This window comes from Salvelinus alpinus, chromosome 3 (assembly GCF_045679555.1).
Source record: "Salvelinus alpinus chromosome 3, SLU_Salpinus.1, whole genome shotgun sequence".
NCBI classification, from domain to species: domain Eukaryota; kingdom Metazoa; phylum Chordata; class Actinopteri; order Salmoniformes; family Salmonidae; genus Salvelinus; species Salvelinus alpinus.
This window is the reverse complement of record NC_092088.1, coordinates 86,435,093-86,502,280: the sequence shown is the minus strand read 5'-3', so window position 1 is coordinate 86,502,280 and position 67,188 is coordinate 86,435,093. Positions and strand designations below refer to the sequence as shown.

The window sequence follows — 67,188 nt, the reverse complement described above, 5'->3', positions numbered from 1 at the left end:
ATAACACTGATCATTAGCCCCACCCTGAGTACTGGGGTAGTGTTCCAACTATAACACTGATCATTAGCCCTACCCTGAGTACTGGGGTAGTGTTTCAACTATAACACTGATCATTAGCCCTGCCCTGAGTACTGGGGTAGTGTTCCAACTATAACACTGATCATTAGCCCTGCCATGAGTACTGGGGTAGTGTTCCAACTATAACACTGATCATTAGCCCTGCCCTGAGTACTGGGGTAGTGTTCCAACTATAACACTGATCATTAGCCCTGCCATGAGTACTGGGGTAGTGTTCCAACTATAACACTGATCATTAGCCCTGCCCTGAGTACTGGGGTAGTGTTCCAACTATAACACTGACCATTAGCCCTGCCCTGAGTACTGGGGTAGTGTTCCAACTATAACACTGATCATTAGCCCTGCCCTGAGTACTGTTTCAACTATAACACTGATCATTAGCCCCACCCTGAGTACTGGGGTAGTGTTCCAACTATAACACTGATCATTAGCCCTGCCCTGAGTACTGGGGTAGTGTTTCAATTATAACACTGATCATTAGCCCCACCCTGAGTACTGGGGTAGTGTTCCAACTATAACACTGATCATTAGCCCTACCCTGAGTACTGGGGTAGTGTTTCAACTATAACACTGATCATTAGCCCTGCCCTGAGTACTGGGGTAGTGTTCCAACTATAACACTGACCATTAGCCCACCCTGCCCCCCACACCATGCAGCAAAACAACCCCTGACTCCAGCAGTGACCCTTGGCCTCTAACCTCAAAAGCAAAGTTGAGCCAGAGCACCCTCTGTACTAGTTAGCATCCTTATCATCAGTGTTGTGTTCAAGATCACCTAAAGCGGGCATCAAGACCAAGACCGGAGCAAGTCCAAGTCAAGACCGGATTGTGGAATGGGGGGGGTGATACGGAGTCAAGACCGGGAGGGGGACAAGGGGTCCGAGACCAGAAAAATGCGAGTCCATTTCAAGACCATGATTGTAATTTTGCCAAATCACCACCATGAGAGATCAAAATGTCCAGTATTTCTGTGTTCATATTTCAGATTCTTTACACATTCCAAATAGTGAACAAATGCATGCTGAGGTAAAATAGAGCCACTCTACACATTACTAACCCAAACACAGTGAGGATCAATGGGCCTGATGATTATTATATTATTTTCAATGACGTTCTGATTTAATCTCATTTTTTGTTGGAAAGAAAAGGGTTAACACTGAAGACAAAAAAAGATCCAATCAGCTGGTCTCTGGGGAGATAAAATCTATCTAGTTAAGTCAGCCATTGGCTAAGCCATCAGAAGCTAGATAAAGGCATCAGTCATTCAGCTGTATTAAGGCAAATGTTTGGAGTGACAGTGGAATCAACCAATCACATTTTGACTTAATGGGTGGGATCGTTTTTTTCAAAAACTTATGGAAACTTCTGCCTTCTTGAAGGCCAACAGGTCACTGCGCAATAGCGAGCAGTAGTTGTTTTCGCGTGGTCTAGCTAGCTAGCTTTTTTGTCGTCTAGTTTGCAGCGGCTGCAGCGGTGTTATCAAAGAGGACGTTGTTGCAAATTTGTTAGCTTCTCCCTTTTCAAGAATAACTTTCAACATGAAGTTATGTTTCAAATTATCATTTGGTGAGTGGAACAATGTTTAATTGCAGCGCACTTGCTGTTGTCAGCCATCTTTCAAAATAACTTACAATGCCTTCAGAAAGTATTCATACCCCTCAACTTATTCCACTTTGTTGTGTTACAGCCTGAATTTAGTTTTTTCTCTCAACCATCTACACACAATACTCTGTAATGAGAAAGTGAAAGCATGTTTTTAGAATTTTTCCAAATGTATTGAAAATGAAATACAGAAATATCTAATTTACATTAGCATTCACAGTCCTAGGTCAATACTTTGTAGATGCATCTATTGCAGTGATTACAGCTGTAAGTCTTTCTGGGTAATTTTCTAAGAGCTTTCCACACCTGAATTGTGCAACATTTGCCATTATTCTTTAAAAATATTATTCAAATCTCTGTCAAATTGGTTGTTGATCATTGCTAGACAAACATTTTCATGTCTTGCCATATATTTCAAGCCAATTTAACTCAGCCACTCAGGAACATTCACTGGTCTCTTGGTAAGCAACCAGTGTAGATTTAGCTTTGTGTTTCAGGTTATTGTCCTGCTGAAAGGTGAATTCATCTCCCAGTGTCTGGTGGAAAGCAGACTGAACCAGGTTTCATCTAGGATTTTGTCAGTGCTTAGCTCCATTCTGTTTCTTTTTTTTATCCTGAAAAACTCACCAGTCCTTAAAGATTACAAGCATACTCATAACATGAAGCAGCCACCACTATAGAATGGCACCAGAGGAGATGGCTGCAGTTTTACAGGCTCCTAACCAATTGTGCTATTTTGTGTTTTTTCTCATTGTTTAACTTATTTTGTACATATGGAAAAGAGCTTCTGGATATCAGAACAGCGATTACTCCCCTCGAACTGGACGAAGATTTGATTATGCTTGAAATTATGGAGAGTTGTACTCAGTGATGTGGCGGATTTGCCCCAAAGATAACACTTTGTATTCAGGACAAAATTGAATTGCTTTGCCACATTTTTTTGCAGAATTACTTAGGTGCCTTGTTGCAAACAGGATGCATGTTTTGGAATATTTTCTATTCTGTACAGGCTTCCTTCTTTTCACTCTGTCATTTAAGTTGGTATTGTGGAGTAACTACAATGTTGTTGATCCATCCTCAGTTCTCATATCACAGCCATTAAACTGTAACTGTTTTAAAGTCACCATTAAAATACCTGAGTAGTTTCGTTCCTCTCCGGCAACTGAGTTAGGAAGAACGCCTGTATCTTTGTAGTTACTGGGTGTATTGATAAACCATCCAAAGTGTAATTAATAACTTCACCATGTTCAAAGGGATATTCAATGTCAGCTCTTTTTTATTTTCTATCTACCAATAGGTGCCCTTCTTTGCGAGGCATTGAAAAACCTCCCTGGTCTTTGTGGTTGAATCGACAGAGGTACCTTACAATTATCTGTATGTGCTGGGTACAGAGATGAGGTAGTCATTAAAATATAATGTTAAACTATTATTGAACACAGAGTGAGTCCGTGCAACTTATTATGGGACTTGTAAAGCAAAAATTTACTCCTGAACGTATTTAGGCTTGACATAACAAAGGGGGGTTGAATACTATTTGACTCAAGACATTTCAGCTTTTCATAAATTTGTATACATTTCTAAAAACATAATTCCACTTTGACATTATAGGGTATTAGGGGTATTGTGTGTAGGCCAGTGGGAAAAAAAGCTCAATTTAATCCATTTTAAATTCAGGCTGTAACAACAAAATGTGGAAAAAGTGTAGGGGTGTGAATACTTTCTGAAGGCACTGTATGTGGGTGGCGCACAATTGGCCCAGCGTCGTCCGGGTTAGGGGAGGGTTTGGCCGGGGGGCTTTACAAGTAAGTCGTCATTGTAAATAAGAATTTGTTCTCAACTGACTTGACTGGTTAAATAAAGGTTAAATAAAATAAATGCATTTAAAGTGAAAAAACTGCATTTTAGCAACATGAAATCTTATTAAATCAGTTCGTATACACCCGCAGGAAGAATTACACTTTTTAAAACATTTTCTGACAAGTGACCACTTAATGGTTATTTTCATAGATTCTTAGAATGTTTTGGAATTACGTATACTAAAGGCATTTGTGAACATTTTATAGCAATATAGAGTGAAAGCGGCCGTGCATATAGACAATTAATAGACACTGCAGGAAATAAAACATCTGTCGTGTCCAGGACCAGAATCTACACAGACCGTTGCGCTATAGCCAATCAGAGATATAGTTGGCCTTTATACAAACAAGCCATTTGCCACACAGGCCTGCCATCATTCACTTTGAACTGGTCTGTGTGTTTACAGGCAGTTGCAACAGATCATTAGAACGCATTCGCCCATAGCCACAAAATACACCTGAATGATTTCTGAAAAAATGTAAACACCAACGGAGTCTCTTACATGTGGGAACTTTACAGTCCTATTGATCAAACCACCATGAAAAGGTAGGTTCTCTCTCCCTCAGTTGTACACAACAACAAGAGCAACAACTCCCGAGTCGCGCAGTGGTCTAAGGCACTACATCTCAGTGCTAGAGGCGTCACTACAGACCCTAGTTCGATTCCAGGCTGTATCACAAACGGTCGTGATTGGGAGTCCCATAGGGTGGTGCACATTTGGCCCAGCGTCATCCGGGTTAGGGTTTGGCCGGGGTAGGCCGTCATTGTAAATAAGAATTTGTTCTTAACCGACTTGCCTAGTTAAATAAAAGTTAAATAAAAAAAAATCTCAAATGCTAGCCAGAGCAAGATGAGCTAAAACCTAACGAAGGAACATTAGATAAACTCTCAAACTTTTTCAGCTAGTTGGCCGTCAAAATTGCACTGATAAACAATGGGGAATTGTAGCATCCTCGTCCTTCTGCAGCTTGCCTGCCAATGCATGCTTGTTCCAACCAAGCACCCAAGCTAACTGGCTAAAGTTTGCTAGCTTGCTACTTCCAGACAAATGAGAGAACACCTCACTGCCCATTTTACTCGCCCTAGCAGAGCTGGTTAGTAGAGTGAATTTGCAAAGGCAAGAGATATGCTAGCTAGATAAAAGTTGTTGTTCTTGCTAGCTAACCAAATGACACCTGCATCTCTAGCTGTGTATATTCACCGAAAAACGATATGAGGGGGAAAAAAGTCAGATCCCCACCCACTCCTCCATTGGCATAACATCCTCCTAGCTAGCTAGCTAAAGTCTCCGTGTTTTTAGGTTGCTACGTAAATTAGATACACTAGCCTATAAGCCACGTTATGACTGACTTGTGATCATTGACCTTGCTAGTTTGATTGTATTGACATTCCCAGCCTTAGTTACATTCGTTCGTTTTTGTCCAGAACACTGAGTCATTGAAACTGAAACAGTGCATCCTGAATGGAGGCAGCTAACAATGTACCAGGCCAGCTGAGATTTACAACCTGATAGCAATATTTTTGGGACTACCAATAAATGTATTGGTGAATTATATCATGCATTAAACTGCATCCATCTATTCTGCCAACAATGCCTTAGTGTACGTCATATAACACAGAGTCAAATAGAACCTATTACAAAGTTGGTTTTGTAGCATAAACGGTGAATTTGATATTTTTGACTGATATGATGATTGGCTGTTTGTTTCATATCTGCAAAGTAGTTAAATGCTGTCAGTTGCACTTTTAACTTTAGGTCACCGGTTACTTTGTTTGCTAAATGTGAAATGTTTATTGCAATGGGAAGTAATAGTTGTACATTCAGATTGGGAAATGCTTAATGGTTGTGTTTTTGTATTCTTATGATTGGGACCTACTGTCCTCATTATGTCTGAGTGAATGGACTGCTTACCCTGTCTTTCCATCGGCCCTATGCAGTAGGGCTGGAGACGTGGGTATACTCTAATTTTGCAAAAAGGTTCTCAAATCGCCTGTCCAGTGAAGGAAAGACAACCTGTGTGAAAAATCCTATGGTTTCCTGTTTTTTTTAATGAGTTTTCCTATAGAATTTGATGATTTCACACTTTGTTTTCATAGAAGAAGAAAAAACAACAATGCTTAAACCACATCAATCTGATTGGGTGGGCCTGTCAGGGGCTGTCTCCCCAGTGGGTGGGCCTGTCAGGGGCTGTCTCCCCAGTGGGTGGGCCTGTCAGGGGCTGTCTCCCCAGTGGGTGGGCCTGTCAGGGGCTGTCTCCCCAGTGGGTGGGCCTGTCAGGGGCTGTCTCCCCAGTGGGTGGGCCTGTCAGGGGCTGTCTCCCCAGTGGGTGGGCCTGTCAGGGGCTGTCTCCCCAGTGGGTGGGCCTGTCAGGGGCTGTCTCCCCAGTGGGTGGGCCTGTCAGGGGCTGTCTCCCCAGTGGGTGGGCCTGTCAGGGGCTGTCTCCCCAGTGGGTGGGCCTGTCAGGGGCTGTCTCCCCAGTGGGTGGGCCTGTCAGGGGCTGTCTCCCCAGTGGGTGGGCCTGTCAGGGGCTGTCTCCCCAGTGGGTGGGCCTGTCAGGGGCTGTCTCCGCAGTGGGTGGGCCTCAGTCCACACAAGTCTACACTCCTGATGCAAACAGTGCATGATGACAATTACGCATCACAAATAGCCTACTAACCAACAGTTCGGACTAAACTTTTTCCATACTTGGTTTGCATTCCCATTGTTGCATTTACTGTTCGATATCATACATTTAAATGTCTTTCCTACCCTACCAGCTACCGATGTCAGTATTCTGTGAGCTGTTCCATGCCAAAACCAGTTGACAGCTGCATACTCTTGCTGTCTGAAGATGATATTCCGCTGAAACTAGGCTGTGTGCATATTAATATATTTCATGTGCTTTGCAATTGTGTAGGCTACTTTGTGCATGATTTCTCTATTGTACTATATCATTAATAAGTCATATACCTCTACTACACTACTTTGATACACATCAGTAGGGATTAAGAAGTGGGTATAGGCAATGCCCACTGAAATAAGGTATATGGCTTATCCCTGACCTGCGTATACCCTCCACTACACCACCGGCCTGCGTATACCCTCCACTACACCACTGGCCTGCGTATACCCTCCACTACACCACCGGCCTGCGTATACCCTCCACTACACCACCGGCCTGCGTATACCCTCCACTACACCACTGGCCTGCGTATACCCTCCACTACACCACCGGCCTGCGTATACCCTCCACTACACCACCGGCCTGCGTATACCCTCCACTACACCACTGGCCTGCGTATACCCTCCACTACATCACTGGCCTGCGTATACCCTCCACTACACCACCGGCCTGCGTATACCCTCCACTACACCAATGGCCTGCGTATACCCTCCACTACACCACTGGCCTGCGTATACCCTCCACTACACCACCGGCCTGCGTATACCCTCCACTACACCACTGGCCTGCGTATACCCTCCACTACACCACTGGCCTGCGTATACCCTCCACGACACCACTGGCCTGCGTATAACGTGTTTGTGTTTTACAAAAAGTGCACTAGTATTACTGTTGCTGTCCTTTTCAGAATCACCAACATGTTACACACTATAGGTTCACCACTGAAGGTCTATAGGTTCACCACTGAAGGCCTATTAGGTTCACCACTGAAGGCCTATTAGGTTCACCACTGAAGGCCTATTAGGTTCACCACTGAAGGCCTATTAGGTTCACCACTGAAGGCCTATTAGGTTCACCACTGAAGGCCTATTAGGTTCACCACTGAAGGCCTATTAGGTTCACCACTGAAGGCCTATTAGGTTCCCCACTGCTCTCTCCTGTCTATAATAGCTATAAAGGCTGTTAAGATACTGTATTCATGTTTTAAGAATATGTGGCCTGGCGAAGTGGTTATGCGCTGACTGAACAGAAGCTGATAATTATGAGTTTTTTACTGCGCTGGTCTCCGGAAAAAATGATGAGTCCTCACTGTCCCGAGACAGAGTACAAAATGTATCTGACACCGAGACAAGACCGAGACACCGTGTGTCTGGAGACTGGACTGCTACAACACTGCTTATCATACACCCACCCTCATCAACCCAACTGTTATAATATGCTCTATTATTATCTAACCTCGAAGGCAAAGTTGTATCCCTGTATCATGGCTTCTCTGTAGTACTGCTGTAGTGTGGCCGACTCCGACTCCTCCACCTCCACCTCAAACTCTGACGTGAACATGTACTCCACCCGGTCGATGGCTGTGTTGATCTTTATACACAGCTGTAAGGCTTCGTTCTGTGGGAGGACAAGAGAAAAGGGAGGGATGGAGAGAAAAAGAGAAATACTGAGTAAGAGAGGGAGTCAAAAACACACTAACTAAAAGGAAAAATACATCACTTTATGAGGGCTGCTTCAACCACAGACACAACACACAGGAATCTAGTCGAGGAGAGAGACAGCTAACAGATTTTGAAAACAATGTGATGTAGAATAAGACAACAGTTATGTGCATGACTTTTTTTCACAGCTCTCACTGCAGTATAAACATGACATTTGTGCAAAGTAATTTGTGAACTTACCCAATAGCAGCTCAATAAACCTGGGCTTAAGTGAATATTTATTTACAACAGGGAAATGAAAAGCAGTACATGATCAATGTAAATAAATACAGTGGATGGTACCTTGAGTTGCTCCAGGGAGCGGGCGATGAGGGGCTGGCTGGAAGTTTGTTCCCTGTGGAGGGTGAGCAGGTCATCCATGCTCTGCTGGAAGGCCTTACGCTGGGCCACCAGGTGGGCTGATTGCATCACTATCAGGAGCAGGTTCTCCACCTGATCAATATATTAAGAAAACAATCAATCAATTCCTTTGGGCCACCAGGTGGGCCGGCTCATCACTTTAGGCAAGTCAGTGTCAATCAAGTCTTTGAGGATGAGTGTGTAGTCTCAAGTCTAACAGAGTCAGAGTCAAGTCTCAATTCCTTGAGGACGAGTCATAGTACAGTCAAGTCTAACAGCTGAGTTTGAGTCAAGTCATAAGTCTCTCTTCTCTTACATCTGTCAGTATAATGTTAGTTAGTGCAAAGCAGCTACATATTTTGTTATATATAGGTTCCCATGCAATCAGGCTTAATAATCTACTTCAGAATGGGAGATGGGATCACACATACTTTGTCATGGCTACACTGCAAATTGATTAATAAACCCTGTTCCCAGAATTCCCACCAACCGACCTTCATGGCTCGTAGAGTGTCCACAGTCTCCATCTGAGGCACCAGTTTGACCAGCTCCCCGTCCCACTGCCACTGCACCGCAGCCTGGGCTGCCTCGCCAGGTGAGTCCCCTGCTCCGTGCTTGCTCATCAGCAGATAGGCCTCATCCTCTGCCATCATCTCGTCAGGCTCTTTACTGCAGTCCTTACCAGCTGCAGCATTAAGAAGTTGCAGGATGAGGGCCCGCTGGTCCATCAGGGAACCGGGGACAAACACCTCCAGCTCCTCCAGCCCTGGGATCTGGACCTGCAGACAATCAGACAGACAGGTTAGCATTTTCATCCTTCAAAAAGGGAAAGGACATACAGGAAGTACATCGAAATAGCAATTTCATTGAAAAAGCAATGATGAATATTGGAATTTCAGTTTAGTTCTGGAATGGAAACTTCCTGAAATGGATTGACCCAGACCCTCTGTAGAACACAGAGTGAATAGCACGGAGGGTGAAAAGGAACAAAAGGGGTCATTTGAGGCACCTTGACATAGTTTCTCTCCATGAGGGCCTCCAGGAGGCATGGTACCCCCCTGGTAATGCTGAAGTCTGCAGCAATCTCCAGGTCCTGTAGTGGAGAGAGGGAGTCAGAGCACTCAAAATACACAATTATTTTATGTTCATACTTCCTAGATTTAACCTGGGAAGTCACATTGAGATCGCTATCCTTTTTTAAATTTGTTATTATTATTATTTTACAAGTGAGCCATAACCAAAAACACAGCATACATTTACTTACATACACAATACATCTGTGCATTTCCCAAGTAAAAATAAGCAGGAAGAAAATGGGGAAAACAAAAACTGCTCTCTCTCTCACCTTACGGAGCATTTTGGCAAAGCCCAGAGCTTTGGACGCCCTCTCTCTAGCCTCGTGGAACAGTTCCTTGAGTGACCGGCTCGTCTCGATTACCGACCGCCTAGTAGGACAACAAACCAGCTCAACATGAGCCTCTTAGAATGTCAAGTTCACTTTATTAACCCAACCGTGAGGAATTCAGTTGGTCATATCTAATAGTGACGGGGGGTAATCCATTGTTACATATCGCAATATTATAGCAATGCTTTGACTCCAAGTATCAATTTGCACCAAAAAAATTAAACCATGTACAAAAATGTATAATATATACACACACATTCTTATAGGCTGGGCCTGGCTGCCAAGTGGGTGGGCCTATGTATTCCAAGGCCCACCCATGGCTGCACCCCTGCCCAGTCATGTGAAATCCATAGATTAGGACCTGATTCAATTTATTTAAACTGACTGATTTCCTCATATGAACTATAACCCAGTAAAATCTTTGAAATTGATGCATTCATATTTTTGTTCAGTACATATTTAGGTGATAATCCCCAAGAAGCCGTTGTTTGGAGGATTTAATGGCACGGGTGCTAGGCACAATGAGCAATACGTTTGGAACATAAAATGTCATTAAAATTGTGAGAATTGCAATACATACTGTTTTGGCACCTAAGAATGGTGATAATATCATATCATGAGGTCCCTGGCAGTTCCCACCATCAAAAACATAAAACAAGACATACCTGATCTCATCTGAGACTGTACTGTCATCGGCACTTTCCCAGAATTCATCACCACTCCTCTGTAGGCCCGCGTCCAGGAAGTCCCCAGTGGACTTGAGCAGCATCCCAGCAATATCACTGAGAGAGAGAAGAGGCAGGGGATCTTTAGCCAAGCGGAGATAACTAAACACAATGTTAAAAAGAGGGAGCAAGTTGGATGCTTCCAAGAAGTATAGACACTCAACATGAGATACAATAGAACAAAGAAACAGAATCAGTCAAACACTAACCAGAAGAGTTTCCCAGACTGAGCCTCCCCTCCTCTGATGTAAGGGGTGATGACCTTGGTAAAGTCCCATTCCTCCTCTAGAAGGTTCTTCAGGCTGTGTGAGGCCTGGGGAAGCTGCTGCAGCATCTGGATCCAGCTGTGCATGTAGTCAAAGTACACCTGCAGACAGAGGGATGAATGTGTGGTGATTATCAGGTAAGTGGATATTTTTGCCTACCTGCAGGAAGGTGTATTTCCAATGTTATTCATTTCGATAAAAAGGTGCATGCATCAGTTAGTTTCGTCTCAAGTTTGAGTAAATGTATGTTTTAACAGTTGCTTTGCATGGTTTCTCCACCGTATGATTGTCCACCGTTTTTATGCCAGTCAAGTCACGCTGTATAAAAATAAAATAAAAATCACGACAGCTCTGATGGAAACAGGAAGTGTCGTTACAAATTTATAAAATGTCGACAGAAAATTTCTTAGTTTGACATGGTGGGAACTTTGTGTTGGTAAAATGTTATTATGCGACGAATTGCAGTGGAAACAAATTATTGCGCATTTGTTGATAGAATAACCATGTAGAGGTAAATTTGTAGTCCCGCAATGCTATGCTGTGTGGTCCTCCCATTGCTACTTGGAAAAGCATGCAGTTTAGGCTACAGGATGGTGAAAGTGCACACAGTGATGAGACTGATGCTCCTTTCCAATAAAATTCAGGGTCTTCATCAGTATGCTAGTGACATGAAGATCGGTGCGTAGCTGCCAAGTAACAACTATTTTGCTTTTATCAATCTCATCATATACCCTAATCTGTCCAGTGTCCACTCTATCAGCCAACTGTCTAGAGAACATGCATGTGCGACAACCAGAATGAATCTGGCGCAAATTGGGACATAAACCTAGCTTGTGATATCGCCATCATTATCCTAACACAAATTCCCCCTATAATGTATACCATCCTCCCTAAGGCATCTGGTGGTGTTGCTCTGTATTCGTCAGCAGATGGCAGAGATACTGGAGAATACATTCATTCTTATTGTATTGGCCCCACTCCATGCTCTGCAGGCCCCACTCCATGCTCTGCAGGCCCCACTCCATGCTCTGCAGGCCCCACTCCATGCTCTGCAGGCCCCACTCCATGCTCTGCAGGCCCCACTCCATGCTCTGCAGGCCCCACTCCATGCTCTGCAGGCCCCACTCCATGCTCTGCAGGCCCCACTCCATGCTCTGCAGGCCCCACTCCATGCTCTGCTCTTCAGGGAAGGGTTGTGATATTCCTAAAGGAAAGCATTGAGTGCTGGCAGCAGGCAGTAGACTAGACTAAACTTTTTCCCTGACAGTGCTGTTGTTCTGAGCCTTCTTGGAATTCAGGAACATAGTGTTTTATCAGGTTTTTATCAGACTACCGGCCGGCCGTCTGTTCAGAGAAAAAGACCGACAGCGAGGAAAGAAAACTCTGCCGCCTAAATTCCTGAGAAGTAATCAATTCCTGCCACACCCCTACCTACCATGTGCTGCTTCAGCTTTGTAGTGGTTGGTTAAAACACACTCACACCAGAAATCAGCACACAGTGTCCTCAAGCAGGTTTACCAGGAGCTATGCCTTTGAGCCTCAGTCCTGGGTACTGGTCAGCTATCCAGAGAGACAGCCTCTCATACAGTACACCTCTAATCTGGATGAGTCCCAAACGGCACCCTATTCCCTAGGGGCGATAAAGTCCTAGACCACTGTTATTCTACCAACAAGCAAGCATGTAAGGCCCTCCCTCATCCTCCAAATCAGATCATGTACTCCTACTTCCTGTTTACAACCAGAAACTCAAAACAGGAAGTACCCGTGACTCGCTCCGTTGAAGAATTGTCACCAGAGTCAGAGATTATGCTACAGGTCTGCATTGCTAGCGCTGATTGGAATATGTTTTGAGACTCCGCCGACGAGCTAACCACCTGAGTCACCGGTTGCATTAGAAAATGCATCGGCAACATTGTCCCCCAATCAAAAGCCCAGGACTAACACATGTTGGCGCTAAACTAAAGAGCAGGGCTACCGCACACAGAGCTATCGTAGACAACCCAGATGCTACGGCTGAGGACAGGAACAAGAAGTCCCACTATCACCTCCGCAGAGTCATCATGGAATCATACTACACAGGCTCCGACGCCCACCTCATGTGGCAGGGGCTACAGTCCATTACGCATTACAAAGGAAGACCCAACCGTGATCTGCCCAATGATGCTGCTCTACCAGACCTGGGACAACCTCTCCTTGTCACAGTCTGTAATCCACACGTTTTAAGATGATCATCATTCCTGTCCTCAATAACTCTTAACCTCTCTTGGGTAGGGGGCGGTATTTTCACGTCCGGATGAAAAGCGTGCCCAAAGTAAACTGCCTGTTACTCAGGCCCAGAAGCTAGGAAATGTATATAAATTGGTAGATTTGGACTGTTTCCAATGGCTTTCGTGTTTATGAGGCAAAGTCCTTCCAGATTGCAGTTCCTAGGGCTTCCACTAGATGTCAACAGTCTTTAAAAAGAGTTTCAGGCTGTTTTTTGGGAAAATGAGCTAGAAGTTGTAGTTTTTCTAAGTGGCTCCCATTTTGGCTGTAGTGTTTCCATGGCGTGGGTGAAAGCGTGTTCTTTGTTATTTATCTGCAAATCTACCATTCCAGTGTTTTACTTGCTATATTGTATTTACTTCGCCACCATGGCCTTTTCTTTGCCTTCACCTCCCTTATCTCACCTTGCTTGCTCACATTGTATATAGACTTATTCTTCTACTGTATTATTGACTGTATGTTTTCTTACTCCATGTGTAACTCTGTGTTGTTGTATGTGTCAAACTGCTTTGCTTATCTTGGCCAGGTCGCAATTGTAAATGAGAACGTGTTCTCAACTTGCCTACCTGGTTAAATAAAGGTGAAATAAATAAAATAAAATCTCCGGTAATGAACATAGTATTCTCCATCTTAAATTGTATCGTTTATTTACGTATTAGGGTATCTGAGGTTTGATTATAAATGATGTTTGACTTGTTTGGATAAGTTTATTGGTAACGTTTGGGATTCATTTTGTATGTATTTTGAAGGAGGGAAACAGGTGGATTATTGAATGAAGCGTGCCAGCTAAACTGAGTTTTTATGGATATAAAGAAGGACTTTATCGAACAAAAGGACCATTTGTGATGTAACTGGGACCTTTTGGAGTGCCAACAGAAGAAGATCTTCAAAAGGTAAGGCATTTATTAAATCGCTATTTCTGACTTTCGTGTCGCACCTGCCTGGTTGAAAAATGGTTTTGTATGCGGGGAGCTGTCCTCAGATAATCACATGGTGTGCTTTCGCCGTAAAGCCTTTTTGAAATCTGACACAGCGGCTGGATTAACTTTATTTTGATGTATAATACTTGTATTTTCATGAAATTTAAATATTTATATTTCTGTAATTTGACATTTGCGCTACGCAATTTCACCGGATGTTGGCCAGGTGGGACGCTAATGCTAATCTTCCATCCAGGATTTCTGGAAACCCTAATCCTAACTCAGTAGGTCTGTTTTACCACTAGCATCTTGTGGAGGTCGTCCTCAAACTCGTCTATGTTGGCGTTGGTCTGGAGTCCCTGGGGGTCTGTGACCACCCGCCTCAGCATGTACTGGTAATACTGCTTCATCAGGAGACCACCTTTCAACACCTCCTTACATTCACGCACCAACTACAGGACAGATGGAGACACCGGTTAGCATGGGCATCAACATATAGCCTAACCATTTCATCTTACTGAGCCAAACAGAGCAGGCCAAGCTATACTAGGCTGGCCTGGTTACACATCCACCATAGATGATAGAACTGTGCTTTAAAAAGGACAATATCTGAAGTTCTGGTCAGCCCAATAGTGTTAATCAGTCAATAAAGAAATCAGTGTGCCTGCTGACCTGTTTGATGCTGAGCAGTGAAGGCTCCCCTGCAGGTCTCTGTTCCAGTCTCAGTTTAAGGCACTCATGTATCACGTTCAGCAGGACCCGGCACAGGACCAAGAAGGCAGGTCGGAACGAGGGTAGGTCCATGTCCAACAGCTCCTCCCAAGAGACCTGGTCTGCCCCCAGCTCCGGGCCACAGGGGGCGCTACAGGAGGACAGGTGGCGGGACAGTTCTGGTAGGTAGTCACTGTACAGCATGGGGTCTGGGAAGTCTGTGAACTAGGGGTAGACACACGCATACAAAAACACACAATACAGACAGGTTAGCATGTCGACAAACTACAGAGAAGAGAGGATGAGGTAAGTATAGTGGAATGCAGTTTCCAAACCTCTTGAGTATTCAACTGGTCAACTGAGAAGAAAAAAAATCTCAAAAATCTCCCTAACAAGAGCAGTGTACATTCATTGCTAAATCTCTTGCGGTTTACAAGTTGAGTATGTGGTGAACTTTGCTTTTCAACCAGCACACCGTTGTTGCTTTCACAGATAATTTACCACCTCATAGAGAGAAGAGACCAAGCCTTCCCTCCTTGGGCCCCAGGGAAGGTGACTTAGTCATCCTGAATGTTTATGGATAGCGTTTTGTGCACACTGTTTCTGCACATGGACCAGTCACAGCTCAGAGAGCACTTAGCTAGTATAACACATGGACCAGTCACAGCTGAGAGAGCACTTAGCTAGGATAACACATGGACCAGTCACAGCTGAGAGAGCACTTAGCTAGGATAACACATGGACCAGTCACAGCTGAGAGAGCACTTAGCTAGTATAACACATGGACCAGTCACAGCTGAGAGAGCACTTAGCTAGTATAACACATGGACCAGTCACAGCTGAGAGAGCACTTAGCTAGTATAACACATGGACCAGTCACAGCTGAGAGAGCACTTAGCTAGTATAACACATGGACCAGTCACAGCTGAGAGAGCACTTAGCTAGTATAACACATGGACCAGTCACAGCTGAGAGAGCACTTAGCTAGTATAACACATGGACCAGTCACAGCTGAGAGAGCACTTAGCTAGGATAACATGCATTGTGCATGGTGATCTTAAGCTTGTGTGCGGCTGCTCGGCCATGGAAACCCATTTCATCATAACGGTATTTAATACATTTTAATATTTGTATCTACTTTCAAAGTAAATACCTGAAGTCAACTTGTTCAACGTGTTAGGAGATAAAGACGATTGTGTTACACATTTCACCGGTCACAATGTTTAATTATGAAACTTACCGGTAGTCCCCAGTCACGTGGTGTTTGTTTACAAGCACACAATGACAAGAGACCGGAGCCACTCACTGTTGTACAGCACGCGTCAGGTGATAAGATATCTGTCTAAAATGTACTGTGGGTAAAATGTATATAGGTTCAGAACTTTTGTGAAATAGCACAGTTAAAAAATATATGGCAAATAGACATCAAACTGGATGGACAACAGAAATATATGGGAGAGATGAAGGTTAGCGGAAGGCCAGGACTAACACCAAACAAAATAAAACTATTGTAAAATGTATATAGTATGTATAAGCTGGAAGTAGAAGCCTAAGTGTTGTCCATTAGTTTGTGCATTTGGTTTGCTAATTTAGTAGCTAGTTAGCGAAGTGGTTAGCTTCTTCCAAAATCAAGCTTCGCTTAGTAAGAGCAGAGAACCCCCTCCTGAATCAAGAGCCTTGCGGTCTAATGTTTGTTTTGTGTGCGCAGCAAACTGAGTAGCATTTTTGAGTTACTTGTATGAGCTGGGATGTCTGTCCTACAAATACTTTAGTTCAGAGACAGTAGAAAATGTTTGCATGGGGGTTGTTAGCATTCTCTATGTGATTTTACATGTACTTGTTAGCATTGCGAACCTTCGGATAACAGAAGATCAGTTGGGTTTGAAAATAGCGCCTCGTGTTCAGTGCCAGTATTGACGAATATCCCGGTTTGGCACAAGGTCAGTATGAAGGTATGACAATCTGGATACCATCAAAGCCTACTCGTATGTAATCTTTTCCTGTATAAAACCACATTAAAGCAATATGGCAGCTCTCGCTCGCTTACCTCCTGTGCAGGCATGTGGCTGAGCAGGGCTGCCCGGGACCTCTGGAGGGAGGGGTCCATCAGCTTGTGAAGCCTCAGGATCAGTTTCCTCAGCCCCATCTGTTTCAAGGCCTTATCTACAAAGGGTCTGTAGATGGCTGTGGGACAGTATATCCCCCCTGTCCCTGTTCCCCCTGATACCACCTCTATAGTCCCAGTCCCAGCCGCTGGGAGGAATTTGTCTTCGGATAGTAAGTGGGGGAATTTAGGAGTCAAACAGGGGAAGAGCTCTCCCATCGTCTCGATCCCTTGGGACTCGTCCGTTCCCCCATCCTCCACCACTAGGTCCCGGTCCTCTCCGTCGCTGTCGCTGGCGATGAAGGTTGCCGTGGAGTCGTTCTCCTCGTCTTCCTCATCCTCGTCTTTGTCGTCATTGCCGTGGGAACAGCGTGGCGAGGGGATCTCGAAGACGGGCCAGCCGATACGGGAGAGGTCCCGGAGGCCGAGGACAGTGGCCATGACACGCAGCTTCTGGTTCAGATCCTAATATAATAACAAATATATGCCACTTACCAGACGCTTTTATACAAACATTTTTCACACCTATTGGTTACATTTTGACGTAATGGTCTAACCCATGATCCTGGTGTTGCAAGCACCCTGCTTTACCAACTGAGCCACTTAGGACCACAGAAGAGAGAAAAAAGGGATTGCTTTGCCATTGAGAGGACAATCCCGTTCCCATTGCCCAGCTCTGGTATTACTTTGAATGTGCATACAGTAAAACCCTCCTCCATCCCTCACCGTACCTGTGTGATGTTGAGCCAAAGACAGAGTGCCTGCACCCTGCCCTGGAAGTCCCTGGCCGCGTACTTCTCATAGTCCTTCTGGAGGGTCTGCAGGGACGGGTACAAAGCCTCTACTGACTCCAGCAGCTCCATCACCCGTTTGACCTGCTCGAAGGCCAGCCGCTGGCGCTGGAGGTGCTCCCTGTACCCCGCCCCGGAACCCAGGGGGGCCGCTGCGTCTACTGCCGAGGAGGGGTTGGCGCTGAAGCCCCACGGGTCAACTGAAACAGCGTGGTTAGTCTCTGGAGCTCCACCAGCAGCAGGCTGGTTAGAGTCCCCTTCCTCCCCAGAAACAGTCTCAGAGCCCTGGGTTGGAGACCTCTGCTTGGGCACCTGGCCTGGACCGCCACAGCCTGACTCTGTGAACACTAGAGTCCTCTGGGCCCCCTGGTCTGGAGATGCTCCTGGTACTCCCACTCCTACCCCCGTCCGCAGGCCAGGTTGCCCAACGCCTATGGTGCTAGGGCTCAGGCTGTGGTAGTCAACCTTGAAGTGGAGGACCTCGTGGATGATGTCTGGGATGGCCTGACGAGCTGTGAACAGGAACAGGTCCTGGTCGTTGACGGAGCGTCTGGCATGCCACGCCTGGAGCTCCAGCCACACCACCTGGGTGTTGGAGAGAGAGCGAGATAAAAATACACCAGTATGCAGAAATAAGTGAATAAACAAATATGTAAATAAGTCAGTGAATAAATACGTCATTGTTCTGGGCCATGAAGGCTGAGTTCTCCAGGCCGCGCTGCTCCTTCTCCTTCTTCTTGGACGACATGGATGTCAGCTTCAATAACAACCTCAGCGTCTCAAAGAACTTGAGTCTATCAGCAGGGCAGTCTGTACGGGAAGTCTGGCGGTGGGTGCGGTGGGCCATGGGGTGGGGCATAGTGACCAGGAGCTTGCCGCTGCCGCAGCCCAGTGACAGGTAGGGTTTCCTGGGGTCCATGTTGAGGGCTGAGCCTCCACCGAAGGGGCTGGAGGTCTTGGTGAGCGGGTTCAGCATGAAGGAACCGTGGAAGGTCTTCTTGTGGTCTCTCTCGCTGGAACGCAGGGTGGCACGTTGTTTTTGACCCTGTTTGTAGCTGTGTTGTTGATCCTCGCTTTGTTTCTTTACTTGTTTGTTTATTTGGATCCCCTCAGAAGGGTCGGTCTGTTTCTTGCCCAACTTGTAGTTATGTTGCTCGGCCTCAGGGGGCTGGAGGTGGGAGTCTTTGTCTTGGTCTCGCTCGGCTCCTTCTCTGAGCCTGTTGGGGTTGGGCTGCCTCTCTCTCTGGGGCTGGGATGGGCTGGAGGGGGACGTCTGCTTGTCTGCTGAGATCCAGACAGAGAGTGGAAAATCAATACTAATTCTAGAACCTTTACCCACCAAGAAAATCCACGTTATGGTTCCTTTACTCACTGCTACTGGCTCATTCCAAATGCGGGCCACTATGTTGGTTGCAGTTACACTAACAGGTAAAGTGGGTTTATCTAATGTTTATTTCTCGCTTACCCTTGTTATGAGAGCGTCCAGTTGACTTGCCCTGGCTGTTCCTCTGGCGTTTGCCTGACATGTTTACCACACAACCCCCCCTGTCCTCGCTATGTCTGACCGTATCTTACCCCCTAACTTACCCTTGTTAGGAGAGCGTCTAGCCGACCTTCCCTGACCTTGGCGGTTCTTCTGGTGTTTCCCCGACATGCGTTTCATCTGCCGGGGGGTGCAGGGGGGAGACGTGCTGTGCAGAGCTTCCTCTTCCTTGCTGCGCTTGTCCCACAACTCTTCCACCTCGCAGTTCTGATGCACCAAACCATATTTTGAGGGATTGGCCTGCCTGCGGGACAAGAGTAGAGTTGTTTAGTAGGGATTCTATGGAAACAAATCTAGTGTCTTCAACGGAAAACATCCTATGGAGGAGATGAGGGGTGTGGTCAGAGAGAAAAATTCTGAAAGTTGATGATATGTACATTACTAGAGTTGGCAAGATTTCCTATTTATCCAATCCATGTGTAGGCCTATCCATGGCAGGCAGCCAGCCAATCTATTCTCATGCAGTGGGTTTGCTCTCCACTTAAAGGGATAGTGCGAGATTTTGGCAAATAGTAGCATGCTAGCTGCTCCCATAGACTTCCAGTCATTGTGCTAATGCTAGCTAGCAATGGCTCGCGAAACTACCTTCAAACTGCACACAGAGACATACAAATGGTATCCATGAGATCATCTGACTTTGGGTAGTAGACAAATGGCTTAATTTACAAAATGTCAAACTATTCCTTTAACTGCAGCTGCTGCCAGACTGACTACCTGCTCTAGGTACATCTGACTGATAACGAGTGGTTTGACTAGAACGTCCGTCTAGCCTGGAGCCTGCCGGGATGCAGCCTTCACTGCCTCCAACAGAACCAAGGCTGAAGGACCACAGAGGGCCAGACAGACAGGATAATGGACTGTGGTGGGTGTTCATAGTTCACATCTCTAAGGTAAACATGACGGTGTCTGATATTTCCCCATATTCCTTATTATTGCACGACATAGGGAACGGCACCATATTTGCTATAGCATATCAGATGTATGTCTGGAGCCTTACTGGCTGGCTGCTTCCTTCAGCTCCCCCAACAGTAGCAATGATGTGTAGGCTATGGCCAGACAGACAACGAAAAATGCAACCTTTTGGCTTGGCTGTGCGAGTAAAACATTTTAAAATGGTCACACTGGTGCGAGCTGCAAATTCTACCTGGTCACCTCAAACGTCCCATTTTTTTAGCGGATAAAAATCCTGAATTTGTGAAACAGTATTATCCTCATGATCCGTGTAATAAAAGTGTTTGCTCTGCTAATGTAATGATTACGACTCACACACTCTATCCCCCCTCATGTGCCCCTTGTGATTGTAGAACATTTCAAAATACAATTGGGGGGGACTACTTTGGATGCAACTAGTCATCCACATTAACTTCTTATGGCTGGGGGCAGTATTGAGTAGCTTGGATGAATAAGGTGCCCAGAGTAAACTGCCTGCTACTCAGGCCCAGAAGCTAAGATATGCATATTATTAGTAGATTTGGATAGAAAACTCTGAAGTTTCTATGGTTTCTGTTGAGTCCAACATGGCGGCTAATTTGGCTATTGTTCTGAGCTCTGTCTCAGATTATTGCATGGTTTATTTTTCAGTAAAGTCTGACACAGTATTTCTGTTGAAACGATGTGGCTATGCAAAATCACTTTATGTTTTTGCAACTAGTGAATCTAACGCGCCAATGTAAACTCAGATTTTTTGATATAAATATGAACTTAATCAAACAAAACATGCATGTATTGTGTAACATGAAGTCCTATGAGTGTCATCTGATGAAGATAATCAAAGGTTAATGATTAATTTTATCTCTATTTCTGTTTTTTGTGAAAGCTATATTTCGCTGGAAAAATGGCTGTGCTTATTGTGGTTTTGTGGTGACCTAACATAATCGTTTGTAGTGCTTTCGGTGAAAAGCCTATTTGAAATCGGACACTTTGGTGGGATTAACAACAAGATTACCTTTAAAATTATATAAGACACATGAATGTCTGAGGAATTTTAATTATGAGATTTCTGTTGTTTGAATATGGCGCCCTGCACAATCACTGGCTGTTGTCATATCGATCCCGGTAGCGGGATTGCAGCCATATGAAGTTAAGGAGAAGTGGATCTAAAGTTTCATGCATTAACACATTATTTTCATCAACATTTATGATGAGTATTTCTGTAAATTGATGTGGATCTCTGCAAAAATCACAGGATGTTTTGGAGGCAAAACATTAGTGAACATAACGCGCCAATGTAAACTAAGATTTTTGGATATAAATATTAACTTTATTGAACAAAACATACATGTATTGTGTAACATTAAGTCCTATGAGTGTCATCTGATTAAGATCATCAAAGGTTAGTGATTAATTTTATCTCTATTTCTGCTTTTTGTGACTCCTCTCTTTGGCTGGAAAAATGGCTGTGTTTTTCTGTGACTAGGTGCTGACCTAACATAATCAGATGGTGTGCTTTATACGTAAAGCCTTTTGAAATCGGACACTGTGGTGGGATTAACAACAAGTTTGTCTTTAAAATTGTGTAAAATACTTGTATGTTTGAGGAATTTTAATTATGAGATTTCTGTTGTTTGAATTTGGCGCCCTGCACTTTCACTGGCTGATGTCAAGTCGATCCCGTTAACGGGATCTCAGCCGTAAGAAGAGGTCTCAGCTTTCTGTAGGTATAATGTTTATTTCTCAACAATCATTACTGAGCTCAAAGCATACTTTTTTACAGTCAAGATAGCACCAATTGAATTAGGCCTAATTCACCACCTGAGGAAGTGGAAACTCAAAAACACATTAGCTAGATTGCTAACTAATTATAAACCAGGTGGTTCAAGCCCGTGGTATATAAAGACAATATGCCACGGGTATGATGCAAAACTACTTGTTAACTGTTCTAATTACATTGGTAACCAATTTATAATAGCAATAAGGCACCTCAGGGTTTATGGTATATGTTCCAGGCATTCCACGTTGCACCTTAGAACAACCCTTAGCCATAGTATATTGGCCATATACCACACCCCTCTAGGCCTTGATTAAATGTAATGTCCCAAAGAAAATGTTTTTTTATTTTTTATTATGTACAATGGAGACCAAGTGCACTTGCGATGGCCGATGCGCAATTTCGCTCGCTCCGTATTTAAAAGCCTTATTAGTGCACATAAAGATTAAGGAAAATGTATCTGCATTGAACAAAAAAAGCCCTATTTTGACAGTAAAATAACAACAAAAAAGTCTAATTGTCCAAAATTCATGATTCAAAATTCATTGTCCAAAATTCATGACAATCACTGGATTAGGATGCATATCAAGATATTTTAAATCCTGCATTCCTGCTTGGACATGTTAGATGGTATTCAATAAACGTGTTACACCTTAGTAATCTATTACACCTCTTAAAAAGTGGAATTTTCCTTTAAGGGTACAACAAATATGTTTTGTGCAAAATAGTGTTGCAAACTTCAAAAAGGCCATTCAAGGAGTTGGTCTGATGTGGTCATCAGCCCCCCCCCCCCCCCCTGCTTGGGGAAACAATACAGTACAAAAGAGGAAGCCCCCCCCCCCCCCCACTTGTGACCTGTCATACCTGGACCACCTGTTGAGAGGTGCCTTTTGTTAATAAGTAAATCGGTGTTAAATGAGGTGGAAAGGAGACTGGAGTAGGACTAATGAAAATAACACTATGTCCACAGAGGTCCGATTACTAAATTCTGAGTTCTGATATGTAATTCTATGACTGTCCTTGTCCTGTTAAAGTTTTAAATGACTCTAATTCCAGGAATGTACATCAATGGTAAAGCCCAGATGAATCTACTCTTCCAGCCCTCCTATTATTTAACCCGTACACACACACTGCTCTGGCACGTTGGAAGCCCAACGTCTTGCAGCAGGTGTCTTGTCTGGAAGTCCTTGGTTGCTCCCTGGGGACAGTGAAGTGTGTGTGTGTATAGAAGAGTCAGTGGGTATGGAAAAGTAGGGGGTGGATACAGGGGTGGCCACTTTCTATGGTCTCTGCGTTGAGCCAGATGGGCAGTAGGGGCCTGTGCTCCCCATGTGGCTCTTTGTGTGTGCTCCCCCTCTCCATGTGTCTCTTTCTCTCTCACTGAAAGGCTTTGGCCAGTATTTCTCCTATTAGTGAAAGCGATCCACAAATGCCCCTCCACCCAATCAACTGACACACACACACACACGTGTGGGGGAATGTCTTTGAATCAGTTGATGGATGGAGAGACTGCTGATGTTTAGGGTACCCATTTCTCCCTGCTCTCTATTGGCTTTAGTTCTCGGGGTCAACCTCCCCCGCCCGCCCTCCCCTCTCTAATCCTATTAAAATCCCCTCTGAAAAGCTTTAGAGGGACAAAGCTGCGCCAGCCAGGGTGATCTGGGACAGCATGCCCCCTCCCTGCATCCAGCCAGGGTAATCTGGAACGGCATGCCCCCTCCCCGCATCCAGCCAGGGTAATCTGGGACGGCATGCCCCCTCCCCGCATCCAGCCAGGGTAATCTGCGAAGGCGTGCCCCCTCCCCGCATCCAGCCAGGGTAATCTGCGAAGGCGTGCCCCCTCCCTGCATCCAGCCAGGGTAATCTGGAACGGCATGCCCCCTCCCCGCATCCAGCCAGGGTAATCTGGAACGGCATGCCCCCTCCCCGCATCCAGCCAGGGTAATCTGGGAAGGCGTGCCCCCTCCCCGCATCCAGCCAGGGTAATCTGCGAAGGCGTGCCCCCTCCCCGCATCCAGCCAGGGTAATCTGCGAAGGCGTGCCCCCTCCCTGCATCCAGCCAGGGTAATCTGGAACGGCATGCCCCCTCCCCGCATCCAGCCAGGGTAATCTGGGACGGCGTGCCCCCTCCCTGCATCCAGCCAGGGTAATCTGCGAAGGCGTGCCCCCTCCCTGCATCTAGCCAGGGTGATCTGGGACGGCATGCCCCTTCCCTGCATCCAGCCAGGGTAATCTGCGAAGGCATGCCCCCTCCCTGCATCCAGCCAGGGTAATCTGGGACGGCATGCCCCCTCCCCGCATCCAGCCAGGGTAATCTGCGAAGGCATGCCCCCTCCCTGCATCCAGCCAGGGTAATCTGGGACGGCGTGCCCCCTCCCCGCATCCAGCCAGGGTAATCTGCGAAGGCGTGCCCCCTCCCCGCATCCAGCCAGGGTAATCTGGGACGGCATGCCCCCTCCCCGCATCCAGCCAGGGTGATCTGCGAAGGCGTGCCCCCTCCCCGCATCCAGCCAGGGTGATCTGCGAAGGCATGCCCCCTCCCCGCATCCAGCCAGGGTAATCTGCGAAGGCGTGCCCCCTCCCCGCATCCAGCCAGGGTAATCTGCGAAGGCGTGCATTTTTCCATTGTTTTAATTGTTTGTCTTTGTTTCTTTCACCTAAAAGGAAGTGTTGAAGTGCTTTGAGAGCTCGGTTCGTTTTTATTCTCTGTGCTAATGGGTTCAGTAATATCACTCTTACTCTACCGGGCTCGACATTAATGCTTGTCCTTTTGTCCGGGAAAAGTATAACAAATAGGTGGACAAGAGGAATATAGATTTAAATTCTCCAAATGGACAAAATAATTCACACACAAATCACAATATCCAACTGGGCTAGCAAGGTAACTCTTGATAAGAGAGGCCAACAATGGAATAACATTCAAATCTACTTTTCATGTCGGCCCACATAAATGAAAAAGCCTACAGGTCAAAGTGTAGGTAATATGCATGTCCAAACCCATGCTGACATGGAGGTGCCAGAAAATGTAGCCAAACTATAAAATGGAGGCTAAAGGCCAGTCATGTTTGACAAATATAATGAACATTAACGTATAACGAACATTAACCATAACATATGATTTGTTTAGATCAAATGGTCACAAGACCTGAGAGTGAAGGACAGTGCCTGTTGCTAATCGCACATCACTCACCTTGAATCTGAGCTGGAGCAGCATTTTAAAACTATTTAACCATCAACTTAAATCTGCGATATTTAACTTTTTTGGGCGAACTGACCAAATGCACATAGAAGTGTGATTTATAGATCTGTCATTCTTGTTGAAAGCAAGTCTAAGAAGTGGTAGATCTGTTCTATGTGTGCTATTTCTATGCTTCCCGTGCTTAAGTTTTAGTTTCGGTTTTGTACACCAGCTGAAACTGCAATATTTTTGGTTATTGAAAAGAGATTTCATAGCGGTTTTGTCACAAACTGAAATTAGATGAACTATTCTAATTTTAGCAACCAGGAAATGGCAGAGCAATTTCTGCATAATGCATCTGTAATTGTTTAAAACCAGGACATTTGTCATTTTATGAAGCATACCTTACCTTGTTTCAAAGTAGCCTTTCCAAAATACGACCACAGAAATACATTTGAGGGAATTATTTTATAAACGGTTCCGTATTTCACTGAAAGAATAAACATTTTGTTTTCAAAATGATTGTTTCCGGATTTGACCTGAGGCTCGTATTTCTGTGTTTATTATATTATAATTAAGTCTATCATTTGATAGAGCAGTTTGACTGAGCGGTGGTAGGCAGCAGCAGGCTCGTAAGCATTCATTCAAACAGCACTTTACAGTGTTTTCCAGCAGCTCTTAGCAATGCTTGAAGCACAGCTCTGTTTATGACTTCAAGCCTATCAACTCCCGAGATTAGGCTGGCAATACTATAGTGCCTATAAGAACATCCAATAGTCAAATGTCTATGAAATACAAATGGTATAGAGAGAAATAGTACTATAATAACTACAACCTAAAACTTCTTAACTGGGAATATTGAAGACTGATGTTAAAAGGAACCACCAGCTTTCATATGTTCTCATGTTCTGAGCAAGGAACTTAAACATTAGCTTTTTTACATGGCACATATTGCACTTTTACTTTCTTCTTTAACACTTTTTGAATGATTTAAACCAAATTGAAGACGTTTCATTATTTATTTGAGACAAAATTTTATATATGTGTTCTATTAAGTTAAGATAAGTGTTCATTCTGTATTGTTGTAATTGTCATTATTATATATATTTTAAAAATGTAATCGCCCGATTTAAATCGGTATCGGCTTTTTTTGGTCCTCCAATAATCGGTATCGGCGTTGAAAAATCCTAATCGGTCGACCTCTAGTTTGTGCCCATAGGCGACATTGTTGCTGGTGATGTCTTGTGAGGACCTGCCTTACAACAGGTCTACAAGCCCTCAGTCCAGCCTCTCCCAATCTATTGCGGACAGTCTGAGCACTGATGGAGGGATTGTGCGTTCCTGGTGTAACTCGGGCAGTTGTTGCCACCCTGTACCGGTCCAGCAGGTGTGATGTTCGGATGTACCGATCCTGTGCAGGTGTTGTTACATGTGATCTGCCACTGCGAGGACGATCAGCGGTCCATCCTGTCTCCCTGTCTTAGGCGTCTCACAGTACAGACATTGCAATTTATTGCCCTGGCCACATCTGCAGTCCTCATGCCTCCTTTTAGCATGCCTAAGCCACGTTCACGCAGATGAGCAGGGACCCTGGGCATCTTTCTTTTAGTGTTTTTCAGAGTCAGTAGAAAGGCCTCTTTAGTTTTCATAACTGTGACCTTAATTGCCTACCATCTGTAAGCTGTTAGTGTCTTAACCTCTCTGGGGTAGGGGGCGGTATTTTCACATCTGGATAAAAAGCGTGCCCAAAGTAAACTGCCTGCTACTCAGGCCCAGAAGCTAGGATATGCATATAATTGGTAGATTTGGATAGAAAACACTAAAGTTTCTAAAACTGTTAAAATAATGTCTGTGAGTTTTACAGAACTGATATGGCAGGCGAAACCCTGAGGACAAACCACCCCCCCCCCAAAAAAATGTAGCATAACACTGATTTTAATGGCTGGCACTTTTATTATAGGGCGAAATCCTCCCTGATTGCAGGGCTTCCACTAGATGTCAACAGTCTTGCGAAAGCGTTTCAGGCTGGTTTTTTGAAAAATTAGGGAGAAGTTGTAATGAACATACTATTCTCCATCTTAAATTTTATCGTTTATTTGCGTATTAGGGTACCTAAGGTTTGATTATAAACGTTGATTGACTTGTTTGGATAAGTTTATTGGTAACGTTTGGGATTCATTTTGTATGCATTTTGAAGGAGGGAAACAGGTGGATTATTGAATGAAGCGCGCCAGCTAAACTGAGTTTTTATGGATATAAAGAAGGACTTTATCAAACAAAATAACCATTTGTAATGTAACAGACCTTTTGGAATGCCAACAGAAGATCTTCAAAGGTAAGGCATATATTATATCGCTATTTCTGACTTTCGTGTCGCAACTGCCTGGTTGAAAATGATTTGTCATGCATTTGTATGTGGTGCGCTGTCCTCAGATAATCGCATAGTTTGCTTTCGTCGTAAAGCCTTTTTGAAATCTGACACCTTGGCTGGATTAACAAGAAGTTACGCTTTATGTTGATGTATTGCACTTGTGATTTTGTGAAAGTTAAATATTTATAATACTGTATTTTGAATTTGGTGCTCTGCAATTTCACCAGATGTTGGCCAGGTGGGACGCTACCGTCCCACGTACCCTAGAGAAGTTAACGACCGTTCCACAGGTGCATGTTCATTAATAATCTTTGCAAATTATCTTTGAAAGACAGGGTCCTGAAAAAGGGACGTTTCTTTTTTTGCTGTGTTTATGTATATACACTTCAAATCAAATCAAATCAAATTTTATTAGTCACATACACATGGTTAGCAGATGTTAATGCGAGTGTAGCGAAATGCTTGTGCTTCTAGTTCCGACAATGCAGTAATAACCAACAAGTAATCTAACCTAACAATTCCACAACTACTACCTTATACACACACAAGTGTAAAGGGATAAAGAATATGTACATAAAGATATATGAATGAGTGGTGGTACAGAACGGCATAGGCAAGATGCAGTAGATGGTATAGAGTACGGTATATACATATGAGATGAGTACTGTAGGGTATGTAAACATAAAGTGGCATAGTTTAAAGTGGCTAGTGGTACATGTATTACATAAAGATGGCAAGATGCAGTAGATGATATAGAGTACAGTATATACATATGAGATGGGTAATGTAGGGTATGTAAACATTATATTAAGTGGCATTGTTTAAAGTGGCTAGTGGTACATTTTTACATAATTTCCATCAATTCCCATTTTTAAAGTGGCTGGAGTTGAGTCAGTATGTTGGCAGCGGCCGCTAAATGTTAGTGGTGGCTGTTTAACAGTCTGATGGCCTTGAGATAGAAGCTGTTTTTCAGTCTCTCGGTCCCTGCTTTGATGCACCTGTACTGACCTCGCCTTCTGGATGATAGCGGGGTGAACAGGCAGTGGCTTGGGTGGTTGTTGTCCTTGATGATCTTTATGGCCTTCCTGTGACATCGGGTGGTGTAGGTGTCCTGGAGGGCAGGTAGTTTGCCCCCGGTGATGCGTTCTGCAGACCTCACTACCCTCTGGAGAGCCTTACGGTTGTGGGCGGAGCAGTTGCCGTACCAGGCGGTGATACAGCCCGACAGGATGCTCTCGATTGTGCATCTGTAGAAGTTTGTGAGTGCTTTTGGTGACAAGCCGAATTTCTTCAGCCTCCTGAGGTTGAAGAGGCGCTGCTGCGCCTTCTTCACGACGCTGTCTGTGTGGGTGGACCAATTCAGTTTGTCCGTGATGTGTACACCGAGGAACTTAAAACTTTCCACCTTCTCCACTACTGACCCGTCGATGTGGATAGGGGGGTGCTCCCTCTGCTGTTTCCTGAAGTCCACAATCATCTCCTTTGTTTTGTTGACGTTGAGTGTGAGGTTATTTTCCTGACACCACACTCCGAGGGCCCTCACCTCCTCCCTGTAGGCCGTCTCGTCGTTGTTGGTAATCAAGCCTACCACTGTAGTGTCATCCGCAAACTTGATGATTGAGTTGGAGGCGTGCATGGCCACGCAGTCGTGGGTGAACAGGGAGTACAGGAGAGGGCTCAGAACGCACCCTTGTGGGGCCCCAGTGTTGAGGATCAGCGGGGTGGAGATGTTACCTACCCTCACCACCTGGGGGCGGCCCGTCAGGAAGTCCAGGACCCAGTTGCACAGGGCGGGGTCGAGACCCAGGGTCTCGAGCTTGATGACGAGTTTGGAGGGTACTATGGTGTTAAATGCTGAGCTGTAATCGATGAACAGCATTCTCACATGGGTATTCCTCTTGTCCAGATGGGTTAGGGCAGTGTGCAGTGTGGTTGCGATTGCGTCGTCTGTGGACCTATTGGGTCGGTAAGCAAATTGGAGTGGGTCTAGGGTGACCGGTAGGGTGGAGGTGATATGGTCCTTGACTAGTCTCTCAAAGCACTTCATGATGACGGAAGTGAGTGCTACGGGGCGGTAGTCGTTTAGCTCAGTTACCTTAGCTTTCTTGGGAACAGGAACAATGGTGGCCCTCTTGAAGCATGTGGGAACAGCAGACTGGGATAAGGATTGATTGAATATGTCCGTAAACACACCAGCCAGCTGGTCTGCGCATGCTCTGAGGACGCGGCTGGGAATGCCGTCTGGGCCTGCAGCCTTGCGAGGGTTAACACGTTTAAATGTTTTACTCACCTCGGCTGCAGTGAAGGAGAGCCCGCAGGTTTTGGTAGGGGGCCGTGTCAGTGGCACTGTATTGTCCTCAAAGCGGGCAAAAAAGTTGTTTAGCCTGTCTGGGAGCAAGACATCCTGGTCCGCGACGGGGCTGGTTTTCTTTTTGTAATCCGTGATTGACTGTAGACCCTGCCACATACCTCTTGTGTCTGAGCTGTTGAATTGCGACTCGATTTTGTCTCTGTACTGGGACTTAGCCTGTTTGATTGCCTTGCGGAGAGAATAGCTACACTGTTTGTATTCGGTCATGCTTCCGGTCACCTTGCCCTGGTTAAAAGCAGTGGTTCGCGCTTTCAGTTTCACGCGAATGCTGCCGTCAATCCACGGTTTCTGGTTTGGGAATGTTTTAATCGTTGCTGTGGGTACGACATCGTCAATGCACTTCCTAATGAACTCGCTCACCGAATCAGCATATTCGTCAATATTGTTGTTGGTCGCAATGCGGAACATATTCCAATCCGCGTGATCGAAGCAGTCTTGAAGCGTGGAATCAGATTGGTCGGACCAGCGTTGAACAGACCTGAGCGCGGGAGCTTGTTGTTTTAGTTTCTGTTTGTAGGCTGGAATCAATAAAATGGAGTCGTGGTCAGCTTTTCCGAAAGGGGGGCGGGGGAGGGCCTTATATGCGTCGCGGAAATTAGTATAACAATGATCTAGGGTTTTTCCAGCCCTGGTAGCACAATCGATATGCTGATAGAATTTAGGGAGTTTTGTTTTTAGATTAGCCTTGTTAAAATCCCCAGCTACGATGAATGCAGCCTCAGGGTGTGTGGTTTCCAGTTTACAAAGAGTCAGATAAAGTTCGTTCAGGGCCATCGATGTGTCTGCTTGGGGGGGAATATATACGGCTGTGATTATGATTGAAGAGAATTCCCTTGGTAGATAATGCGGTCGACATTTTATTGTGAGGAGTTCTAGATCAGGTGAACAGAATGACTTGAGTTCCTGTGTGTTGTTATGATGATCACACCACGTCTCGTTAATCATAAGGCATACCCCCCCGCCCCTCTTCTTACCAGAAAGATGTTTGTTTCTGTCGGCGCGATGCATGAAGAAACCAGCTGGCTGCACCGACTCCGTTAGCGTCTCTTGAGTTAGCCATGTTTCCGTGAAGCAGAGCACGTTGCAATCCCTGATGTCTCTCTGGAATGCTACCCGTGCTCGGATTTCATCAACCTTATTGTCAAGAGACTGGACATTGGCGAGTAGTATGCTAGGGAGTGGAGCGCGATGTGCCCGTCTCCGAAGCCTGGCCAGGAGACCGCCTCGTTTGCCCCTTTTACGGCGTCGCACAGGGTCGCCGGCTGGGATCAGATCCATTGTATTGGGTGGAAGGCAAAACACTGGATCCGTTTCGGGAAAGTCATATTCCTGGTAGGAACGATGATGAGTTGACGTTAATCGTATATTCAGTAGTTCCTCCCGACTGTATGTAATGAAACCTAAGATTACCTGGGGTACCGATGTAAGAAATAACACATAAAAAAACAAAATCCTGCATATTTTCCAAGGAACGCGAAGCGAGGCGGCCATCTCGTTTCGGCGCCGGATGTTCACCATCTATTGCATCTTAGCTGCTCTCTCACTGCTCATCCATATATTTTATACTTATATATTCTCATCCCATTCCTTTTGTGGGGCGGAATGTAGCCTAGTGGTTAGAGCATTGTGCCAGTAACCAAAAGGTTGCATGATCGAATCCCTGAGCTGACAAGGTAAATATCTGTCATTCTGCCCCTGAACAAGGCAGTAAACCAACCCACTGTTCCCCGGTAGACCGTCATTGTAAATAAGAATTTGTTCTTAACTGACTTGCCTAGTAAAATAAAGGTGAAATATATATATTTTTTAATGTATTTGATTGTGTGTATTAGGTTTTGTTGTGAAATTGTTAGATATTACCTGTTAGATACTGCTGCACTGTCAGATCTAGAAGCATAAGCATTTTACTGCACTCCCAATGACATCTGCTAACCATGTGTATGTGACCAATAAAATTAGATTTTTGATTTTGAGTAAGACCAAGGATCTGATTGTGGACTACAGGAAACAGGGAGGCGAGCACGCCCCCATCCATATCGACGGGCCGCAGTGGAGCAGGTCGAGAGCTTCAAGTTCCTCGGTGTCCAAATCACTAAAGACTTCAAATGTTGAGGTTGAAAAAGTTTGGCATAGGCCATCAAATCCTCAAAAAGTTCTGCAGCTGTACCATTGAGAGCCTTTTTTGACTGGCTGCATCACTGCTTGATATGGCAATAGCACCGCTCTCGATCGCATGGCGCTACAGAGGGTGGTGCGGACAGCCCAGTACATCAATGGAGCCGAGCTCCCTGCCATCCAGGACATCTATATCAGGCGGTGTGAAAGGAAGGCCCAGAAAATCATTAGACTCCAACCACCCAAGCCATAGACTAGGGTGGTAGAGAGAGTAGCCATACAGACTCAAGCTAGTTAGACAAACTAAAGAAGCTAGCGAACAGGGCTTTTTCTGGTTCACAAAGGGGCTAAGGTGGTGGGCGTAGAAGGGGCTGTGGCAATGGGTGTTGTTGGCGTGGCTGAATTTTAGAGTAAACTTTACAGGATCCTATCTTGGTGGTTTAAGTACATTTTCTGCAATTCTACACATTTCTCCATGGAGCCAAGATATATTTTTGCACTTTCAAAGAAAATGTTCTGCAATTCTAAAAAACAAATGTGTTTTTTTGCTCAAATATAAAATCAATACTGCTAAATTTGTATTTGAAATTATCCTTGACAGTCCAGCTTTTATTTTTGTGATTGAGAACGAAAAATATAGGTCCATTAGCTTTCTACATACTTTGTAGCTGCTTGTATTAGTGGTTTAAGTTTACAATGAAAGCATTTTTCCATCCCTGCCCAAGGATTTCCAAAATCCTTAACTATGCCAGCCAGCTATGTTAGACAGCTATATTAATTGGGGCTATTTCGCTGCACTTACTGTCCTAGTCTACAACAACTCCATTCAGATTAAACAACAGCCTACTTACTCCTTCTCATTTAAGTAACTTAATTTCATAATTATTATTCCATTTTGCATTGATTAGAGATCTCCCACGTTGCATGCTACACATTCGGCTAGTGGCCAATCTGCAAAAAGTGCTTTAAATTTGAGATACCTCTTCCGGAGGCATAACAAAGCACAACCATGTTGTTTTTCCCATATCTTTAAGGTCTCCTATATATGAAATGGATGGTTGTATAAAAATATTTTACTGCAAAAGTGGTTAAATTGATAGATGTGACACACCCCCTTAAGCAGTGCAGAATAATACTTGGCTGGAGCAGGGGTGGTGGCATAAACTCATGTAACCCCATATTGAAAGCTCTGATATTGTAAAAATGCCATATCCTAATGCTTTTTGTTTGTGTATGTACGCAGATACCATAGTCAGAAACATAAACTTTCCCCCACTGTGGTATAACTTGTGCTCTTAAGTCACCTCCTTATCATTTAGAAGTGAGCTTTGATTCATTGCTAGTCCAATACGTCTGCCTGAATCCAACATGACCTACTGGCTCACTGCATTTGGAGTTGCTGTATACATTTATGATAAACAAGAGGCACCTTAGAATAATACAACTTGCTGTATGTGATCGTTTATGGTGGATGGGGATTGACTGTGACAGTGGTCTTTGTGCACCATGCTTGATCAGATCCACCTCCTCTGCAACCCTTTTACTGTTCATCAAAGCCCAGGGATTATCTTCAAATGTGTGTGGAGCTGTGCTATGTCCCTCACAACCAAAACGTCTTCGAGTAACTAGGTCATAGGCTATGATGACTAACTAACCGGAGGTCACCCGCACAAGTTCTGTCACGCCCCATATCTCCTGCTGGGCGTGCCCCCCCCCCCCCAATACCAACCACCCACAGTTAATATCGGCTAAATGATCCTACCGGACTTCAAAAAAGGAACATAAAGAAATAATGAGGACTTTTTCCTTTGCCATTCAACATTTTTAAAAACTCCACACAGGCCAGTTAGGTGAAAGCCCTTTCACACTCTCCACAACCAGACAACCAACCCTTCCACTACTGGAGTATCCCCAGTAGGGCTGACCCCATTAAGTCGACTGGTCGATTGCTTGGTCAATATGCTGTTGGTTGACAGAGATCTCTTTAGTCGAGCTGTCGCAAATTGATTTTCATGGAGTACGAGACACCCGTCTGATGAACGCCTGTTTCCGTGGACTAACCCCATTGCAGAGACTTGATTCAGCTGCCCTGTGCACCTGGTAGTCAAAATGTTCCATCCAGCCATCTCATTTGTCAGAAGTTATAAACTCCGCCTACCCGACAGGTCCAGAGAGTAAATCAAGTGCACCTATAGGCCTACCGCTGGCCAGAGCTTGTGTCAGCAGCTTTCACAGCTTGATAGGTTACTGAAGGAGATTTCTAAACTTTCTAAACAAAGACGAGAGAGCGACTGTCAACAAATAGAGGAAAGGGCTGCTGTTTTCATGGGTGAGTTCATGTTTAAGATTTTATTCAGAACTGTTCAGCACTTTATTCAGCAAATTTACAAACCATAAAACGCCCTCTCCAGCCCAGCCTATCCCCAAACGCTACAAAGTGAATCTATAGGCGTGCGTGTTATTATTGGTGGCTTTTGTCTTTCTAATATCAAGGAATAGTTTGTGTTCTCTTGTCATAGGAGTAACATGAATTGCTGCATGAAGCAGAAATAATGAAGTGTGACTCGAGTTCCGCCATTAGCTGGAAGATTGTGTCCCCGTCATTCTCAGAGGGAGAGAGAGTGGATGGGTGCTGAGGCAGCCTCTTCCCTCCCTCCCGCCAGACTGACCATCAGATGCAGATCTTATGGAAAAATACACTAATCGTTAGTTGAAAGAACAGACTACTCTCGGTCGTCAGATATTTTGTTGGGGCCAGCCCTAATCCCCAGCATCATTCAGGCTGGGATAATGTTCCAGTTAGTCAATTGGTCTCTTTGGTATGCAAGTTGCATCTGCTGACTGCTTATACCGAACTGTGGAAATGGAAACTGATCACTCCACAGCCCCAATTCCCCTCCAGTCATACAGGAAGGATCCTGCCCTTGTCACTGCAGCTTGACTAGAATGACCAGTTAGCTGTGCAAGCTGGTCAGGCCACAGAACTACCACCGGCTGCTGGTCAGGCCCCAGAACTACCACCACCACCACTACTGGCTGCTGGTCAGGCCCCAGAACTACCACCACCACCACTACTGGCTGCTGGTCAGGCCCCAGAACTACCACCCCCACCACTACTGGCTGCTGGTCAGGCCCCAGAACTACCACCACCACCACTACTGGCTGCTGGTCAGGCCCCAGAACTACCACCCCCACCACTACTGGCTGCTGGTCAGGCCCCAGAACTACCACCACCACTACTGCCTGCTGGTCAGGCCCCAGAACCACCACCGGCTGCTGGTCAGGCCCCAGAACTACCACCACTACTGGCTGCTGGTCAGGCCCCAGAACTACCACCACTACTGGCTGCTGGTCAGGCCCCAGAACTACCACCACTACTGGCTGCTGGTCAGGCCCCAGAACTACCACCACTACTGGCTGCTGGTCAGGCCCCAGAACTACCACCACTACTGGCTGCTGGTCAGGCCCCAGAACTACCACCACCACTGGCTGCTGGTCATGCCCCAGAACTACCACCACCACCACCACCACCACTACTACTGGCTGCTGGTCATGCCCCAGAACTACCACCACCACCACCACTACTACTACTGGCTGCTGGTCAGGCCCCAGAACTACCACCACCACCACCACTACTGGCTGCTGGTCATGCCCCAGAACTACCACCACCACCACCACTACTACTGGCTGCTGATCAGGCCCCAGAACTACTACCACCACTACTACTGGCTGCTGATCAGGCCCCAGAACTACCACCACCACCACTACTACTGGCTGCTGATCAGGCCCCAGAACTACTACCACCACCACTACTGGCTGCTGATCAGGCCCCAGAACTACTACCACCACCACCACTGGCTGCTGATCAGGCCCCAGAACTACTACCACCACCACTACTGGCTGCTGATCAGGCCCCAGAACTACTACCACCACCACTACTGGCTGCTGGTCAGGCCCCAGAACTACCACCACCACCACTACTGGCTGCTGGTCAGGCCCCAGAACTACCACCACCACTACTGGCTGCTGGTCAGGCCCCAGAACTACCACCACCACCTCCACTACTGGCTGCTGGTCAGGCCCCAGAACTACCACCACCACCTCCACTACTGGCTGCTGGTCAGGCCCCAGAACTACCACCACCACCACCACCACCACTACTGGCTGCTGGTCAGGCCCCAGAACTACCAACACCACCACCACCACTACTGGCTGCTGGGCCTGACCAGAACTACCACCACCACCACCACCACTACTGGCTGCTGGTCAGGCCCCAGAACCACCACCACCACCACTACTGGCTGCTGGTCAGGCCCCAGAACTACCACCACCACCACTACTGGCTGCTGGTCAGGCCCCAGAACTACTACCACCACCACTACTGGCTGCTGGTCAGGCCCCAGAACCACCACCACCACCACTACTGGCTGCTGGTCAGGCCCCAGAACTACCACCACCACAACTACTGGCTGCTGGTCAGGCCCCAGAACTACTACCACCACCACTACTGGCTGCTGGTCAGGCCCCAGAACTACCACCACCACCACTACTGGCTGCTGGTCAGGCCCCAGAACTACTACCACCACTGGCTGCTTTGTATCCTTCGGAGGACACACCCATGTCCTGGTCGCCTCAAACACTTTGAATCAACCGTGCACTTCATTTTAGTGGGGAAAAGAAGGCTGCACATATACACTACTAGAGTAGCTGACTGTTATATTACGGTTGAGATCCTGTAACTTGGTTATGCTACTGTGTGCTTGTGATGTGAAAGGCTGGTTGTTATACAGTGCATTCGGAAAGTATTCAGTGTGTCTATGTAGAAAAAAAAATAGAAAAAAAAACTATTGGTCAAAAGAAGAGGACTTTTGGTCGACCAAGATTTTATTTAGTTGGGGCCAGCCCCTACACTCGTGTCCCTGTAGCATGCTCCTTCTGCTCCAAGCTACTTCTAGAAGAAAAATCCACTGTGCTCTTTTGTTGCCTGATGGCTTCAGAGTGGCACCCATCTGACACTAGTGAATTACTGCTGCACTGTTTGTGTGTACGTGCGTGTGCCCTCAGAAGTGCCCATCTGACAGCAGTTGCGTTACTGCTGCAGTGCAGATGGTGTCAAGTGTCTGGGTGCCTCAATCTGAATGGCTCATCTGATAGCCTTTGGTACTGTCGGGACGTAATAAAGGCTGGTGGAATGTTACAGCCTCTGGGCAGGGAAACAGCGTGCATGACAAACTGCTAGGAGGGGCCAAAGTGTCTGTGGTGGGGGGTGTCTTGACTCTACACATAAAGGCACTGCAGCAGGAGCCAGATTGCAAGAGGTGATTTAGTGACCTTTGACCCCCCCCATAGCACCAGGACTATTGTAACAGGCAGGAGGACTCCATTGTGTGGGTTGACACGTGGCCTGGAAGGCCCATACAGCTAAATAGCCTGGACACAGCTGGCTGGGGAGACAGAGCAGCACACTTGGGTCACATCCCAAATGGCACACCATTCCCTAAATAGTTCACTACTTATGGGCCCTGGTCAAAAGTAGTGCCTTACATAGGGAATGGGGTGCCATTTGGAACGCTCCCTTGCTCACAATGCCTATTGCCCTCAACAACCAAATAGGGTTGAATGATTGTTCAGCTAGGAGGGGGCCGGGGGATTGGCTGGATTGTTTTTGCAGGAGCAACAAGCTCTCAGCAAAAATGTGTCATTCTTGTACAATTGACAAGGAGGGTTTTTACATTTTTAGGGAGGAACACTTCTGGGTCACTTTTACAAGAAAGCATGTGCCTGTTGCCCACTTTTCACTGTAGTGAGGAATAATGACAGAAAAGCTCCATCAGATGCAGAAGCTCACTATGGTTCACACAACCACACGTGAAAGTGCTGATGCCACACTCCACTCTGGAAAGATTTTAGGTTGCAAAAACTCAGTGGTTTCAGATAAGATCCATTACTATGTCAGAACATAGACTACGGCTTTGGAAAGACTGATCCATTACTATGTCAGAACATAGACTACAGCTTTGGAAAGACTGAAAGGTGCAATTGAGTTTATTTTTTAATTCTATGCGAGTGTTACGCAATTACCATTCTTGTGTAGAATGTATCGGTGTCTCTAGCTCCTCAACAACATTCTCTGTAACACCAGTAGGATGACAGCAGAATATCTGCCACTAAACCAGAAGAAAAATAGAAGAACAGAACAGGCCAAACTGGACCCCACCCTGCTCAGAAAACAGTGTGAATATGTGACTGACACCACCCAGATAGCAACATTGGACTAGGGCTGGGCGGTATACCGTATTTTACTCTATACACCGGTATTGATGCAGGGACCGGTTTGGGTTTTTACTTTACCTTCTATAACTTTATTTGAATGTTTGGTTTGTTAAATGTGATACGCAGTGTGTAACGCCCATTTGTAACACCCATTTGTATAGTTGACTCCGCTACTCGAGTCATCACTCCCTCTCCCACTCTCTCTCCCACTCTCTCTCCCACTCTCTCTCCCACTCTCTCTCCCACTCTCTCTCCCACTCTCTCTCCCACTCCCTCTCCCACTCTCTCTCCCACTCTCTCTCCCACTCTCTCTCCCACTCCCTCTCCCACTCCCTCTCCCACTCTCTCTCCCACTCAAGGATCACCACTCAAGGGGCACATTTGTTGTTGCTTGACCACGAGACGCTTCCGTTCAGGCTGCATGGTCAATGCAGCACATGCAACAATGTTGATGACAACGATGTTGTTTCCACTTTGATCTTAACATAAATCCACAAGCGTTCTATAATTACAAAATTAGTTTGTGTTTCTTACATCTGCAAACAGCTAGTTTGTATTTTCTTAGCAAGTTAAGCTAAATTGTGTTAGCCACTAATGCCTAGTTAGCTGGCTAGCTAATAAAAGTACTGAGTCAGAGCAAATGTAGCTAGCTAATACAGCCGGATACCAGTGCTGGTGGAGGCCTAAATCAGCATGTTGTTTGTGCAACAGTATCTTCTAAATCAAAGAGGAATAGGCGAAGCATGAATATGTTGACTACATGAATAAAGATTTAACGTAGCCAAAGATTATAGGGTTCCCTAGGAAACACTGAACATCACTTTGGTTCCTACTCTGTCACAATAACTCATCCATGGCATTTTCATTTGTTGTCATGTCCAACACTGTATTCAAAGAGCCCACTGTTATTTATATTCTAACTATAGAATTAGAATAAACATTGTACTTCCATGATTCCAAAGGTTCACCCAAGTGTTTAGATCTAAATTGCAACATTTGGTTAAAAATAAGGCCTAGTATTTTCCTCCATATCGTGGCAGTGTGGAAATGATCTCAAATGAGTGCAGGAAATGCAGAAATTGATGGAAATTCAAGAAATTATTTTTTGGTTTATACTGTTCAATTCAACTTCAACCTATCAGAATGGAGAAAGACCCATTGAAATAATTTAGAATATGTGTTGCCACCCGCACTAGTCATAAAGCAAATGTAGAACTTTTATTAAATCAAAAACATAAAATACCGTCAAATATATGGTATTTTTCAAATTGATATTTTGGCCATATCGCCCAGCACTACATCGGACAGCACCACACACGTGCACAGCCATGCCCATACACAGCTTTGATTGCCCGAAGAATGCGCTTGAACCCTGATCAAAATAATTTTGCAAAAAAGGGGAAAGTCATCATTTTTGTGCTGCACAGTACTTAAGACAACAATGAAACATGACATTGCATCCCAAGAGACCAGCTGGTGGCATTTAAAACTGAAATCTAGAACTGTAATGCCTGGATTGGAATGCCCTGCCAATGTTTCAGATCCATGGGAGTACAGAGGGTCTAACCCCGAGAATCACGTCAAACGCCGAGAATCACGTCAAACGCCGAGAATCACGTCAAACGCCGAGAATCACGTCTAACGCCGAGAATCACGTCTAACGCCGAGAATCACGTCTAACGCCGAGAATCACGTCTAACGCCGAGAATCACGTCTAACGCCGAGAATCACGTCTAACCCCGAGAATCACGTCTAACGCCGAGAATCACGTCTAACGCCGAGAATCACGTCTAACGCCGAGAATCACGTCTAACGCCGAGAATCACGTCTAACGCCGAGAATCACGTCTAAAGCCGAGAATCACGTCTAACCCGAGAATCACGTCTAACCCGAGAATCACGTCTAAAGCCGAGAATCACGTCTAACCCGAGAATCACGTCTAACCCGAGAATCACGTCTAACCCGAGAATCATGTCTAACCCGAGAATCATGTCTAAAGCCGAGAATCATGTCTAACGCCGAGAATCATGTCTAACGCCGAGAATCATGTCTAAAGCCGAGAATCATGTCTAAAGCCGAGAATCATGTCTAACCCGAGAATCATGTCTAACCCGAGAATCCTCTGATTGCCACATAGCTGTAAGTTTGACTGTCTTTTCTGTGTTCTATCAAGATCCTGCAACCACAGCCTTGGCTGACGATATGATTTAGGATTTTATTAGGATCCCCATTAGCTGTTGCAAAAGCAGCAGCTACTCTTCCTGGGGTCCACACAAAACATGGCATAATACAGAACAGTGAAAGACAAGGACAGGGGAAAAAAGTGGTGAAAAGCTTGCCCTCCCTGCTAAAGCCAACCAGTACTAGATAGGGTGCAGTGTTTCTACTGCAGTCATTTAGATTTGACACTGTGCTATGACAAAAATCATTGCCACAACACCAATTTGAAGATGCTAGAACAGTCCACATGTACTTTCTCTGCAAACAAAACGAGTAATGACTAGAACAACCAGACAATCCCACAGTAGAATAGTTTATCTAGTTACCTAGTCGGCTTGTTGTTGTGTGTAATATTCCTCTCAAGGGGCATTCCAGTTACGTGTGCCATAGAGGGGGGAACATACATTCTGACATGCATTCAATGCACAACAATTCTTGCAATCACAATTTGCCTAGTGCATAGGGGAGAGTGGGGCTAAATGTAACACAATTCTAGGGTTACTTGGGGTAAAACGCCACCCTACCTCAACATCTTTTTGGGGGAAGTGACTTAAGTTGTGATGAGACAGATTATTATAATTTTTTTTAGCAATAGTGGCAAACAGGAAAAGTGTTGGGGGATTGTGACATGAAGTTGCTTCAGTGAGAACTACAGGCAGGGAGTGTGTTACTCAAAGTTACTGTAACAGGTAGGCCTACATTATATTCACTGTGTTTATGCACATTTTTTGGGACATAATATTCATTAATAGGATGCTAACTAGTAGAAGGATCACATTTGAGATCTTGCTAATGATTAGCCCAATGGATCACATTTGAGATCTTGCTAATGATTAGCCCAATGGGGTAAATGCAGATAGACAACCCCATGCTTCAGCCTATTTATTTCTAGCCACTATGCTGCATCAGTCTGGCTACAGGTGATAATGCTTATTGCTAATAGCACACCTAAAAATATGGACCATGTATAGGATATATGCATGGTCTAATATGTTAAATCATTTTACCAATATGTTATTGGGCTCATTTCTGGAGGTGGAAATAATATTTTAAATGGCGTCAGCATAATTCTATTTTCAGTCATTTTGGAGTAGAATGTCCTTTTAAAAAGACACCAGAACTGAGCTTCTCAGCCCTTCAACAAAAATTCTACAACCTTTCCAGAGGAAACACTGCTAGGGCGTAATGTAAACAGACAATCATGTAATGATTATGGCCTGAATAACCTTAGGACACTTCCTTCCTGAATCACATGGTGTGGCATGATGCGCACCAGTCTTTTCCAAGCGTGCAAAGGCAAGTGCAGCAGCTGTTTATTAGAGAGAGACAGAGAGAAAAACAAAAATACTAAGTGTCAGATGTCTCTAACAGTGCTCTGATGAGAGCTTTGTAGCCTTGTATCCCTGAAGCAGTGATGGAGCCTGAAGGGCAGTGGTGGGCTGTAGGCTGGGAATGCTTGGGGGGGGGGGGGGGGGGGCTGAGTGTTCCATCCACAGTGTTGCATTAACGAGTTCTAGCCAAGGGCTCCTCCTGCTCTGGGCCATGAGATGACTATCCTCTTCTCTACGCAGCACTATTCTGAAATCCATGGAATGCTTGTGGGAGAATGCCTGAATGCTACTGGGCCAGCCAGAATCCCAAACAGCATTGACAAAAGATTTCCATCCTGTCCTTCCCTGCAATGGTTGGCAGCAGCTATGAATAGTTAGTGAGTGAATTGTGTATGCATTTTTAACCATGCTTGCAATTGATGTGGTCTTGTACAGTCAGGGACAGGGTAGCTGCAGATTGTAAGGGGCTAATGGGATGTTCCATTAGCAGTTACAGGTTAGGTCATGTTTGGCGTAGCACAGAGAATTTGACATACCTTAACTTGGTGATACTTCCTCAATTCCTGACTTGGAAGACAACCAATTTCTTCAAAAAAAATTACTTTAAAAAAATGTCACCTTTATTTATTTAACTAGGCAAGTCAGTTAAGAACAAATTCTTATTTACAATGACAGCCTACCGGGGCAGTGGGTTTAACTGCCTTGTTAAGGGGCAGAACGACAGATTTTTATCTTGTCAGCTTGGGGATTTGATCCAGCAACCTTTTGGTTACTGGCCCAATGCTCTAACCACTGCTAAATGCTAAAACCTGCCGCCCCAAATGTCGAAGTCTAGTTGCAGGAGGTTCGTTTGAATTTTTAATAACGGAGCATTTTTCAATAAAATCAATTTTATGCTCATGAAATAATCCAGCAATGTGTACGCCACCATCTTGTCTATTTCAAATCTTCTCTCATTGAGACATGTGGGTGTCCAGTCCACCCCAATGTGCTGCCTGTTATGACACTCACCTGTCTCGATCAATGAGAAAAACGTTCAAATGGACAAGATGGCGGTGTACACATTGTTGGGGAAGTATGGACAAGTTAAGGTTGGTCTAAAATTCTCTGTGACACGCCAAACAGTAGCCATCTAATACCCTCCATCAGCCAGCTGGAACAGAATAATGGTCTGACTAGGCAATATAATAGCTAGGGACAGGGGTGACCTTAACTCCAGCTGACAGACAGTTGCACAACCATGTGCCTTGTTTGTCTCTGTTCAGCATAGGGGCTGTGTCCCACATGGCATCCTATATAGTGCACTACTTTTGGCCAGGGCCCATAGGAAATAGGGTGCCATTTCCTCATTTGGGACACAGTTTGTTGGAACTTGTAACTCTAAGATTGACAGCATGACATCGTCGCTCAAATATAGGGGCTGTGTCCCTACAAAAAAGATGACTGCTATGGTGTGTGGTCATCCACACCCCCTCCCAAAATGGCTGCTGTGCCATTTTTTCCCTTTGCATTACTTGACATAGATCCAGAAAAACTAGATGTGTAAATCAAAAAAATGTCCCCATCGGATGGGGCCACAGTGTCTCCTGACCCCTCCTGTCTCAGCCTCCAGTATTTATGCTGCAGTAGTTTGTGTCGGGGGGCTAGGGTCAGTTTGTTATATCTGGAGTACTTCTCCTGTCTTATCCAGTGTCCTGTGTGAATTTAAGTATGCTCTCTCTAATTCTCTCTTTCTTTCTCTCTCTCTCTCGGAGGACCTGAGCCCTAGGACCATGGCTCAGGACGACCTGGCATGATGACTCCTTGCTGTCCCCAGTCCACTGGCCGTGCTACTGCTCCAGTTTCAACTGTTCTGCCTGCGGCTATGGAACCCTGACCTGTTCACCGGACGTGCTACCTGTCCCAGACCTGCTGTTTTCAACTCTCTAGAGACAGCAGGAGCGGTAGAGATACTCTTAATGATCGGCTATGAAAAGCCAACTGACATTTTCTACTGAGGTGCTGACTTGCTGCACCCTCGACAACTACTGTGATTATTATTATTTGACCATGCTGGTCATTTATGAACATTTGAACATCTTGGCCATGTTCTGTTATAATCTCCACCCGGCACAGCCAGAAGAAGACCGGCCACCCCTCATAGCCTGGTTCCTCCCTAGGTTTTGGCCTTTCTAGGGAGTTTTTCCTAGCCACCGTGCTTCTACACCTGCATTGCTTGCTGTTTGGGGTTTTAGGCTGGGTTTCTGTACAGCACTTTGAGATATCAGCTGATGTACGAAGGGCTATATAAATAAATTTGATTTGAAATATTCAAGCCCAATGCAATCCCAGTTCCAGCCCTATGGGTCCTGGTCAGAAGTAGTGCACTACTTAGAGAACAGGGTGCCATTGGGTTCTGGTCAGAGGTAGTGTACCAAGGGGAAATAGGGTGCTGTGTGGGACAGCCTATGAGTTAGGACACAAATAAAATGAGCAGTGCACAAACTGATTCCTGGGAGAGAGGAACTTCAAGCTCCCCAGTCCCCACTCATATGCTGCATAACTATGGTTAAGTCCCAAATAACACCCTATCCCCTACATAGTGCACAATTTTTTATTTTACTTCACCAGGTCAAAAGTATTGCACTACATAGGGAGCCATTTGGGATGCAACCTATATGCAATGATTTCAACCGTCTGTGCCATCCCGCCAGCTACTTAAACTAATAGTCATGCCATTTTCAGCTTGACAACAAGCGCAATGGAGTCGGAAAGAGTGCACACAAATCTGACACAGCAGCAGTACAGTGACTCGACATCAAGACAAGTCTGTGTGCTTGCAAAGAAGACTTAGATTGAAAACACAGCCAGCCGGAAGGATCAAAGTGATGACACAGACCATAATCAAGAACCACACTTGAAAGCATTGAACACGATTTAGCAGTCAACAGCATGTGCTATCTGTTCAATTCAGTACGCCATGCAGTGTAGGCCAGGCACTGTTGCATGCTTGTAGGCCGTCATTGTAAATAATTATTTGTTCTTAACCGACTTGTCTAGTTAAATAAAGGTTGAATAAAAAATGACATTTAAAATGCTTCGAGGGAGGGAGGAGGGGAGGGAGGAGGGGAGAGAGACATAACATTGGATTCCAGAGAATCTGTCACCGGGAGCAAACAAGCGTGATGACGTCGTGTGGGGTCAGAAAGGACGTACATAGAAGGAAAAACATTCAACAGCATGCATTCCACTGGCACGAAAAACAGCTAGAAACAATCTGCAATGAAATATCAGTAGTAGTGTGATGCTGCCGCAATCTAAACTAATACACAATCATTGACAATAAAATCAAATGAAAAAACCTGTTCCTTCAGCATCTATTCCAAAATTGCTTCATAGAATCTAGAAATATATGATTTAGCAGATTCTAGAACCATTATAATTTAACTCAGAGGGCATTTTCCAATGGATTCCAGAGCATACAGAGTGTACATACAGTCCCTGACTAATAACAAATGGCATGTGAAAAGCTTCAAAGATGCTCTAGTAGAAAACACGTGAACATTCTCTCCCCGAACAAAGAGCAGGAATCATTGGATATACTGCAATACTAGTCCCATTCGCTCAAGCTAGGAACCAATATTTTCCCTGATGCTTGCACTGTATACATGATGAATGATCATAGACAACAGCGTGCACGAAATTCCTGGCTGGGTAAACAAGTAATAAGGCCCGGGGGTGTGTGGTATATGGCCAATGTAACACTACTAAGGACTATTCCCCAGCACGACACAACGCCGACGGCCTGGACACAGCCGTTAGTCGTGGTATATTGGCCATATATCACAAGCCCCCCCCCCGTGCCTTATTACTATTATAAACAGGTTACCAACGTAATTACTGCAGTAAAAAAAATATGGTCTGATATACCACGGCTGTCAGCCAATCAGCATCCAGGGCTCAAACCACCCAGTATATAATTTAGCATATATTACACATTTGCAATCAATCTAAGCAATCAGTGGGCTATTATAGCTAGTAATCCATCCACATTGTAATTTACAACAAACATTTTCATTTTTGTAATTTAGTAGAAGCCATTATCCGTACTTTTTCGTACTGGTCCCCGGTGGGAATCGAACCCTCTGGCGTTGCAAGCCCCATGCTCTACCAACGGAGCCACACGGCACAGCTACGTGCTTTTCTTTCAGAGAACAGATTCCATTTCTAGGAAAACTAAATCAGACATTTCAAAACATGAATTGTTTCCCCATCAACTTCCTCCGTCCAAGACGTCATAGCAAGACAGCATATCAGCCCAGCCACTGAATAGTTACTTGAACCGGTCACCAGCAAAGTTAGCTAACTAGTTGTGACGTACAGCCTAGGTAACTGCCTAGCTAACAGGCTAAAGTTAGCTAGCTAACGTTGGTTAACAAATCAAGAGAATTAGTGCAACATTTCAACTCATGTTTCAAATACAGTTCTATTGAGATGTTGTGCATACATCTAGAAAGTGCTGCCACAATCCTGATGAAAACCGATACCAAACTTTGCAAGGATGAAGTCATTTGCCACTTCGACAAAACTGTGAACAATAAACAACGAAGCGCTAAAGCAACGTTAGCCACATAGCTAGTTGACTAGCCTAGAAAACTAGCTAGCTGCCTTTTGATGTTGCAAATCCAATGTGAAGTGAAAATAGTTACCACTTTCAAATGGGGAGCATTTCCTCCATTCTCCAGGAATACCAAAACAAATATAAACACTGTGCAAAGTGATATTTCAGAGATCAGATTTATCTGCTAAAAACTTTGCAACTTGAACGCTGCAAAAATGTTGCAACTGTACACGGCTCACTTTATGACAGTAGGTGGTTGCCTATAGATGCGCAAGCGCGCCAATTGACCCGCTTGGGTTGTCACGTTCAGCTCACAATGTGGCAGTTAGCTAAACCCCGGCTGTGTAGTTTCTTTATTTTCACGAAATCGCACTGATTATTCGCCTACCTGCTAGGTTCGCTATTATCCGGAGGCTCCATAGTAGGTCGACAAATCCTCGGTTCTAGTGGTGCATGGGACCATCCATGACCATAACAGTTTAAACGCTGTTTGCACGTTTTCTTTTTGCAAGAGCTGGTCGAAAAGGCGTCTTTCTGCGAAGTTTTTTTTATCCCTCTGCAGAGTTGCAGCTCCCCGGTTTGTGTGCTGTCGCCATCTTTCCAGCAGTCATTGAGGAGAGCTACGGCCAATGACTGTATATATGGCTACGGCAACCCGTACAGTTCATCCATTCAGCAGCCAAGTAATATAGCCAAATGGTGTGACAAGTATGATGTGGTTATAATGCATTATAACACTTTCCATAAGCATGTATCGAATTCTGTCCCTTTACAATGTAATTATAAATTGATCATGCATGCTTATAACGAGCATCACCGCATTATTTGTTGGCTATCTCGACTAAAGTGTTACCAGGGCCAGACTACCTCATTTTCTATCTTGTTTTAAAGTAAATTTTATATCACACAAAAGACAATCGTTTCAACTGTCAGAATTACATTGTTTTTTGAGATTACTGGAAAATACTTACTTGCCCTAGATACAATTAGCTTACAAAAAGTGGCTAATAGGAATGTTCCCTGCTCTCAGTGCTCTCTAAATGCTCATAAGATTCACTCTTTATAAGGAATTGTCTTTATTTATTGCAACTATTTTACATTTCTATCATTGCATTCTAGAGATTGTTGGCCTCTCCATCGCCTAAAGCACTAGAGTAATTATGGTTCTATTTGATCAAATAGATCCATAAGAAGGCACAGTGAAGAAGGGACAGGGAAGAAGGCACAGGGAAGAAGGCACAGTGAAGAAGGCACAGGGAAGAAGGCACAGGGAAGAAGGCACAGTGAAGAAGGCACAGTGAAGAAGGCACAGTGAAGAAGGCACAGTGAAGAGGGCACAGGGAAGAAGGCACAGTGAAGAAGGCACAGGGAAGAAGGCACAGTGAAGAAGGCACAGGGAAGAAGGCACAGGGAAGAAGGGACAGTGAAGAAGGCACAGTGAAGAAGGCACAGGGAAGAAGGCACAGTGAAGAAGGCACAGGGAAGAAGGCACAGGGAAGAAGGCACAGTGAAGAAGGCACAGGGAAGAAGGCACAGTGAAGAAGGCACAGTGAAGAAGGCACAGTGAAGAAGGCACAGGGAAGAAGGCACAGTGAAGAAGGCACAGGGAAGAAGGGACAGTGAAGAAGGCACAGGGAAGAAGGCACAGGGAAGAAGGCACAGGGAAGAAGGCACAGGGAAGAAGGCACAGGGAAGAAGGCCCAGGGAAGAAGGCACAGTGAAGAAGGCACAGGGAAGAAGGCACAGGGAAGAAGGCACAGTGAAGAAGGCACAGGGAAGAAGGCACAGTGAAGAAGGCACAGTGAAGAAGGCACAGGGAAGAAGGCACAGTGAAGAAGGCACAGTGAAGAAGGCACAGTGAAGCAGGCACCATGAAGAAGGCACAGGGTAGAAGGCACAGGGAAGAAGGCACAGGGAAGAAGCCACAGTGAAGAAGGCACAGGGAAGAAGGCACAGTGAAGAAGGCACAGTGAAGAAGGCCCAGTGAAGAAGGCACAGTGATGCCGAAGCGTTGGTAAATACCCAATAAATTACTGGGAGTTTATATATGGAGCAACATTTCTTCTTCATACAGTGAACAACAAATGTCCCCTTCAAAAGGATGTGGTCTGTTGGGGGGTTGCTAGTCATTTTTGTTGATCACAGAAAGGACTGTATAGTTTATATATGGAGCTCATTCATGTGGACCTTTCGTCTGTTTGACAGAAAATTGCATAGTTACATAGAATAACTAGAGTACCCTTACACTGTGTGTGTGTGTGTGTGTGTGTGTGTGTGTGTGTGTGTGTGTGTGTGTGTGTGTGTGTGTGTGTGTGTGTGTGTGTGTGTGTGTGTGTGTGTGTGTGTGTGTGTGTGTGTGTGTGTGTGTGTGTGTGTGTGTGTGTGTGTGTAAATTTGCTTCAAGCCTACCATCTAGTTCAATAACAGGGGTAGGCTACATTTCCTTCAACCACAGGTAAGTGTCTCAACGACAAACACGTCATCATAAACTTAATCTCTATACATTCTAGTAAGTATTTAGGTATTTTAACATTTATATAAATCAATACACACACAATAATAAATGTAAGCAAAGTGGACTTCTGCAGTGACATCAAACCAATCAATAACAGTGTGCACCTCTGGCCAAGGACGCCCTTTGACCAAACTGGGGAAAACAGCTGATTGAACCAGGAAGTATACTATGAGTCTGAAATATTAGTTTGTCACAGAAACAGATGCGCTAAAACCTTAGTTTAAAGAATCTTTGGTTTAACAATTAAGTACTTTTAATTAACTTACAATCAATTCCCAATAATTGTTTGTATGTAGGCCTCCTTAACAAGATTTAATGGAGTGACAGATAATTTTTTTTAAACAGGGAAATATGGGTACTGCCTGAACCAAACTGTATGTGTGTGTGTGTGTGTGTCTGCGCACTTGGCTACTGTATGTTTGACTGTGTATATTCTATGGTAATGTCTATCATCGATACAATGTCCGAGTGCGTTCAAGCAGATAATCATCATTGGTCACCACCTTTCCAAGTGTGTTGCATTGTGGGAATACAAATTGTCCAACTTGCACCTACATTAACTTTACAACAACCATGTGATCAAAGTTCATGAAGTTTCGACTGCAGTCGACTTATATTTTCTGCAGTTGCTCCTCACCGGCAGCCATCATCTGCATTGTGGGAGGCACTATTTCTACTATAATAGGCCGTATTTAGACAGGCAGCCCAATTTTTTAAACCCTTATTTTACCAGGTAAGTTGACTGAAAACACATTCTCATTTACAGCAATGAACTGGGGAATAGTTACAGGGATGAATGAGCCAATTGTAAACTGGGTATGATTAGGTGGCTATGATGGTATGAAGGCCAGATTGGGAATTTAGCATCCCTACTCTCATTCAAGAGAGTCAGGACACCCGTTTATGTCCCATCCGAAAGACAGCACCCTACACAAGGAAATGTCCCCAATCACTGCCCTTGCGTATTGAGATATTTTATTTATTTTTTGACCAGAGGAAAGGGTGCCTCCTACTGGCCCTCCAACACCACTTCTAGCAGAATCTGGTCTCCCAACCAGGATCAACCATGCTTAGCTTCGGAGGCAAGCAGCAGTGGGATGCAGGATGATATGCTGCTGGCAATTTTTCCACTAATTGGTCTATTGACCAATCACATTAGATCTTTTCACATCAGATCTTTTTCAGAACTGATCTGATTAGTCAAAAGAGCAATTAAGTGAAAAAAATATCAGATTTGGACTGCCTGTGTTGTGGTCTTACGTTAATTTCCTGCAATTTCCTGACTTTCAGTTCTACTTACAACCACAAGGTGTCAGGACAATATTACTATCCAAAGATAGTTTGCAGTTAGAGAGAGAGAGAAATTCTTGATTCTTTTTTTACAAAAGCAGGTGAATAACACCAAAAACTACTGAAAATGTCCATGGGTGCTTCTCAATAATATCTATTTTTTTCTGAAGCATACCCTACTTCTCACAAATCTAAAAGCAATTGATTACTGGAGACATGGGCATGAGAGTTCCTGGTGTGCAGTGTCGCTCATAGTCTAGTTCTGGTCCAGGGATTTAGTGGGTTTCCCGTGATTAACCAGGAAGTCAATCAATGATTGTACAGTTTATGGAAGGGAAGGCCTATCAGATGAAGGTACGTGTGAGGAAGTGAAAATAAGCCATTTACAGTTTCCTTATGGGAACAAAACAGGCATTCAACACTCTTGTTCCTTTCATCTTCTTTACTGTTTATTTAACACCTGGATTTAGTGTGAATATTACAGTGCTATACCAATGGCACGATAAGTCATCCTAAAAGCATTCCTATCTGAAAACATATTGTGAATATTATGTTGCTTTAACAATGGTATGATAAGTCATCTTATCTCAACACATATTTCAGCCTTTCAGATGTAGCCTGGTCCCAGATCTGTTTGTGCCCTGTAGCTAACTCCTACTGTATGGTCGTTGCCCTGCAGGCTCTTTGGGTCAGTGAACATAATGGTGCTCAAAGAATAATGGAATGACCTCATTATTGTGGAGTTGTAACGCTTGTCGTCTGGAGGAGAAGAGGAGGACCAAAGTGCAGCGTGGTAAGTGTTCATATTCTTTAATAAAACTACGCAACGCTAGACAAAACAACAAAACAACAAACGAACAGTCCTGAAAGGTGAAACAAACACTAAAAAGGAAACAAAACACCCACAACCAAAATGGGGAAAACAGGCTACCTAAGTATGATTCTCAATCAGAGACAATGACAGACAGCTGCCTCTGATTTAGAACCATACCAGGCCAAACACACAGAAATACAACAACATAGAAAAAAGAACATAGACTACCCACCCCAACTCACGCCCTGACCAACCTAACACAAAGACATAAAAAAGGAACTAAGGTCAGAACGTGACAGGAGTGCTATTGTCAGTTGAATAGAACACTGTAACAGTAGATGTTATGCTTTGCATGATGCTAGAGGCATGAATACTGTACACACTTAGGCCCCCAGCACAAGTGTCATCAAACAGTACAACCAGGGACGGACTGAGTCCTGGACTAGAAATCAATCCTGTCATTTCCAACACACTGGTCCATTTATATCCATAAGCCCCCCACACTGGTCCATTTATATCCATAAGGCCCCCACACTGGTCCATTTATTTCCATAAGGCCCCCACACTGGCCCATTTATATCCATAAGGCCCCCACACTGGTCCATTTATTTCCATAAGGCCCCCACACTGGTCCATTTATTTCCATAAGGCCCCCACACTGGCCCATTTATATCCATAAGGCCCCCACACTGGTCCATTTATATCCATAAGGCCCCCACACTGGTCCATTTATTTCCATAAGGCCCCCACACTGGTCCATTTATTTCCATAAGGCCCCCACACTGGTCCATTTATTTCCATGAGGCCCCCACACTGGTCCATTTATTTCCATGAGGCCCCCACACTGGCCCATTTATATCCATAAGGCCCGCACACTGGTCCATTTATTTGTCGAGGGTGCAACAAGTCATCACCTCAGGAGTAAATGTCAGTTGGCTTTTCATAGCCGATCATTAAGAGTATCTCTACCGCTCCTGCTGTCTCTAGAGAGTTGAAAACAGCAGGTCTGGGACAGGTAGCACGTCCGGTGAACAGGTCAGGGTTCCATAGCCGCAGGCAGAACAGTTGAAACTGGAGCAGCAGCACGGCCAGGTGGACTGGGGACAGCAAGGAGTCATCATGCCAGGTCGTCCTGAGCCATGGTCCTAGGGCTCAGGTCCTCCGAGAGAGAGAGAGAAAGAAAGAGAGAATTAGAGAGAGCATACTTAAATTCACACAGGACACTGGATAAGACAGGAGAAGTACTCCAGATATAACAAACTGCCCCTAGCCCCCCGACACAAACTACTGCAGCATAAATACTGGAGGCTGAGACAGGAGGGGTCAGGAGACACTGTGGCCCCATCCGATGGGGACATTTTTTTGATTTACACATCTAGTTTTTCTGGATCTATGTCAAGTAATGCAAAGGGAAAAAATGGCACAGCAGCCATTTTGGGAGGGGGTGTGGATGACCACACACCATAGCAGTCATCTTTTTTGTAGGGACACAGCCCCTATATTTGAGCGACGATGTCATGCTGTCAATCTTAGAGTTACAAGTTCCAACAAACTGTGTCCCAAATGAGGAAATGGCACCCTATTTCCTATGGGCCCTGGCCAAAAGTAGTGCACTATATAGGATGCCATGTGGGACACAGCCCCTATGCTGAACAGAGACAAACAAGGCACATGGTTGTGCAACTGTCTGTCAGCTGGAGGAGCACGGCCAGGTGGACTGGGGACAGCAAGGAGTCATCATGCCAGGTAGTCCTGAGGCATGGTCCTAGGGCTCAGGTCCTCCAAGAGAGAGAAAGAAAGAGAGAAAGAGAGAATTAGAGAGAGCATACTTAAATTCACACAGGACACCGGATAAGACAGGAGAAGTACTCCAGATATAACAGACTGACCCTAGCAGAATAAATACTGGAGGCTGAGACAGGAGGGGTCAGGAGACACTGTGGCCCCATCCGATGATACCCCCGGACAGGGCAAAACAGGCAGGATATAACCCCACCCACTTTGCCAAAGCACAGCCCCCACACCACTAGAGGGATATCTTCAACCACCAACTTACCATCCTGAGACAAGGCTGAGTATAGCCCACAAAGATCTCTGCCACAGCACAACCCAAGGGGGGGCGCCAACCCAGACAGGCAGATCACGTCAGTGACTCAACCCACTCAAGTGACGCACCCCTCCTAGGGACGGCATGGAAGAGCACCAGTAAGCCAGTGACTCAGCCCCTGTAATAGGGTTAGAGGCAGAGAATCCCAGTGGAGAGAGGGGAACCGGCCAGGCAGAGACAGCAAGGGCGGTTCGTTGCTCCAGAGCCTTTCCGTTCACCTTCATACTCCTGGGCCAGACTACACTCAATCATATGACCCACTGAAGAGATGAGTCTTCAGTAAAGACTTAAAGGTTGAGACCGAGTCTGGGTCTCTCACATGGGTAGGCAGACCATTCCATAAAAATGGAGCTCTATAGGAGACAGCCCTGCCTCCAGCTGTTTGCTTAGAAATTCTAGCGACAATTAGGAGGCCTGCGTCTTGTGACCGTAGCGTACGTGTAGGTATGTACGGCAGGACCAAATCGGAAAGGTAGGTAGGAGCAAGCCCATGTAATGCTTTGTAGGTTAGCAGTAAAACCTTGAAATCAGCCCTTGCCTTAACAGGAAGCCAGTGTAGGGAGGTTAGCACTGGAGTAATATGATCACATTTTTTGGTTCTAGTCAGGATTCTCGCAGCCGTATTTAGCACTAACTGAAGTTTATTTAGTGCTTTATCCGGGTAGCCAGAAAGTAGAGCATTGCAGTAGTCTAACCTAGAAGTAACGAAAGCATGGATTAATTTTTCTGCATCATTTTTGGACAGAAAGTTTCAGATTTTTGCAATGTTACGTAGATGGAAAAAGCTGTTCTTGAAACAGTCTTGATATGTTCGTCAAAAGAGAGATCAGGGTCCAGAGTAACGCCGAGGTCCTTCACAGTTTTATTTGAGATGACTGTACAACCATCAAGATTAATTGTCAGATTCAACAGAAGATCTCGTTGTTTCTTGGGACCTAGAACAAGCATCTCTGTTATGTCCGAGTTTAAAAGTAGAAAGTTTGCAGCCATCCACTTCCTTATGTCTGAAACACAGGCTTCTAGCGAGGGCAATTTTGGGGCTTCACCATGTTTCATTGAAATGTACAGCTGTGTGTCATCCGCATAGCAGTGAAAGTTAACATTATGTTTTTGAATGACATCCCCAAGAGGTAAAATATATAGTGAAAACAATATGGGTCCTAAAACAGAACCTTGAGGAACACCGAAATTTACAGTTGATTTGTCAGAGGACAAACCATTCACAGAGACAAACTGATATCTTTCCGACAGGTAAGATCTAGACCAGGCCAGAACTTGTCCGTGTAGACCAATTTGGGTTTCCAATCTCTCCAAAAGAATGTGGTGATCGATGGTATCAAAAGCAGCACTAAGGTCTAGGAGCACGAGGACAGATGCAGAGCCTCGGTCTGACACCATTAAAAGGTAATTTACCACCTTCACAAGTGCAGTCTCAGTGCTATGATGGGGTCTAAAACCAGACTGAAGCATTTCGTATACATTGTTTGTCTTCAGGAAGGAAGTGAGTTGCTGTGCAACAGCTTTTTCTAAAAAATTTGAGAGGAATGGAAGATTCGATATAGGCCGATAGTTTTTTATATTTTCTGGGTCAAGGTTTGACTTTTTCAAGAGAGGCTTTATTACTGCCACTCTTAGTGAGTTTGTTACACATCCGGTGGATAGAGAGCCGTTTATTATGTTCAATATAGAAGGGCCAAGCACAGGAAGCAGCTCTTTCAGTAGTTTAGTTGGAATAGGGTCCAGTATGCAGCTTGAAGGTTTAGAGGCCATGATTATTTTCATCATTGTGTCAAGAGAAAAAGTACAAAAATACTTGAGTGTCTCGCTTGATCCTAGGTCCTGGCAGACTTGTGCAGACTCAGGACAACTGAGCTTTGGAGGAATACGCAGATTTAAAGAGGAGTCCATAATTTGCTTTCTAATGATCATGATTCTTTTCCTCAAAGATCTTGATTTATTTCCACGAGGCCCTCACACTGGTCCATTTATTTCCATGAGGCCCCCATTATTAGCCAAATAATGATCATTCTGCGCAAGAAACTCAAATAAGCCATGCCCACTGGGTTAATAATTGACCAGCCATTCTGGCACCTGTGTAACGTTCCTGACTTGTTTTATGTTGTTTTTGTATGTGTATATGGTCAGGGCGTGAGTTTTGGGTGGGCAGTCTATGTTTTCTGTTTCTATGTTGGTTTTGGGTTGCCTGGTATGGCTCTTAATTAGAGGCAGGTGTTTTGCGTTTTCCTCTAATTGAGAGTCATATTTAGGTAGGGTGTTCTCACTGTTTGTTTGTGGGTGATTGTCTCCTGTTTCGTTCATGTCTGTACCATACTGGACTGTTTGGCTGTTCGTTCGTTTTGATGTAGTCTGTTCCTGTCCGTGAGTTCTACGTTTAGTTATGTAAGTTCATGTTCAGGTTTTCGTCTACGTCGTTTTCTTGTTTTGTAATTTTGTAAGTGTTTTGTTTTCGTGTTGCCGTCGTTTCAAATAAAGAGATGGCTTATTTCCCTACTGCTGCGTATTGGTCCACTGATCCTTCTCTCCTCTCCTCGTCCGAGGAAGAGGAGGACAACAGCCCTTACAACCTGACTGAACTGCCCTATGTCCAGTCTGTCCCTGAGTACAACACAGGAGATGGTACCAAAATTGCAGTATATGACTGATTATTCAAATTCTAGCTTCCAGCTTCTTTGTCTGTTTGTCCTTCCAACGTCTTTCACATAAAAGGTAATTCCATTAGTTTTCATTTGAAACATGGTTAGTCTAGGGTTTATGAGATCTCAGTGTCTGTTGGCTTTTTAAATTGGATCAAAATTGCACAACCCCAGTGTTTTGTAATGTGGTTATGTCTGATGAAAAATACAATTTGTGGCCCAGTAACAACATTTACCTCACAATTACCACACACCATTCAACTTGAATGTGCTTGAAGGGATCTGGGCTAATTATGAACAGGAAACGTGTATGTTATGAAGAAGACAGTCAGCACTCGCAATTAAACTTTCACTTTGATTTGTTTTCAATCAGCAGTCACATTGACACGTTTCAGTCAATAAGTCTTCATCAGCCATACACAGCATGGTTCTTTTGTTTTCTGTGCATTTAACCATTTACAATCTATATGGGTCACAGTCATGGCCGCTTTTCGGCAAGCATTCTGTTCTACACTATTGTTCTTTTAGAACCCTGTTCTAGTTTTATAGAATTTGTGGTTCTGTTGTAATCATGCAATGTGGATTCTTCTTCTTTAAACAATAAGGGGTCAAGTCACTATGACAACACAGATATCCTTTGACCATCTTGCTAAAAAGAAGAAGGACTTTATTTTTCAATGTCCAGAAATGTCCAACGCACATTTCTTTTTCATTTCAACCCCGCCGAAAATATATACCCACACAGAGGTTGGAGAGGTTTAAGCAGAGGGTCAACCATAGAATGATGCCCCTGGATCAGGTTAGTTGTAAAGAGCCTTGCTCAAGAACACAACAGCAGTAGGTAGCACATGAGATTCTGATGCTAGCTAGCAACAGGGAGTCAAACGTATGTTATTAAACCAATAACTAGCCTTCTGATGTCTTAGGCCCAGCTACATGGTCTGTAACCTGACTCATTATGTCTAGGGGTCTCAGGCCCAGCTACATGGTCTGTAACCTGACTCATTATGTCTAGGGGTCTCAGGCCCAGCTACATGGTCTGTAACCTGACTCATTATGTCTAGGGGTCTCAGGCCCAGCTACATGGTCTGTAACCTGACTCATTATGTCTAGGGGTCTCAGGCCCAGCTACATGGTCTGTAACCTGACTCATTATGTCTAGGGGTCTCAGGCCCAGCTACATGGTCTGTAACCTGACTCATTATGTCTAGGGGTCTCAGGCCCAGCTACATGGTCTGTAACCTGACTCATTATGTCTAGGGGTCTCAGGCCCAGCTACATGGTCTGTAACCTGACTCATTATGTCTAGGGGTCTCAGGCCCAGCTACATGGTCTGTAACCTGACTCATTATGTCTAGGGGTCTCAGGCCCAGCTACATGGTCTGTAACCTGACTCATTATGTCTAGGGGTCTCAGGCCCAGCTACATGGTCTGTAACCTGACTCATTATGTCTAGGGGTCTCAGGCCCAGCTACATGGTCTGTAACCTGACTCATTATGTCTAGGGGTCTCAGGCCCAGCTGCATGGTCTGTAACCTGACTCATTATGTCTAGGGGTCTCAGGCCCAGCTACATGGTCTGTAACCTGACTCATTATGTCTAGGGGTCTCAGGCCCAGCTACATGGTCTGTAACCTGACTCATTATGTCTAGGGGTCTCAGGCCCAGCTACATGGTCTGTAACCTGACTCATTATGTCTAGGGGTCTCAGGCCCAGCTACATGGTCTGTAACCTGACTCATTATGTCTAGGGGTCTTAGGCCCAGCTACATGGTCTGCAACCTGGTTTGATGTGTGCATAAATGTAAGAAATCAGCATACGTATGTTGAATTTACATGTGTGCCCAGGAGACAGCCAACTTACCGAGTTCAGGGCCAGCTCCATCTTGACCTCTTGGTTGGCCCAGGTAAGCAAATTATTCATATGTTCATGGGAACAAAATAAATATGCACAGAAAAACTAACTACAAAATGGCATGCCCAACTAAAGAAGTTAACTAACAGAAACAAAGAAATGCCGGCTGAGAGGCTTATGGCCTCCTCTCTCTTTCCCGGGCTGGCTTCTGAACTATCTCTTTCCCAGACTGACAATCATCTAAGGAATTACCAAAGCTTTCTGTCAGAACACAGCCATGACCCGGTTGGTGTTGCCACCTGGGGATGGAGTGTGAAAGTGTATCATGGTAGTGTGTAGCCTAACTGTGTGCTAACACTACACTACCCCCCATATCATACTACTTAGTATAAAACCTTGGATTGATTTCTGATTACTTCAAGCTCTGCTAGGAATCTCAAATTCCCAATACTGGGGCCTTGAAATAACAGCACACCGCAGAACACAGTCTATTTTGGGCCACTGCTGTAACTGGCACAGAAGCAACACACAGAGATCGGAAAAAAGTCATGTTCATTCAAGGACTAGCCTGTCGAAATTGTAGCTTGCCTAAGCACAACACAACACTGTTCTTTTTTTAAAGAGCCCTCAATGGTCAGTAGTGGATTCAAAACATACTTGTAATTGCTATAGCCGGAAAAAATATGATAACATATTTGCAAGCGTTGTAGCCTATAGAAATATTATAATTCCACAGTCACACTATTTTAGTAATATGAAAATCTTGCCTCAATATTAAAATGATGCATGGAAATGAGAAGTGCCAGTGATTTTCTTTCTACAAAACTAGAGAAGACTTGATGTGGCTTAGTGTGACCATGCACCACCACCCAACTAGGACTGACGTCCTTGTAGCTGAAGTCATAGTCCAAAGGTGAACTGATTTGACTTTAGACATCGATGACCTTTTACTCACAAATATATTTTTCTTTATACTTCATGTCTGTATAGGTTATACTTCATGTCTGTATAGGTTATACTTCATGTCTGTATAGGTTATACTTCATGTTTGTATAGGTTATACTTCATGTCTGTATAGGTTATACTTCATGTCTGTATAGGTTATACTTCATGTCTGTATAGGTTATACTTCATGTCTGTATAGGTTATACTTCATGTATGTATAGGTTATATATCATGTATGTATAGGTTAAACTTCATGTCTGTATAGGTTATACTTCATGTATGTATAGGTTATACTTCATGTCTGTATAGGTTATACTTCATGTCTGTATAGGTTATACTTCATGTCTGTGTAGGTTATACTTCATGTCTGTATAGGTTATACTTCATGTCTGTATAGGTTATACTTCATGTATTATTAGGTTATATTTCATGTATGTATAGGTTATACTTCATGTCTGTATAGGTTATATTTCATGTCTGTATAGGTTATACTTCATGTCTGTATAGGTTATACTTTATGTCTGTATAGGTTATACTTCATGTCTACCTTGTATTCAGCACAGAAAAAAGTGCTGAAACAAGTAATTAGGTAATTATATCGAAACAGGAGAACTTTGCTCCTCCCCTTCAACTCCCCATTATTTTGGTAAATTATCTTGGTCATACATCATATAGTTACAGGAAGTGATTCACTCTAGTCAACTCTTTGTTTCTAGTTACTTCCTCAAACAACAGCCCTACATAAACTACTGTATCTTGGTCATACTAGACAACCACTTACAGAAAATGGTTGACTCTTTGTTTTCAAGTACTTCCTCATAATGAAACCTTTTCATAATCTGCAACGGTTGAGTAAATGTTACATAGCTGACAAAAATATCCAACCACTCTCTGCCTCCCAAATGGCACCTTGTTCTCTATATACATATATATGGGCCCTGGTCAAAAGTAGTGCACTAGTGAATAGGATTCCATTTTGGACCAGTCTCACAAACTGGTTCCTCTTGTAGCTGTGAGAAAACCCTGATGATGACTTATAGGCGTGTATTGTTTAAACCCAGATGGATAAGAATGTGCAAGATATAGTCTGAAGAGAAGCAGGTTTATCTACATTGTTAGAAGAAATGGTGCTATATAGAACCAGGAAATGGAAAACCCGTACTCACTGAAACAATTTTCCACACAAAAAAATAGTTTTCATTATGAACTATTGAGTCTTGCAAGCCAATTCTTTGTGCTTTATAGAACTTAAAAAGGGTTTAATGGCTTGCATTTTATGTGATCCTAAAAAGCAGAGGCGTCATTTTTAAATTTAACCAGGCAAGTCAGTTAAGAACAAATTCTTATTTACAATGACAGCCTAACGGGGAACAGTGGGTTAACTTCCTTGTTCAGGGGCAGAACGACAGATTTTTCCCTTGTCAGCTCAGGGATTCAGATCCAGCAACCTTTCGGTTATTTGTCCAACACTTTAACCACTAGGCTACCTGCCACCCCTCATGCCCATAGGGGGCACAAAAGACACGTGCCCCCTCAGATAAAAAATAATAATAATAATTCAGATGTTAAATTAATTACTAAACTTCATTTTTAAGCCCAGTGGTATTTTGCGGAGGGGGCACACTGACTGGACCAGGGAAAGAGTACCCCCTCCCCCCTATTCTCCCTGGTAAGTGGTTCCATCAAAGGTGCACCACAGAGCAAATATATGCTAGGCAGGACACTAGATACTCTAGTGCATGCAGACAGTATTGTAGTGGAGGAGAGTGTTGACACACACATTGTTTGATTTGATTTCAGCTGCCAGTGATGGGCAGGACTTACAGGAGATACAGTATGTTGATAAATATTGTTAAGATGGCGCCGGAAAAGAAGGATGACATTTTACGTGTTCCTATCCAATTGTGTTTTTTGTTTGTAACTTATTTTTGAACTAATTTTGTACATAATGTTGCTGCTACCATCTCTTTTGACCGAAAATAGATGGATATCAGAACTGCGATTACTCACCACGAACTGGCAGAATCCTTTTTTTCCTTTAACGAGTCCGATGAGCCCGACATGAATGACATACTGCTTTCTCTGGAACAGGCCCAGATCCCCATCATTTGTGTGTAGAGAAGGCGGAGAAAAAGGGGCCGGAGGGCGGGCTGCCTTCTGAGAATTTGTAGACGATTGACTAAACCTCCACCGCCTTCCATTCTGCTAGCAAACGTGCAATCTTTGGAAAATAACATTTTTGAATTAAGAGGAAGATTAAACTGCCAACGGGACATTCAAAACTGTAATATCTTAAGCTTCACGGAGTCGTGGCTGAACGACAACATTATCAACATACAGCTGGCTGGTTATACGCTATATTGGCAGGATAGAACAGAAGCGTCTGGTAAGACAAGGGGCGGCGGACTATGTATTTTTGTAAATAACATCTGGGGCATGATATCTAAGGAAGTCTTGAGGTTTTGCTCGCCTGAGGTAGAGTATCTCATGATAAGCTGTAGACCACACTATCTACCTAGAGAGTTTTCATATGTATTTTCCGTAGCTGTCTACATACCACCACAGACTGATGATGTTACTAAGACAGGCAAAGCGTCAATACAGGACTAAGATCGAATCGTACTACACCGGCTCTGGCACTCGTCGGATGTGGCAGGGCTTGCAAACCACTACAGACTACAAAGGGAAGCAAAGCCGAGAGCTGCCCAGTGACACGAGCTTACCAGATGAGCTAAACTCCTTCTATGCTCGCTTCGAGGCAAATAACACTGAAACATGCATGAGAGCACCAGCTGTTCTGGAAGACTTTGTGATCACACTCTCTGCTGCCGATGTGAGTAAGTCCTTTGAACAGGTAAACATTCACAAGGCCGCAGGGCCAGATTACCAGGATGTGTACTGCGAGCATGCGCTGACCAACTGGCAAATGTCTTCACTGACATGTTCATTCTCTCCTTGTCCGGGTCTGTAATACCAACATGTTTTAAGCAGACCACCATAGTCCCTGTGCCCAAGAACACTAAGGTAACCTGCCTAAATTACTACTGACCTGTAGCACTCACGTCTGTAGCCATGAAGTGATTTGAAAGGCTGGTCATGGCTCACATCAACACCATTATCCCAGAAACCCTAGACCCACTCCAATTTGCATACCGCCCTAACAGATCCACAGATGATGCAATCTCTATTGCACTCCACACTGCCCTTTCCCACCTGGACAAAAGGAACACCTATGTGAGAATGATATTCTTTGACTACAGCTCAGCGTTCAACACCATAGTGCCCTCAAAGCTGATCAGTAAGCTAAGGACCCTGGGACTGAACACCTCCCTCTGCAACTGGATCCTGGACTTCCTGACGGGCCACCCCCAGGTGTTAAGGGTAGGTAACAACACATCCGCCACGCTGATCCTCAACACAGGGCCCCTCAGGGCTGTGTGCTCAGTCCCCTCCTGTACTCCCTATTCACTCATGACTGCACGGCCAGGCATGACTCCAACACCATCGTTAAGTTTGCCGATGACACAACAGTGGTAGGCCTGATCACCGACAACAACGAGACAAACTATAGGGAGGAGGTCAGAGACATGGCCGTGTGGTGCCAGGACAACAGCCTCTCCCTCAACGTGATCAACGCAAAGGAGATGATTGTGGACTACAGGAAAAGGAGGACCGAGCACGCCCCCATTCACATCGATGGGTCTGCAGTGGAGCAGGTTGAGGGCTTCAATTCCTTGGTGTCCACATCACCAACAAACTAGAATGGTCTCCCTCAGGAGACTGAAAATATTTGGCACGGATCCTCAAAAGGTTCTACAGCTGCACCATCGAGAGCATCCTGACTGGTTGCATCACTGCCTGGTATTGCAATTGCTCGGCCTCCGACCGCAAGGCACTACAGAGGGTAGTGCATATGGCCCAGTACATCACTGGGGCAAAGCTTCCTGCCATCCAGGACCTCTATACCAGGCGGTAACAAAAGAAGACCCTAAAAATTGTCATAGACTGTTCTCTCTGCTACCGCACGGCAAGTGGGACCGGAGCGCCAAGTCTAGGTCCAAGAGGTTTCTAAACAGCTTCTAAGCCATAAGACTTCTGAACATCTAATCAAATGGCTACCCAGACTATTTGTATTGCCCCCCCCCCCCTCTTTTACACCGCTGGTACTCTCTGTTATCATCTATGCATAGTCACCTTAATAAATCTACCTACATGTACATATTACCTCAATTACCTCGACTGACCAATGCCCCCGCACATTGACTCTGTACCGGTACCCCCCTGCACATAGTCTCGCTATTGTTTTTTTACTGCTGCTCTTTAATTAATTACTTGTTACTTTTATTTCTTTTTCTTTTTTCTTCTTTTTTCTTTAAACTGCATTGTTGGTACCTGTTGTATTCGGCGCATGTGACTAATAAAATGTGATTTGATATGAATGTGGTCAAGCAATGTAGCCGATTGATTCCTTCTTGATGAATAAATAAAACAAAAATGTTTCTCTGTAATACTAGCCACCTAGCAATTTTATAAAGTTGTCTTTACCTAGCCAGCTAGATAGGTCCCCAATCTCTCAAGCTCCTAACTAGTTGTTCATGTCCCTGCCTGTACATACTGTAGCTAAACTACACTCTGTTGATGAGCCGTTTCTTATGAGAAACTGCTAAGATAAATCTAATCACACACACACATATACACACACACCCACATACACACACACAGCAGAGTGGAGTGCTGCAGTCAGGGGGATGTGGTCTGTCAGTACACAACAACTGGTGCCAGTCTAGGTACTCTGTAACGGTTGTTTTCATAGAGACACTTTGCCAGCTTGCGTTGAAATGAGAAAGGTGTTGAGGGGATAGTGGAAGAAAAGAGAAGTAGTGGAGGAAAGGCGGATGAGAGAAAGAGAAGTGCTGGTGGATATGAGCTTATCATAAGAAAGTAACAAAGTTAGTAGGGTAGTGTACATAGCCTACAGATAGAACATTAGAATGTGAACCTGGTCAAATAGAAGGCCTATCCATTTATCTTAAAAGAGCAAAAGACTATTAAGTCTCATAGGCTGTGTTTACACAGGCAGCCCAATTCTGATATTTTTCACTAATTGATATTTTTGACCAATCAGATCAGCTCTGAAAAAGAGCTGATGTGGAACAATCTGATGTGATTTGTCAAAATACCAGAATTGGGCTGCCTGTGTAAATGCAGCCTTAGATTGTTAAATTACACTGCAGGTCAAAGTGCATAAAACATTATGCACTACAGGATCTGGAAAGAAGCCAGTTTAACAACTGGCCTCTTATCCTTATTCAAATGCTGTCGATGGGGACAGGGTCTGGGACAGGGTCTGGGACAGTGACGGGGACGCAGATGGTGCTGAAGATAAGTTTTGTAGATTAAAAAATATATGTACAGTGAGGGAAAAAAGTATTTGATCCCCTGCTGATTTTGTACGTTTGCCCACTGACAAAGAAATTATCAGTCTGTAATTTTAATGGTAGGTTTATTTGAACAGTGAGAGACAGAATATCAACAAAAAAATCCAGAAAAACGCATGTCAAAAATTTTATAAATTGATTTGCATTTTAATGAGGGAAATAAGTATTTGACCCCTCTGCAAAACATGACTTAGTACTTGGTGGCAAAACCCTTGTTGGCAATCACAGAGGTCAGATGTTTCTTGTAGTTGGCCACCAGGTTTGCACACATCTCAGGAGAGATTTTGTCCCACTCCTCTTTGCAGATCTTCTTCAAGTCATTAAGGTTTCGAGACTGACGTTTGGCAACTCGAACCTTCAGCTCCCTCCACAGATTTTCTATGGGATTAAGGTCTGGAGACTGGCTAGGCCACTCCAGGACCTTAATGTGCTTTTTCTTGAGCCACTCCTTTGTTGCCTTGGCCGTGTGTTTTGGGTCATTGTCATGCTGGAATACCCATCCACAACCCATTTTCAATACCCTGGCTGAGGGAAGGAGGTTTTCACCCAAGATTTGACGGTACATGGCCCCGTCCATTGTCCCTTTGATGCGGTGAAGTTGTCCTGTCCCCTTAGCAGAAAAACACCCCCAAAGCATAATGTTTCCACCGCCATGTTTGACGGTGGGGATGGTTTCTTGGGGTCATAGGCAGCATTCCTCCTCCTCCAAACACGGCAAGTTGAGTTGATGCCAAAGAACTCAATTTTGGTCTCATCTGACCACAACACGTTCACCCAGTTGTCCTCTGAATCATTCAGATGTTCATTGGCAAACTTCAGACGGGCATGTATATGTGCTTTCTTGAGCAGGGGGACCTTGCGGGCGCTGCAGGATTTCAGTCCTTCACGGCGTAGTGTGTTACCAATTGTTTTCTTGGTGACTATGGTCCCAGCTGCCTTGAGATCATTGACAAGATCCTCCTGTGTAGTTCTGGGCTGACTCCTCACCATTCTCATGATCATTGCAACTCCACGAGGTGAGATCTTGCATGGAGCCCTAGGCCAAGGGAGTTTGACAGTTCTTTTGTGTTTCTTCCATTTGCGAATAATCGCACCAACTGTTGTCACCTTCTCACCAAGCTGCTTGGCAATGGTCTTGTAGCCCATTCCAGCCTTGTGTAGATCTACAATCTTGTCCCTGACATCCTTGGAGAGCTCTTTGGTCTTGGCCATGGTGGAGAGTTTGGAATCTGATTGATTGATTGCTTCTGTGGACAGGTGTCTTTTATACAGGTAAGAAACTGAGATTAGGAGCACTCCCTTTAAGAGTGTGCTCCTAATCTCAGCTCGTTACCTGTATGAAAGACACCTGGGAGCCAGAAATCTTTCTGATTGAGAGGGGGTCAAATACTTATTTCCCTCATTAAAATGCAAATCAATTTATAACGTTTTTGACATGCGTTTTTCTGGATTTTTTTGTTATTCTGTCTCTCACTGTTCAAATAAACCTACCATTAAAATTATAGACTGATCACTTCTTTGTCAGTAGGCAAACGTACAAAATCAGCAGGGGATCAAATACTTTTTTCCCTCACTGTATATACATTTTTATGACTATTTATCAGGGGTAGCAGCAGCACCCTCAGCACCTCTACTTCCTGCAGCTATTCCATCCCTTTACTTAGATTTGTGTGTATTAGGTTGCTGTTGTGGAATTGTTAGATTACTTGTTAGATATTGCTGCACTGTTGGAACTAGAAGCACAACCATTTCGCTACACCCACAATAACATCTGCTAAACACGTGTACGTGACCAATAAAATTTGATTTGATTTATGGGTGAACCTGCAATAAAGCATTTCATTGCACCTTGTACTCCATGTACAGTATAGTATATACTGTCTACAGTATATACAGTGTATATGACAAATAAACAAACTTGTCTTGACATACACACACACACAGACTGGTAGTCTATTGGAAAAGGGATGAGACAGGCCACAGCACAATCTACTAAAATAATACAGTTGTCCCTCTAATGCATTGCTCTCATGTCTGTCAGTCTCTTTGGTAGGGGTTAACTCACAGTCAACAGTCAACCCCCCAATGTCACTTTCAGCAATAGCATCTCATCTTAGAAAACGGTGTGGTTTCACTACGCCCTTGGCTTTGTCACTGATCGTATGTTACCTTCGTGAACAATGACTAAAGACAAAGAGGTGCTATATACTAGCTCTCTACGCCCACGTGTCTGTTTCGATGTGTTTCACCTAGGAGGAGAGAAGAGGGGAACAGACTGACGTAACATAGTCCGGCACCCTCTGCCGACACATCATCCTCTTCTCAGCAGCAGAACGACCCTTCTCGGTGAAAGTGAACAGAATATACAGAGGACAGACAGAGAGGACACGGAAAAGAAACCAAAACGTATATAGTAACGATTCTCACATGCTTGCTTTTGGTCGTAGTTGATAAGGACCGCGCACTTGAACTAGAAATAAGCTACATGCTATTTTAGCCGACGTGTTACTATTTTAGCGTCTATAAACTATTCATTGTTTATGTCAAGAGTATAAACTGTAACACATTGAGGTTCCAAGAACTCTTAGAAAATGCTACAATCTCTAACTAGCAATTCGTGTGTGCGGTTGATACAAAGTCACAAATCAACATGGTATTTTTTGCTTCTAGTCTTGGGATATATTCTTTATCTTATATTCGGAGCTGTTGTCTTTTCATCGGTGGAACTGCCTTATGAAGACCTGCTAAGACAGGAGTTACGAATCATCAAAAAACAGTTCCTCCAAGACAACGAATGTCTGTCGGAAGAACGCCTTGAGAAGTTTTTGGAGAAAGCGCTCGAGGCCAGTAACTATGGAGTGTCCATTCTCAATAACGCATCGGCAAATTGGAATTGGGACTTCACCTCCTCACTCTTTTTCGCCAGTACTGTATTGTCTACCACAGGTGAGTCCGTCATTGGCCTATTAAAGTGTACTGCATTTCAGCCATCTAGGGGTGGGCTGGCTGGAGGTGATGCAGGCTGCGCGTCATAGCTCGTTCTACGTTGGCGCAATGACATCGCTCCCAGAAATGAATAGGTGACGTTCAGAAATGTGTTGCTCTTAATATATCTATTTTCGGGGAAATAAGAGAGATGCTTGATTATGTAGTTATGGATGATGGTTATACAGTTGATTATTGTCATAACCTTCTTTGTAACTAGGCACACGACCTGAAAGCAGTTTGCGTTTTGTTGCCCGTGACACTGAAATGTACCCTCTCGAGACACTGTACACCCAAGTAACACCTGGCTATGTTACATGAACTCAGCTCAGTGATGACAATACATATATGCCCCCAATGCAGCCATTGCACGCAACAAAGGCCTACTATATAGGCCTACGCCCCAAAATAGATGTCTGCATAGCTGCGG

General features: G+C 44.6%; 2 protein-coding genes across 5 annotated transcripts in view; one reads left to right on the top strand and one right to left on the bottom strand.

Moving 5' to 3' along the window:
* Positions 1-7,622: 7,622 nt before the first annotated feature.
* On the bottom strand, positions 7,623-46,793 carry LOC139571481 (mitogen-activated protein kinase kinase kinase 4-like). 4 transcript variants are annotated; one of them, XM_071394405.1, is made up of 14 exons: positions 45,646-45,766; positions 19,035-19,234; positions 18,124-18,731; positions 17,388-18,032; positions 16,600-17,121; positions 14,514-14,777; positions 14,141-14,293; positions 10,600-10,757; positions 10,331-10,447; positions 9,606-9,705; positions 9,270-9,353; positions 8,755-9,039; positions 8,204-8,353; positions 7,623-7,817 (listed from the first exon to the last, which is right to left on the bottom strand). In XM_071394405.1, the coding sequence occupies exons 2-14, from the start codon at positions 19,108-19,110 to the stop codon at positions 7,647-7,649; spliced, it is 3,333 nt and encodes a 1,110-aa protein (XP_071250506.1). In that variant the 5' UTR covers positions 19,111-19,234; positions 45,646-45,766; the 3' UTR covers positions 7,623-7,646. The 4 variants fall into 4 exon arrangements, with proteins under 4 accessions (XP_071250506.1, XP_071250503.1, XP_071250504.1 ...); XM_071394402.1 differs by lacking the exon at positions 45,646-45,766 and adding an exon at positions 46,545-46,793 and having other exon boundaries at positions 7,624-7,817; XM_071394403.1 differs by lacking the exon at positions 45,646-45,766 and adding an exon at positions 46,545-46,793 and having other exon boundaries at positions 7,624-7,817; positions 18,124-18,728.
* A 19,227-nt stretch (positions 46,794-66,020) lies between these two features.
* The window catches only part of kcnk1b (potassium channel, subfamily K, member 1b), an 11,252-nt gene continuing 10,084 nt past the window's right edge, over positions 66,021-67,188 (top strand). Inside the window, exon 1 of the mRNA XM_071394401.1 lies at positions 66,021-66,719. Within this exon, the coding sequence (XP_071250502.1) occupies positions 66,365-66,719 (355 nt within the window). The 5' untranslated portion in view covers positions 66,021-66,364. The remainder of the gene's footprint in view (positions 66,720-67,188) is intronic.

What these genes read in the sequence shown, in the direction of transcription:
- LOC139571481 (XM_071394402.1), bottom strand. Translation starts at nt 46,576, where the DNA reads ATGGAGCCTCCGGATAATAGCGAACCTAGCAG. An exon ending in TCATGGCCCAGAACAATGAC is followed by an intron (nt 18,033 to 18,123) that starts GTATTTATTCAC and finishes TCCAACACCCAG; the next exon opens with GTGGTGTGGCTGGAGCTCCA. An exon ending in ACCTCCACAAGATGCTAGTG is followed by an intron (nt 10,758 to 14,140) that starts GTAAAACAGACC and finishes CTCTGTCTGCAG; the next exon opens with GTGTACTTTGACTACATGCA.